At 40.6% G+C, this 72,089-nt stretch overlaps 3 protein-coding genes across 6 annotated transcripts; all 3 read left to right on the top strand.

Annotated features, from left to right (window-relative positions):
- The first annotated feature begins 16,112 nt into the window (after window positions 1-16,112).
- skor1b (SKI family transcriptional corepressor 1b) lies at window positions 16,113-22,757 on the top strand. The gene is given in 9 exon segments (XM_054620757.1): window positions 16,113-16,170; window positions 16,588-16,659; window positions 16,662-18,130; window positions 18,470-18,533; window positions 18,630-18,734; window positions 18,846-18,899; window positions 19,627-19,701; window positions 21,982-22,056; window positions 22,660-22,757. Coding segments are annotated over 8 exon segments (1,995 nt in total). The 5' UTR covers window positions 16,113-16,170; window positions 16,588-16,604.
- A 1,804-nt stretch (window positions 22,758-24,561) lies between these two features.
- pias1b (protein inhibitor of activated STAT, 1b) lies at window positions 24,562-33,646 on the top strand. 3 transcript variants are annotated; one of them, XM_054619297.1, is made up of 14 exons: window positions 24,562-24,607; window positions 27,014-27,446; window positions 27,647-27,731; window positions 27,914-27,961; window positions 28,150-28,240; window positions 28,333-28,467; window positions 28,578-28,683; window positions 29,127-29,200; window positions 29,387-29,547; window positions 30,311-30,444; window positions 30,538-30,715; window positions 30,843-30,982; window positions 31,569-31,606; window positions 31,700-33,646. In XM_054619297.1, exons 1-14 carry the CDS (start codon window positions 24,563-24,565, stop codon window positions 32,042-32,044), a joined length of 2,013 nt encoding a protein of 670 aa, XP_054475272.1. In that variant the 5' UTR covers window position 24,562; the 3' UTR covers window positions 32,045-33,646. The 3 variants fall into 3 exon arrangements, with proteins under 3 accessions (XP_054475272.1, XP_054475274.1, XP_054475273.1); XM_054619299.1 differs by having other exon boundaries at window positions 24,584-24,653; XM_054619298.1 differs by lacking the exon at window positions 24,562-24,607 and adding an exon at window positions 24,672-24,893.
- A 1,398-nt stretch (window positions 33,647-35,044) lies between these two features.
- On the top strand, window positions 35,045-40,763 carry morf4l1 (mortality factor 4 like 1). Of its 2 annotated transcripts, none has more exons than XM_054620103.1 (12): window positions 35,045-35,206; window positions 36,600-36,646; window positions 36,748-36,815; window positions 36,910-36,996; window positions 37,367-37,444; window positions 37,561-37,586; window positions 37,821-37,912; window positions 38,114-38,215; window positions 38,675-38,763; window positions 38,942-39,114; window positions 40,113-40,197; window positions 40,281-40,763. In XM_054620103.1, the coding sequence occupies exons 1-12, from the start codon at window positions 35,167-35,169 to the stop codon at window positions 40,363-40,365; spliced, it is 972 nt and encodes a 323-aa protein (XP_054476078.1). In that variant the 5' UTR covers window positions 35,045-35,166; the 3' UTR covers window positions 40,366-40,763. The 2 variants fall into 2 exon arrangements, with proteins under 2 accessions (XP_054476078.1, XP_054476077.1); XM_054620102.1 differs by having other exon boundaries at window positions 37,797-37,912.
- The last annotated feature ends 31,326 nt before the right edge of the window (window positions 40,764-72,089 follow it).

Below are 72,089 nucleotides of genomic sequence, written 5' to 3'. Positions count from 1 at the left end.
TCTTAAAGCCATTCTGATTTGGATTAATCCCAAGGAGTGGTCACACCCGCTTGGTCTGTAAACCTAAAGGTCCTTATGTTTCCACCTGCCCCCTCTCCTTTTGTGATCTGCCAGGGCTTTGGAGGATGAAAGGAAGTGGGACTCGTATTTTTGTTAAATGTGTCAACTGTGTTCAAAGGGGCTTTTGTGCGCTTGACCTTAGGTTGAATTCTTAGGTTTATCCCGGTCTTATTGTTACCCCTCTTTTGTCTCTGTAGGGAGCTAAATTTAGTCGGATTTACTAATGGCTATAATGTTATTAGAAATTAGGGTTTTTGGTTGACTGCTGTTTTTGTTGACTTTCCTCAAAGCTTTGCATCATGAAGGTTACTCTTCGTCTTGGTTTTCAGTCAGGAGATTAGACATGTGGTCAACATTATCTGATCCCTGAAATCTCACTGATGGATATACAGGAAGTGTTTTGATTATACATTTACTTTTATTACATCTTCTTCCTTCTTAAAAATCCTAACTCCATATTTAAAAGAAAATTCAAAGGAAATATCCATAGGAAATGTATTTGGTCTAGGACCAACTTTAATCCATTTCTTAGTAAAAAAATAAATAAAACACTGCAGGTAAATTTTGGCTAATCTAGGATGGCATTATTTCAGCGATCTTTTGAATCTGGCCCTTGTGGCTTGATAAGATGTCCTCTGGTCTCCAAAAGCATTAGATCTAATGGTGGACCATTTTGCTCACAATTAATAGAGCAGCCCATGAGACCAGGAGCCTATAGACTTGTGGAAATACTGTAGCAGCCTTCAGGCAGCTGGCTAGATGTGGCTTTCTTCCCCGTCACTCACATTTGTCGTAATGGCACGAGAGCCTCACTGGCTATTCCCCAACGCTGTGTGTATGCATGAGTGTGTGTGAGCCCACTGCCCCAAGCATGTCTCATTTCAAAGTGCTGTCACTCCCTGCTTCCTGGCATCTATTAACACCCACCATTATCATGCTAATCTACATTGTATGATTACATAAAGTAATTTATGCACAGTTCTATTCCATGGCTGCACAGGGATGCGCGCGTCTATTGTTGAATGTTTTAAAAAGAACATTTTATGATCATCAGATTGCTTTTATTGTCTCTTCCTCTTTGAATCTTGTCTGCTTTGCTTCTGCATACTTTTCACACTTGTCTTCTTACTTTATCAACAAAATCCGTAAAAGCTCTCGCAAGGATCTGAACGTATCTGCCTACTGAGAAAATAATAGCTAGAATCGACATCGGCAACTGAGCCATGCTGCTTTGTTCATGAAGAGACGATGAGTTGAGATCACTTTCCTCACAGTCCTCTTTAGCTCCGTATCGGAAAAATGGTAAGAATGTGTTTTGTGTTGAAAGCAGAGGGCAAGAGATGAGCTCTCTTCCTCATTTATTCACAGCTAGTGGAGTAATTAGGAATGCAGAGGGCTGTTAAATTAAAACTGAATTGCACTTATTAACATTTTAACTACCAACCCCACCCTCTTTAGACACTAAACAAGGACAGTTTCAGCTCTAATATGCCTGAAGAATCCCGCTGAGGGGACTCTTTATGTATCTCTAAAACAAAGACGTTCTTTAAAGTAAGATCTCCCTTTTGTTTAAACAACCAGGCATTTAACATTCAGTGTAATATGCCGGAGCTTCCTCCATGCTGTCAGGAGACGCACCGCCTGAGCTTCTCAAACTCTTTGCTTAATGGAACACTATTTGTGGTCAGATTGGAAAGCTAATGGTGGTCCCTTTGAGGGTAACTCTCCAAATTAAATAGCATGGATTCACATCTGTCAGACAAAACCAGGAGGCTCTTTGTAATCAATGACCCAAACCAAGAGAGGCTCCATGGGGGGCGCCTCCGCTATGATGGCAGCAAGCATAAGGAGCCACCAGGGATGCAGGCAGCTCACCTGCACTAACAGCCACTGTGCTGGGCTTGTGGAGCAGGCTAGAACCTGGGATGGAGCACCAGCAGGGTTAATGTACATTTATAGAACAGGTCAAACTACTTAAGCCAGGCACTGATTTATAATGCAGAAGTGCAATGTGACTAAACTGTAAAGGGAATTCTTGTTTTTCTGTGCAAACATTGCCGTCGGTGTTGTGTTAAAATGTTGAACCCCATTAATTTTATCACTCCCCCTCTCTTGTTTCTCTACGTCTTTAAATTTTGTTTGGAGGAGAGACTAGCAAGGCCTCCCGCTGTTCTGGAGAATTTCCTCTCGTTGTTAATTTTCCCTGCTCCATATGGCGCCACAGACACTTCACCTGCAGGCTGTAGCAGGCCGTGCGGCAGCCAGCAGACATCCTCGGGCTCAGGCTGTCATTTACACAGGCCTGTGCATCTGTCTGAGCAGAACAGAGCACAACAGAACAGAGACAGCTCTTCCCTTCACCTCACAGCCTGAGTCCGGCACCATCCACCTGACAAAAATCAGATGCTATTTCTGAAATATGGCAAAATATAAAGGCAGTGTCATGTTAAGACAAGACCTACATACAAAAGAATCACGTCCTCGCTACCAGTTTGGAAAAGGCAAACTGGAAGGTAGCCAGAGAGATCATGCCAAATGTGCATGTGTGTGTCTGTCAGTCTGTTGCTTGCATGTGTGCACACAAGTGCATGTGTGTGTATGTGTGGGGGGCTTGAAAGTTGCCTATGGCAGAGCCATGGAAGAGAGGGTTTCATCCTGGCTTGTCATTGATTAGAGAAGGGTCTTTAATTCCATCCCACCCCATGTTGTGATTCATTTGCATTCTTTGTCAGGAGGTAATGGAGTTTTGCTCGACGGTTTGCTCTGAAAATCTTGAAGATGTGGTCTAATGTGCATGCAGCCGCTAGCAAAGAGCTTTCTGATTTATTATGTCTCTTGTGTTAGCTAATTTTTCCCCTTCTTCCTTGTCTTCGGGTAGGACTTTGTGCTTTCAAATGGTTTGCAGAGTGGGGAGGTGCAAACACTGACTCCCAAGATATTTGTCATGATTTTTATTCTACAGACTATATTTCCATTTAAAACTGAGACATTTGTAATTTTCTGTTTATATTACCTTTTGGGTTCAGCCCAAACATATTATTCTGTGTATTAATTGGACAAATTATGTATATTTTGAGTTCTGAGCATTTTAAAACCATTTTTTCTATTGCTAAATTTAAGATAAAGGTATTTAGGTTACAGTGATTTCCCTCTTCCTCCCTCCTCCCTTTTGTAAATAGCCTTATAATTCTATTCATTTTTATCTTTCATGTTTTGGCTTAATTAAGGAAACTTAAATGGAAATCATGAGCTAGTTTAGCTTTTTTGCTAGAGCATCAATTAAAAGGGCGTCTTTTTTGTTTCACCATCATGCTTCTGTTTGTCTGCAGGAAAGCTTATTCTTCAATTTATTCCAAGTATAATTTAATCTATTAAGCTTTAGTTGTAGAATAAGTTGCCTAAAGGTTTTTGTGTAATTTTTTTTTTTATTTCTTTATTTGTCAAGAAAGGTGATTTCTAATTGTGAAAATTAGGAAACTTATCACTTTAAAATTTATTTTACAATTTTTCAAAACAAAATCTAATTGGCATCTAATTAGATTTTTACAGTATTTATTACTCTATTCAAATTATCTTAGGGAACGTTCTATTGTGTAACTCGACGTAATCATATCAATAATCATTACTACCTGATAGTCTTTATACAAATGTTTCTGCAGTAACGGCTGTGAGCACTCAGCGTCCCTTGTCCTTCCAGCACGTGCCATTATTTTCCATGAATCTTAAAAGATTCCTGCTCACAGAGGTCTGATTTTCCCATTATGTCTGAGATGAGATATGAGGTTAGGGGAAGCTACTGATGGGGCCGGATTGGCTGTGGGTTGGTGACTCGGATTGGTTTTCTGAGCAAAGTTGGGAAAACGTGGTGATAAAATTTGTCAACCTCTGGGGGAGGCCGTGTTCAGGGTCACGGCTAAATCTGTGCGCCGCGAGCAAAAGGCTAGCCCATAATTCCAGCACAGACGAGCAGAGAGCTGACCTCAGTACAGCTGAGGCCAAGCCGCACTGATTTCTGCCCACCTGCAGGATCGTCGGTGGGATAACAATGAAGTCGAGGGGACAGACGGGGTCTCTCTCTCTCTCTCTCTCTCCTTTTTCTTCTTGGCCTGTCTGTGGAGACACCTGAATGTCCTTGCACACTAACCGTCTCCCTGCTTTTCTTCATTCCACCTCAAAAGGATATAGTTGTTCACATAAAGCATTGAAGTGACAAATGGAATTTTCAAGGCATCCTTACAAGTACTTAGTCCGTCAAAGAAATAGATAGATATTTAAAATGACAAGAATTGCACTCTTACAGTTGCTTTCCATTTTAATAGACACACATTGATATTCTATTATATTAAAGTGTTGCATCAACATGCAATCGTGTTAATACATCTTACCTATTGTGAGTCATGGCTCATTCAACTGAGAAATATGTAAATTAAAATGTTTTATAGTTGATAGCCAACATTAATCTCATTTGGATGTCTTAAGCCAAATTAAATGAGAAAGTGTTGCACATAGCAGTTTGGAAAGTGTGCCGTGAATTCATCTCTGAATTAAAAAGGAAATGAGCAGGGAGCAGAACTTGCTCTTTTTTTATTACAAATGTTAATGAAAAATGTTATTGACTTGAACAAATGGAGAATACACCTGGAAATGTATATTAAAACCCCTTTCCAATTTCTCTCTCTGCGTAGTTTGCAATTATAGTTATTTCAGCAATAGTGGGGGAATTAATTTTGCGTGCAGACTGATAATGTTACCAGTGTAAGAAGAATGGATATTGTGTTGGATAGGGGGTCTCTAGGTATTTACAAGAAGTGGAGAGAGCAAAGCTTTATTTAATTGAAAGAATGAATCAATAACAACTGTAGCCCTTTGTCAGAGAAGGCCTTGCAAAATGAGCAAGTAATTTACTGTGGACAATCTGAGGCCCAGTGGATAGCTGATTGAAGGAGTGTAGACCACCAAGTGGAGCTAGATGCAGGTGGGTATTTTAAAAACTTAACAAACAACGAGGACAAATGCCTATTGCAGGGACAAAAGTAACTTGTCAATACTGTGTTTTCTCCTCACAAGACGATGACAGACACACTGGATGTTTCTTTCTCACTCATGCATAAATCTATAACTAAGAATAAGAACTTTCAACATGAACTTTCCATTTTCAAGCGTTCCATTTTGATGAAGCCATTAACGGTAAACCTACAATCCTTTAAATGTAGTTTGTGAATGTTTCAAAAGTTTGTAAAGTGATTATTTTATTTCTTTTCATATTTGTATGTATTCAGTAACTCTTTTTCTTTGTTAAGAGAAGCTCCTCTTCTGTGCATCGGTAGAGATGGAATTTGCTTTTCCTCACTAGTTACATCTTACAATCTAGTTTTTCATTGCTGCTGGATGTTGGTAAATGTTTTCTCAGATTTCACTTATGCATCATTGCTCTCACGCCATCACCAAGATCCTTTTTTTTTTTTTTTTTTAAATCAATCTTTAAGGTAAATTAGTCTCTGTGCACACTGGCAGCCATCCCAGTATGTAAATTCATGTGCTAATTCACAACATGATTTCATTTCAACTTCCAAGCAAATGAGATTATAATTGAAAATGAGATCTTCCATAGAGTCTCTCACTGGAGATGTGCAGCAGGGGAATGATACTTTTCACAGATTGTTTTAACAGACAAGGAGCCTTTTTTTCTCATTCCAAGCCATTTACAAAAAGATTGTATGTCTCTCAGCCTGCCGTTTCCCCACAACCTGCAGGTTAGTGAAAATGCTCTGTGAAATTAACATTGTGCCTCAGCTCCTTTTTGGTATGAAGAGGCGGGCTATTAACATTTGTGTATTTTCATTATGTTAATGGTGTTAGCACATGCCCACAGATTGCCACCAGTGGTGCAGTAATTTTGTCTTGCTGATCATAAAGTGTCCGAGTGGGTCATTTTGATTATGACATGCTAATTACATATTGCCTTTCCTATCTGTGTATTCATCCCCCCACCCAAATTCAGAGAGACCAACAGCCTTTAATAGTAAGCTTTTATGAGTTGGAGGAAAGAAAATAAAAGATCTCTGCCTATGTTCCTGACGGCTATGTAGCACGCATGCTTCATTGCTTCCCTTTAAACTTCCTAAATTGTGTTTCACAATAAATAGATGCCCAAGCCTTTAACTGCCAGTATTAGATTAGATACCATTAGATGTAATAGAAAATTCTCTCCTTGAAATATTTTCATAAGAGTTTGAGGCGTTTGATTAATCTGACCACATTTTATTGCATTAATGATTTTTTTCCTTCCCACTCTGCTGTAAAGACATTGTATACAGGCTAATGCTGTTTTCTCTCCCCTCACTCTCATTCATCCTCAGCCGTTATTGCAATGCATTGTTGATGAGGTGAGTCGGCGTCTTATGTGCTTTCACTCCTAAAGTCATTCCTAATGGAGTGGAAACCTTATATTTTGTTTCCTAATGAAGCACAGGAGTGGCAGACAGCTCCGCTTGGGCTGTCCTATGGCTGCCTGCAGGTTGAAGCCACCGGGCCGAGCCGAGCTGCTCTGAGGGAGACAGCAGGGGATGTTGGGCCGCGGCAGCAGACAGCTTACACATGAACTTATGCACAGGTTGAGCAAATCTGAGGACACAAATCGACAAATATGCAGTGATAGAGGAAGTATTCATGATATGTTACCTTAGTAAAGCTTACAACAATTTAAAAATACTTCATGAAGTCAAAGAAGTAATGCTAAAATATTATCCAAAATATGTACTTAAAGGTAGATTGAGTAATATTTAGGGGGATCTGTTGGCAGAAATATAATTTTATATCAATAACTATGTTTCTTCAGTGTATAATAATCATCTGAAAATAAGAATTGTGTGGTCGGTCCCTTAGAATGAGCTGTTTATATCTACATACTGAGCAGGTCCTCTTCATAGAGCTGGCTGCTGTGTATCTACAGTAGCCTTTAATGGACAAACTCAACACTGGCGTTAGATAGGGTCATTCAGGTCTTCGTGTTTTCGTTTTGGCAAGCGTATTCTCATACACGCTTGGCCAACACATTCTCCCTTGTAAATCTTCAAATACTGATGGTGGGTCAGTGTCCCCAAGCTTCAAACTATGAAGACCTACATAGTCATCAGTGTCAATATTTGCTCGTTACATGCATAGTATCTTTTCAAAATAGACTTTTGTCTTCACAGGAAGTTAGGTTTATAAAACAAAACTACGTAACCAAACAAGTAACGTCAACTACGCTCTTTTCCTAAACCTAACTAATGACTCACATGACTAATGAGTGTTTAACAGGTCAGGTGACTTGCATCACTACCAACTCACTTTAGTAACTACTGACTTGACAAAATGTCAACATTTACTTTTTGTTTTGTACAGAACACAAACAGCTGTCTCCTGGACAAAAGTCCTGTGTTTGTTTGACCCATCTAGTCTGTGTGGACTATGCTGTACTTTGTATCAGTGGCTCTGAGCGTCTAATAATGACGTGGGTGGGTTTTTGGGGGAATTAACTGAAAGCGCAGTGGGACGGTATCAGACGTGGAGGGGCTCTGACCAAGCATTTGTATTTGACGAGTTGTGAGTGAGACCAGGTTGGATTAGCACACAGGAGACATTTTAAATGGTTGCAATCTGCAACCTCATTGCTAAAGCTGCCACATCTACACACTAGAGTAGAAAGATATCACTTTCACGTCTGTACGATGAATAGGAAAACAAATCCACTGACCAGCAACTCTGACGCTCAAGCATTAGCATGTTACACCTTTGTTTAAATCTTACAAAAGACTAATGTAAAAATGACTAGTTGATTAAATGTACTTAGTTATATTCCATCACTGAAAAAGGGCCAGCAGTTGTAGTTTTTATTATGCCAGATCAAACATCCAGCAGTATTTGTTTTCCCAGCACATTAAACTGTTAAAAACTGTCTCTGTAGCTGTAACCAGTCTAACTATATCACAGTATTACAGTGATGTAGTCTGACTAAAACTATGAGCTTTTCATCAGCAGAAAAATGTGAGGATTTGATGGCCCTGTTCAGTGAAGTGATTGGAGTCCATGGGAAACTCTCTGAGCTATTCTGAGCTGAGGTTTCACAGCAAGGTCACTTTTAAAACAAAATGTCTCCTCCGCTATCTAGGTCACAGCACATTCTGTTACTTTCTCCGAAACTTCCTTCCTTCCTTCCTTCCTGCCACGGCTTATAATTAAACACGCACAATTATCCCAAATTTAATGGGATTTCAGAACCAGGCTTTTATTTAAGAGGTAATGAATAATATTTTAATTGCACATGTAACTGTGAGATCGAAATGTGCTTCTCTCATCACGTGTAATTACTACACTACATTTTTCTTCTGTGATTCTCTGAGAATGCGATCAATAGCTGATGAGTGTCTTTCTTTTCTGTATTTCTAAGGTCACTGTGTAACGGTTACTAATTGTGAAATCATCCAGTAGGGGAAGAGAGGAGGCATAAGCACACTCAAAACATATGGACAGTGTCCTATTGTTTATTGATGTCTGTAATTAATGATATAATGCATGCCACTGAAGTAGTTTGACCTCTGAACCGATCATTATTCAGAGTGTAGCAGCATCAATCAAGCTGTGCTTTTCTCAGATCTATTCCTGTACACCCCCTGAGGGACAGACGGGGCACCCACTGTATCCTCATTTGTATTCAGCTGACCGAGGCCGGAGTATGAATGATTTAGAAGTCTGTATCAGACATAGACTATGAGAAGCAGTAATATGATATTTTACAAGTTGCTGCTGAAGTTCATAAAAACTGCATCTTCTGCTTCTCCGCTTCAAACTCCAAAAAAAGTAATTTTCTTTATAGGACCTTGGTGTATTTACTGCTGCTTTGTCTCTCAATTCCACCACAGAGACAACATGTATTTACTCGTCTTTGTGAGATGTATCCAGTAATGACAGGCTCAGTGGTGTTATTCACCCTCTCCGCTCCATAATGACCATATGAATGTCTGCTTTTTGGATGGAGTGCTGGCCAGATTGTTTGGGCGATCTGGAAGGAGCGACATGCATCGCTGCCCAGCCTGAGGTTTGGCGGTCGTGTTGATGTCCCACTCCACCAAGCATCCCAGCCTCTCCTAAGAGCTGGTGTATTAGAATAAGTCATTTCATTGTTAATTTAAATGGCTTAATACATCACTCTAAGGTAACAGAGTGATGTGTGAGCAGCAGAGGGAGAGAGTATGAGAAAGTGAGGGAGAGAGATGCCATGGGGTGTTTCTTTAATATCAAATGAAATTGAATCCTGCGTTACCTCACTTGTGCCGTTTCTCAAGCAGCTCCCAGGCTATTAACGGAAAGCTGTAACAGGATTGGTTCAGTCTTTCGGTTCTTTAATTTTCACCACAGCTCCCAAATGTTAGGTCTTTGTCTCATTGCTGATCCCTGGCTGATCTATGGTGTTGTCTTTATCTCGCCTCCAGTCCACTGTGACTGTGTGTTGTGTTATCGGGTCAGGTGCATCTATCAAGGACGGAGAGTTGGGCAGTTCACACACCAGGGGGATAATTACAGGGTGATTGGTTTCCTCACGCTCTCTGCTTCCACTATCTTTGTCTTCTCTCTGTTAGCCTCGCCCTTACATAAACGCACACAGCACGTCTGGCACTGGAAGTCGACCAAAAAGCTGCTCAGTCCCAGGGACCCCGGCCTTCTTACCTGTTTGATCTCCAGGGCCCTGCTTTTAAACAGCTGTGTTTGTTTAATAGAAAACATGTGCACCATTGTTTACAGATGTTTGTGGATTTATTTACACCAGCGGATTGACTTCAGGAGACAGCTGACTTTAATTCTCCACCACCACATCTACTGCTATTATTAACCTAACATCTCCCATGGATAATTCATCACAGTTACCTTCTGATCTCACTCAGCCCTGAATCCTCTCATCTGTGTGTCCTTTCTGGGTCATAATGACACAGTCTCACAAGCTGCTGGTCAAGTTCATGTAGAGGGAACACCAGTTTAATTAATTACTGTGTAAAACCAGTTCAAGTTTTGGCCCTTTTAAAGGACTAGTTGGACATTTTGGGAAATACCCACATTCACTCTCTTGTTGAAAGTTAGTTAGGAAGAGCACTGCCACTCTCTCATCTGACCTTAAGATGTGAAGCTACAGCCAGGACGCTGTTAGCGTATCTTAGCTTAGCATGAAGACTGGAAACAGCTAGCCTGGCTCTGTCCAATAGAAATTAAATCCATCTACAGAATTCGGGGGATTTATGTTCTGTGCTGCTTGTTTTTGGTTGGCTTGCTAGTTTGTAGCTAAGTTAACAAGACTGTCCCTGAAAAACATTTTAACTGTACATCAAAGAAACAAATGTAAAAACAACTTGTTAATCAATCTGCCTCATTTCTTTACTCAGTCACCTCTGCCTATTTTTGACAAACCGGTCTTTTATCACCATGTTTTGAATGTAATTATTGGAAAAATCTTAACATGTTAAAATTACAAGTGAAAAAACACATACTTAAGTAAGCCAACCTCCCTCCAAAATATACTCTTCATGATTATCTGTAGGCCTACTATGCAAACATAATTTCTAGTTAGTCCGATTTTTAAATATAAATATTCTGTAATACAGTTCTATTTTTACCTAATGTTGCTAAAATTCTTTAATGAGTTGATCTTTCACCAGCAAAAGTCTCTAACTCTATTCAGAATGTCTGTCGGAAAGAAACCTCAAATATTTCTTCCTACTGACATATATCCTTCATGAAATAAAAGTAAAAACCCTCGGATAAAACAATATGGTCAACATAGCATGCCGATGATGTATTTTTAATATTTGAATTAAGTTGTTTTGTGTGCTGCTGTAAACATGCAAGCAGAGCCGCTACCCCTGTTGGTCACATGACCATCACCTTGCGGGTCGTAGTGGTTCGTCGAGAGTCTCCTGCTAACTTAACTTGCTGCTGGCTGTAGTTTCACATTTAACATGCACAATGTTGAGCTATTCTTTTAAACCTTTACTTGCATACATTTTGGGTACAGATTGTTTTTCTGGGATGTGTTTGCTTTTGAACATTTATAACCTTAGAAGGCACTATGTTAGGTTCTTTGGAGGGGGCTTTTACTTGTTGGTAAGGCAAGGCACCCTGCTAATCCCTGGTGCTGACAAGTATGTGACACAACTTCTCACCTGCATGTGATCTTGATGGAAATCTCTGGTCCTCTGTTCACACACAGAGAGCGAGACCCAGCTATTTGCACTTCCTGACTTTGAAAGCTGTCAGCAGAGCTACAGTACTACTTTCAGTACTCTGGACAGTTCCTCCACAGAGACCTGCAGCGTGTTCAAACCGGAGGCTCTCACCTCACCCCAAAGTCTGACAGGGGACACCAAGACTGAGTCCAACACTGAGATTTGCTTCTTGCAGACTATAGTTTGTATGTGTGCATGTGTGTGTGCATGTGTGTGCGTGTGTAATGAGTCCACTGAGTCACCCCGCCCTTCCCCCACGCGCGCGTATCATCCACCCAGAGCCATTCTATCTGTATGGAAATTTGGGCTCCACAGCTGGAATCCCACAAAGCACTGTCATCTACTAATAGTTATTATCTCTTTGGCCTGCTCCCTCACAAAAACCCAGAAATACAAGCACATCGCATCTTTATGGTAATGCCCTACAATGTAGCCCCCAGCCATGGTGCATAGACCTTTGTTATCATTACGATAATTCCCATTCTCACTTGACTCCTCATTACACCATTGAAACTGCTCGGGGTTGGATATAGACAAATTCCTGCATCTTTCTTTATTACACTGTAGCACACAGTGTTGATACACAAAACTTAAACTCCCTAAATAAACACAGTGAGGCAGTCGGTATAATGACAATTAAGCATAAGATTTGTCATTATGAATTAGCAGTAGAGAGGCCTGTGCGCTTATTGTGCATATTTGTTGTAGATATGGACAAATATCACTATATCAAGCTGTTTTCACAAAACTTTGTTGTCTTCATAATAATTCGTTGCAAACTGAAATGACAAACTAACAAAATGAGCTGACTATTGACCTTGTGGTGAGATTTTATGTGAACGACTGTTTCCAAGGTCTAGGATGAGCTTAAAATTTTGACAAAATTAGTTTTTTTTTTTTTACATGGATAATGAGTTTAGTCTGATTTAACGCAGTGTGACACATAAAGCATTTTTATGATAATAATTTTCAACACAGAGCAATTCAGAAAACACTCTTTACTTGAGTCGTCAGGATGGTGAAATCTGGCTTCTGTATAGCCTCCGCCTTATCTTCAATGCATACTTTGCATTCCCCTGCACATTGCATTTTTGCCTATGTCACATTTGTATTTTACTTTTGTATTTATATTTATATTTTTGAATTTTTATCCTATATTTCTTTTTTCTAATTCTTATTTTTCAGGATTATGCCACATTTTATTTCACTACACAAACGACTTGTATTTGAATCCTTCCAGTGTAAAATGTCCTCTTCTTCTCTGATGGATATGGACACTAAAGTGATAAGAGGCTGAGTTTGCCAGAGGTTTCCTTGTCTGGTTTTCCACAATCGAATAGACCGAAGAGCAGGTGATTTACTATACAGATATGCCATGATGAGCTTAGGGTCAGCTCTATGTTAGAAGCAAAGCGCAGAGAGACACAGACCTCGCTGTGGCTGCTCGTGTCCTTGCGTCTCTTCATGAATGCCCACACAAGGCCTCTGGATAGACACAAAAAAGTAATTGCGGAGTGATTGGCACAGCTTGTCCCGTGCAGCCTGCGTCCCGCACTTGAAGGCTCTCCTCGGAGCACCCTCATTGTCACACAGCCTTTTAGCACCTTTGTTCCCACCTTCCCATAGGACCTCACAGCTCACCATTGGCAGATGAGTCCCTGTCTGTGACAAAAGGGTCCTTGCGCTCAGCCTCATTTGATGCAGGGATGAACTCCCCCAACTCCCCGCCTCACACATACATACACATACACACACACACACATATTGCACACCACCTCCTGCTAGAAGAAATGTTCCGTTTAGTGGTGGAGGATGTGGGGGTCAGGACCCAGGGGTGGGCTTTTTAGAGACAAATAAACATCAGAGCAGGAGAGGAGTGATGTCTTGTTTACACATTAGCAACCATTTAGCAAGTCTCGCTGTTTTCACTGCGTCTCTCCGGTGGCCTCTCAAACAGCTGATCTTTGTCTTTTGTTTGTCAGAATCAACACTGCGGTCAACAGTGTCTGAGTTGATCTTGGTTTGGATCTGTGCTGCTAAAACTGACACTAAGTCGGTTAGAATGAGCCATGTATTATATCAGGTTTCTAATAAATAACTGTGACTCATCCAGCATATTAGAAAGATCCAGAATAATTAGCCAGCAGCCCTTTTCCCTGTGATTGTCATCAAACAGTATCTCCACATTTTGCTCTGCTCTTACCCTTCCGCTGTTCATTTTTGTGATAAGCAATCAGGCAACACACACACACAACACACACACACACACACACACACACACACACACACACACACACACACACACACACACACAAACTGCATCTCTCCAATACCACCTAATGAGGTGATGACCAACCACTTGTTATAATTGCTTCAGTCTCCTTTTAATTTTCAAGCTTATTAATCATATGTAGAGTTATTTAAGAATGCATAAATTAATCTTAGATTAAAAAGCCTATCAAAGCCTCAAAACAATTAAAGAGTAAGGTAAGATTTCCCCCGGGCTGGCACTTTTATTTTAATAGAGTGTTCAGGTGATTATCATACTTTGATGCAGCACTGTGATTAATGCAGACACACTTTTAAATGAGCTGTTCTCCCTTGCAAAAAAAGGTAGAATAAGCATGAGCCTTATAATGACCTTACTAACTTCTTGGGTTACTTTTCCCCACTTATGGGCACCCTCATATTACACCTCTTTCTACAGTGAATGAGTCTCTGAATGTTACTTATTTCATACAAATGTCTTGAATTTTAAGGGTCTATTAATATCTACATAATTTAGGTGAGCAGACATTTTTGATAATTCCAGTTTGGGAGTCTGTCACACTGTCAATAAAGCTTTGAATTGATCTGATAGCAACAATTACTTTTGCTTTAGATGTTTGTGTTAATGAAAATCGAGGCTTACAGGCCTTCCCTTCAATAATCAATGGATCAGCAGATGGAGTCGACATAGCTGCTTGATTTGAATTTGCTCTTTTGACTTCTGCTCTCAAGCAAAATGCGTTTTTATATAATATTTACGGTGAATCTTCTAAACATTGATCTCGGTTCTAATACGTGTCTGATCCCAAACGCAAATATATTTGAGAAAATATTTTTTTCATGTTAATCTTCCTTCATCATCAAAAATAACAAATCACATTTAAGGCATTAAGTCATGTTAAGGTTTCACATTTTCTTTTTTGGAATACGATTTGAAAACGTTTTTTTTTTATTGCTATGTGAATAACAGTAAAATTGTTCATTAGCATTTCGTTTTGCATTTAGTAGCGTAACAGCTTTACGATCAAATGATTGTTTTATTAGACCAGACGTATTGTTATTATTTGCAAATTAGCCTATTACCAGATATATGTATGGCTGCTTGTATTCAAATGAACAACATCCTCCTGAATAATGATGGACACATTGTCATTGCTTCTGTCCCAATGAAGTCCACCGACCAACAGGAACGTGTCCTGTTCCCTTCATTAATATTACATCAGTGTTTGCTGCCAAATGAAAATGATTCACATGAAGCTTTTTATTGACTTTAAAAAGACTTTTCTTCTTTCTCTCTCTGCTCGTAGAGAACGAAACAAAGCAGATCTCAGTGAGTGACCTTTGGAGCAGCTGGTTATTGTCGGAAGTGTTTCTGTAAACGATGAATCCGTGGGAACCCCGCACGTGCTGAAGGCCGCATTCATCATCGGGCCTCGATCCCTGCACACAGCACCGTGTCCCTGTGTCCCTGCTGTTTATCTGCATGTCGAGTCCCACTGCAGCCTGCTCCGTGCATAATACCAAGAACACTGCGTGTGTTTTTCCACCAGGAAAAGTGCAAAAAAATAATTCATCGAATGCAATGTGGTCCACAGACTAGTCTGCAGAGTAATGTTTATTTTTAGAGGGTGTATTTGAACATTTAGGCTGCATTAAGCAACATGTTTAGTTTACATACTGTTTGTTTATTTGATAATTATTCCACCATAGGCCTATGTGTAGACCTGCAGATATATATCATATATATATGTATAATATGTATATATATATCTATAAGACCAAACACTCAAACCAAACCATCTGCATTGGTCATGAATCCATGAATCCATAGTTAATGCAGACTGTGTGTGTGTGTGTGTGTGTGTGTGTGTGTGTGTGTGTGTGTGTGTGTGTGTGTGTGTGTGTGTGTGAGTGTGTGTGTGTGTGTGTGTGTGTGTGTGTGTGTGTGGGAGTGTGTGTGTGTGTGTGTGTGTGTGTGTGTGTGTGTGTGTGTGTGTGTGTGTGTGTGTGTGTGTGTGTGTGTGTGTGTGTGTGTGTGTGTGTGTGTGTGTGTGTGTGTGTGTGTGTGTGTGTGTGTGTGTGTGTGTGTGTGTGTGTGTGTGTGTGTGTGTGTGTGTGTGTGTGTGTGTGTGTGTGTGTGTGTGTGTGTGTGTGTGTGTGTGTGTGTGTGTGTGTGTGAGTGGGAGTGTGTGTGTGAGTGTGTGTGTGTGTGTGTGTGTGTGTGTGTGTGTGTGTGTGTGTGTGTGTGTGTGTGTGTGTCTGTCTGTCTGTCTGTGTGTGTGTGTGTGTGTGTGTGTGTGTGTGTGTGTGTGTGTGTGTGTGTGTGTGTGTGTGTGTGTGTGTGTGTGTAGAGGGGGCTGTACTACAGTCTTGTGGACACTGATGATGCTGCTGCAACACAAACAATCCGCACACACCGACAGTGGAGCAGGAGGGAGGCGGTGCTCTCCTACAGCAAACATCTTCTACATCTTCTACATCTTCTACATCCTCCAGCACACTGCCTGCAGACTGCTCATCGCTCAGACTTTCACCTGATCACAGCTTTCTCCTTCACGACGGAGGGGAGCTGCGCGGACATTAAAAGGTGAGTTTTGAAAACTGATTTGGACGGAAGTACAGTCATGACTTTAATGCATCTATTAGCTTACAACAACAACAACAACAAAAAGGTCACACTGTGTCTGTTGACATTTTTAACATGCGATTATTTGGAATTTAATCCTGCTGTTGACAGTGAAAAATGTGGAAGTTTCAGGCAAACATGTATGATATAAACGGGGTTTCATTGTCACAAACTGTTTTAAATCAAATATAATAACAATCAATTTTCTCAAAAATGAAGGCCTGTAATTGCTTATATTTGTTGCCATGTTTAACAGCTTATGCATTTTTTTTTAAATCTAAAAATCTTCATTAAAGGGTTATTGTAACGCTTTACTTCAGGCTATAATGTTACTATATGAGCCAAAGCTCACATCTGAATGACAAAACGTCTCTGCAGCTTCCAGGCCTCCAAGGATGGACTCCATACCTGCAGGACGAGACTCCAGCTCCTCGCCAAGCTCCAAACAAGACCTTCATACCCGACCAAGAACCTGAAGCCCAACCAGGTCGGGGAGACGGTGCTGTACGGAATACCGATAGTGTCTCTGGTGATAGATGGCCAGGAGAGACTTTGCCTTGCACAGATATCCAACACGCTGCTGAAGACTTACAGCTATAACGAGATCCACAACCGACGTGTGGCTCTGGGGATCACCTGCGTCCAGTGCACACCTGTGCAGCTGGAGATCCTGCGCAGGGCCGGAGCCATGCCCATCTCCTCCCGGCGCTGCGGGATGATCACCAAACGGGAGGCCGAGAGACTCTGCAAGTCGTTCCTGGGAGCTCATGCACCTCCTAAACTTCCAGAGAATTTTGCTTTTGATGTTTCCCATGAATGTGCGTGGGGAAGCAGAGGAAACTTCATCCCGGCCCGGTACAACAGCTCCAGAGCCAAATGCATCAAGTGCTCCTACTGCAACATGTATTTCTCTCCGAATAAATTCATATTCCATTCGCATCGCACTCCTGAATCCAAGTACACTCAGCCAGATGCGGCTAATTTCAACTCTTGGAGGAGGCATCTGAAGCTGTCCGATAAAGGCAGTCAGACAGACGTGCTGCACGCCTGGGAGGACGTGAAGGCCATGTTCAACGGGGGCAGCCGCAAGAGGACGCTGCCAGGCTGCGGGTCAGAGAAACACGCACACAGCCGACCGGCAGACTCACCTGTCGTACCTGCGAAGGTGAGGAGCTGCGAGGAGAGCAGCAGATACCCACTCATCCCGGTGCCCAGCAAAGGCTTCGGGATGCTGCAGAAGATCCCTCCTCCTCTGTTCCCTCACCCCTACGGGTTCCCTGCGTTTGGGTTGTGCCAGAAGAAAGACGAAGGTGTGCTGGGAGAGCAGAGCAAAGCCGGCCTGCCAGGTGTGCTGTGGCCAGGTAACAAGGACAGCACCGCTTATCACCCGTTCCCCGTGTTCTGGCCTCCGTACCCACAGAGTCACCACAAACCAGAGCTGCTGTGTCCTCCGAGGCAGGCTGACACATCCGAGCACACAGACACGTCAAAAGACGTCCAGGTGGAGAACGACGACGACAAGTCCGGGGACGAGAGGCCGGAGGGGATGAGCATCGGACCCCGCAAGGTCAGCTACCTGTCTGCGTTCAGACCCGTTATTAAAGACGCAGACTGCATCTCCAAGCTGTACGGGAACCGGGGCTCTTATGGAGGATATTTGTCCCCGGATTTCTTGAGTGAGAGCTCCAGTTACCGGTCCATGTCTCCTCACAGCGAGGACGAGCCCGACGTGGACGTGGAGACAGATAAGACACCTGAGGAGGAGGAGGACTCGGTGTCCTCGGTGTGTCCTCGGACTCCTCCGGGCTCGACTCACAGCGTTTCACCAAACGGGTCAGAGAGCAGCGAGGTTCAGGCCCAGAGAATAAGCCTCCACATGTCCTCTGATGAGCAGCTAGAGACCCACATAGCTGTGACTGAAGTGAGTTATGAATGAGAAGCCATAATAAGCTGTAATATCTCTCTAAAGTTTTTTGCAAATGGGTTTCTTTCCTTGGCTTGTGTGTGTTTTTTTCCAGGTACATCTCTGTGTGGACGAAATGTGTCTTTTATGTTAAAACAGTGTAACAGCAGCAACAACCAGCATGTCCACAGCATTTAGAAGAAAGAAAAAAAAACATAAATCAATCATTTAAATAAAAAATGTATACACTGCGACTTAGAGTATATATATTTTTTTATTTTATTCAAATTACTTTTTTTTTGTTGACAAACCTCTTGAAATTTGAAGAGTTCAAAGAAGTGATTGTGTCTTCTTTAGGTTTACACACCGGAGAGACAAAGGAGTCCGTATCAGTACAAGACTGCAGCTCTCACAGCACATGGTTAGACTCTTTTATTTATTTTATTAACAAAAAAAAGACAAAATAAAGAGAAGAAAATAGTGTTAAAAAAATCACATCGATTTATTTTCTCTTAAGATGAAAGTGCAAGTAAAGAAGAGCCGTCTTCCACAGTGGAGGAGGTCGAAACGAAATGTTTTAATGAGCAAAGCAGTGATGAGAACCAGCGAGAGCCGGATGAGGGTAAGTCACAGTCAGGTGCTTTGTCTCTGTTAGGAGATATAAGTTTAAGAAACAGGCTAAGGGTCTACTTTTTGCAGAAATAGGAATATTTTTAATTCTCTATATATTCAGGCGAAGACGCGGCAGGCAGAGAGACACAAAGAGCCGTAGAAAGTCTGGCAAAAGGTAGGACGACGTCTCACCTTTAGATGAGATGATAGAAGATACCAAGCTTCTTTAAAAAAATAGTATTATTATTGTATTATTATATTATATTATATTATATTATATTATATTATATTATATTATATATTATATTATATTATATTATATATTATATTATATTATATATATTATATATATTATAGTATATTATATTATATTATATTATAGTATATTATAGTATATTATATTATATTATATTATATTATAGTATATTATAGTATAGTATATTATATTATATTATATTATATTATATTATATTATATTATATTATATTATAGTATATTATATTGTATTATATTATATTATATTATAGTATATTATAGTATATTATAGTATATTATATTATATTATATTATATTATATTATATTATAGTATATTATATTATATAGTATATTATATTGTATTATAGTATATTATATTATATTATCATCTAATAAAACGTAAAATTATTATTCTTTCTGTTTTTGCCTTGAGGCAGATTTCTGGCATTTGTCCCAAAAAACATAAAAGGCGATTTTTTTTTTTGATTTTTTTTTTTACTGCAGGCCCAGGAAGACCTGCTCTGAATAGTCTGTGTAAATGATGATGGTGCCCTCATCACTGTCATTAAAAATAGAAAGCTGTCCTAGAAGGAAGCCTGCTGTACCTGTCCTCCTCCAACGTCCTCTATTTCTGTCTGCTTTTTAGAGGAACTGCAGAAGCAGCTGTTAGAACAAGTTGAGCTGAGGAAAAAGCTGGAACGTGAGTTTCAAAACTTGAAAGGTAAGCTAAAACCTGCAACCATGCTTTTCCACTATTTGGGCTTTTATCACCACAGCAGTGATTTGACAGACAGAGACTCAAAAGTCATTTTGCTGAATGTTAAGTGTTACTCATGTCATGTCATGTCATGTTTGTGAGTCAGGCCAAAACATGAACCCATGCCATGCCATGACCATGTATGTGTTCCTCTCTGCGGAGTAAAAAATCTGTTAAAGGGCAATATTCTTCCCAAAATGCTAAGTGGTTTAGGGACACACTACCCTGGCAAGAGGTGCTTTCAAACCCCTTTTAACAGTGATTTGAGAGGATTATTTCAGGCAGCAATTATTAATCTTCAGTCCAAAAACACCCCCATGCATCCTTAGAGAATAGCTGAAGAAAGGGCAGATATTTTGGGGCTCAATTTCACTTACAGACACACGGATATATACTTTGTTTTACATAGATATGGACATATAGAAAATTAAAAAAGGAAGGTTAATATGAAAAAAAAAATTATAGCTGAGAAAAAAAATGAATTTAAACACGAGTTGATATAAAGCTACTTTAAATGCAACACAATGACAAGTGTGACAAAACAATTCAGAATATCTGCTAAAAACTCAAGACTGGTGCTGTAGAGATCTTAATTCTTATTATAGAATTGTATTATAGAATAATAATAGAATAATTGTATTATAGAACACCTCCAGGAGAAGTAACACGAGTGCTTCATATGAATCTCAGGTGAAATGCAGGACAAAACAACACTCACATTCTGACTGCTCCAGTATTTTTAACTGACAGAAACGCCAAAACCCCTTTCTTTCAAAAATACTTGAAAGCGTCTCACCCACTCAACTCTTTTCACTCTCTTTTTTTGCTAGAAAGCTATTTGAGAACCTCATTAAAATAGAGAATGGATGCGATGCACACAACCTGTCTAATCAAACAGCGGGGAAAAATGTCTAGTTTTGTAAAATGTAATTTATTTATGCAAAATCTCAGATGTACAGAAGGAGAAAAACAAGCAGCTCTGTTATGTTGTACAAAGGTATTAAAAAGGGGTTATGTTACTAGACCAGCCCATGTAATGCAGAACAGTATTTATCATGTGTGGGTGTATATAAAGATTATACACCTAAACAGTATACAAGATACTGATTATTTTACCAGCAAAAATAACTCAAATATGACCTGTTGTGTATTGTTTGAAATTATATCTATTTTGTCTCACCTTTGTGCAACATCACATATGTCAAAGTAAGAAGACTGTCTTAGAAAGGAATTCAGAGGTATAAAATCAAAGTACATTTGGTTCTCTACAAATGTGATATCAGTTCCCAGTGACGCCTTATTTAAAGCTGTATGGTGGACTTAACATGAATACTCAAATAGTCCTACTTGTATTATATTTATTCATTCATTGTAGTATTTGGATCCAGATATTGGAGTTTTATGAACAAAAAGCATAATCTAATAACAAGACAACACAACTTGTTTATCCGTAGCATTAGAGACACCGTCCAAAAGACTCCGTTCTACTTTTATTCCACATTTTCATTCCCTTTGATACACTTTTAATTTCCAACAATGGGAGTTGTTATAGGATCAAGTCAAAGTCTGCAAACAAGATACAATTCAAATACTAATGAAAGCATGTCGATTACAAAAATCAGCACAAATGTTTTAACGGGTCCTCTACATTTATAGATATTTCTTAGGTAGTTTACTTTAAATAATAGAGTACTAGCTACGTTTTAAAAATATTTTTTTCCATTTACACTTTATAATTTTAATTCTCATTGTTGCATATGTTCCAATATTTTCTGACTCTGAGTAATGATGTTACATTTTTTCAAGTGAAATTATTCTAAACTGAATTAGGTTCAAAATGTAAAATGTCCACTTTAAAACATAAATGCAAGTATGTCCACACAAAGCATGACGTCAGCTTTGACCAGAAGCTTTATCTTGAAAACAGCGCCCTCTAGAGGCCGGAGAATCTTCAGAAAGGACCCCTTTAAGTGTTATCAATGCTATCCATCTCCTTTAAGCATTCATCTATTGGTAGGCCTTCATACAGCTAACCTCATATTATTTGTAATTATTTGTATTATTTGAATTTAAGGTGTGTTTTTATTTTCATTAGAATAATCAAATGTCAACAAAAACGTGAGAAATGTTGTGTGTGTGGTTGTGTGTGAGTTAAATGAGGTTTTTATTGATGGTGGTGGTATTGTTGTTTATTTAATATTTAATTCACCGCATTACTGACTCATATCTGACATTTTTTCTCAGATAATTTTCAGGATCAAATGAAGAGGGAACTTTCCTACAGAGAGGAGATGGTTCAGCAGCTTCACATCGTCAGAGGTGAGAGAAATAAAGCAGAGGGAGCCTGGATTCACAGATTCATTGTGGCATGTTTACCGACGTGATTGATGACAGACTTCATGTGTATATGTATGGATATCACAGGGTCTGTCTGCAGGCTTTCATTTACTGTTTTGAAACGCAAAATCCGTTAAATTCACGCACATTTTAGTAAATAAAAACACATTGAATGCAGACATGAACCTATACAAATTTGGAAAATTGCAAATAAAGATTCCGGGATTTGAATTGATCACCTGGGCTCAGTCTTTATGTGATGCTGATCCGGTCAATGGACGCTTTATGCAGCAAGTTGGACCAAGAAAGAGAATTCGTGTTGTTCAACAGAAGTTAAAAAGTAATTGTATAATAAGTGGAATAGCAGCCAGTGTGTCAGATTACATTCCTGCAGCCAGAGGCTCATAGACAGACAATTAACTGTCAGACTAGACTCGTCGATCCGAACCTTTTTGGAGCATGACCTTCAATCAGTTCATCCTATTATCGTATAACTGTGTTTAACTCAAATGCATGAGTTGTAGTTTTTAGATTTCCCAACACATTCCACGAACACTATTGATTGTTTGCTCTCCTTCTTCATAGAAGCTCACGACGCTTTACATCATTTTTCGTGTAAGATGTTGACTCCTCGCCACTGCAGTGGGTCCTGCTCCTTCAAAGCTCCTCTCCTACCACCCTGAACCAGAGTATTACACATTTATATTCGAAGGAAACAAAGGACACATATACAGCTCATGTCTAACCATGGGACACTTCCGAGGAATCAAGTTGAAAGAAGACTAACTTGTAATTACTTGTAATATTATAAAACGTGTATCTCCATGCTCACTATTTATGTAACCATCTTCTATAGAGTGTAATTTGTTTTACTGAAATTATACCATTGATGATATTTATTATTTGTGGCAAAGTGCAATGACAATGTATGTATCTTGTAATAGTTATAGGTTGTTATTTCGTTGTTTTGTTTGTCAATAATAGCAGCTTTGACGAGCCAGTTTATTGCTCCTTATCCTCTCAGTATTGTTACTTATCCTACTACTTTTGCTGTGTTCTTCTTTGCAGGCCAATAGCTTCCTTTGGATGTAATGCACTTTAAACAAATGATGGAAATGACCATAAAAACAGTGTGCATTGAAATAGGCCTATAATATAATTATTTGTAGCGGTCAAACAATGCCTAGTTGTTTCTGAACACTGATGTTAGGCTGAATTAGGTCAAGTAGCAACATGTACTTTAAAGAGTCAATATCTGTTCATGTAGCCTAATATTTGTTTTCATCGTTCATTGACTTAATTAATGTATTAAAAGAAATGTGGATTCTTGCCCTCAGTGCATAATTCCCTTTCTTGAGTTGAATTTATATAATTTTCCTAATTTATCTCATGAGAATCATAGAATTTGCTCTGCCTTTAAATGAATGTGAAACGTTCACTTTGAATTACTGAAACTATTTGAGGAGCTATCCATGAGAACACGCTTTAATATGAGTTCCTTCAAAAACTATTCGACTAATGATTATTTCACTGTCTAATAGGTATTTATTTGATCCCTTTTTTGATTATGCTATAGATTGTTCAGACTATAGAATGTCAGCAATAGTGGGGAAATAGTCAACACATGTTCCAAGATCCCGTTGTGACATCTTTAAATTGTAGTTTTTATCCAAAACACAAATAGCCTATTTAATATTCAGAGATGTAAAATAGAGAAAAGTAGCACATCCTCACATTTAGGGAACCAGCAAATGTTTGCACTAAACGATTATCAAAATAGGTTTGCCATTTATTTCCTGTCAATGACTAATGAAATAATCGATTAATCATTAGATAAGTACAAATAAAAAATAAAAAAGAAGAAACATAATTTACTATCTCGACCTGCAGTCAGTTGTATCTTTGTGTAAGAACAACATCCCTTAAACAAATGAAAAGGTATTTCACAGGTGGGCATCACAACTATTATAAAGGAATATAATATTACATTACATTACATTACAGTCATTTAGCAGACGCTTTTATCCAAAGAGACTTATAATAAGTGTATTCAACATAGGTATTCAAGAGAACTACTAGTCACCAGAAGTCATCAGTGCATCTCCTTTCTTAAACAAGCATCTTAAAGCATAAACCAGAGCAAAAGTATAGTGCAGAGGCAAGTTACTAATAATAATATTACCCTTAATACCCATAAAGTGTTTCATCTTAATGTCTCATAAAGGGTTTCATCTTAATGTCCCATAAAGGGTTTCATCTTAATGTCTCATAAAGGGTTTCATCTTAATGTCTCATAAAGGGTTTCATCTTAATGTCTCATAAAGGGTTTCATCTTAATGTCTCATAAAGTGTTTCATCTTAATGTCTCATAAAGGGTTTCTTAATGTCTCATAAAGTCTTTCACGCTGCAGCAGCGCCCCCTTGTGTCTGCGACCAGGAAGTGACACAAATTCGAATTCGCTGTGTCCCTTGAGGACGGCTGCTGCGCATGCGCACCAAATGTAACAAGATGGCGGAGAGTGCGGAACTGAAGGTAAAGCGAGCCCCTTCATTAGCTTGACAAATAGACGTTTCATATTGTGAGTTTTTCAATTTCAAATCATAGCACCTTTTTTAACTCAACAGTAAAAACCCAATAAATGTTGTTATCAAAGCATATAACACCAAAAACAACAGAGCGGCGGGGACCGGGCAGCCTGTTAGCTGGCTAGCTAGCTAGCTAGCTCGTTAGCATTAGCTTTGTTATTGTTGCCGACGCTCCGTTAGGCTGCCTCTGCTGAGCGGCTCACCTGCGGACAAAGGCCACATATCGCTTCAGGGTATGAAAACTACATTCATGTTAATGTTTTGAACGCATCAGCAATGTAGTGTCAGCCACTGTGCTTTACCAGGAGGTCCACTGTCTGTGTAGAACTGGGGTCTGTCTATTCCCTGGAAAACAAGCGCAATTTAGCTTCCCTTAGCTTTGGTTCTGGGGTGAAACGACGGTGGACCACGACATACACGGCTCCTGTCCACAGTGGGCATTGCTGTCCGGGTGGAGGAGATGAAGTACACACTGTACCATTACGTGTGGGTTCAGTCAGATTACGTTACACCGGCTTCACACCGGCTAAATGCTAAACCTCCTCACGTTACTCCAGATGTTGGTTCATTATTCATTGACAGAAAACCCCTCATCTGTTCTCTCCCTTAAACAAATCTCTGCACTGTTGACTCTCTGCATCATTTCTAAACAGTATAAAAGACATTTAACAAATACATCTTATTTATAGAGTAAATATAAATGTATCACTTACAGTACCAGTCAGAAGTTTGGACACCTTCTCATTCAGTGTTTTTTCTTTATTTTTCCACCTGCATCAATTGTGTTTGTGTGTCAAGAAGACATTATGTTTCTATACAATACAAAACCACCACTAAATTAAACATAGTTAAATAGAGGGGAAAACAGCTCATTTTGAACAGTAAAAGAGATAAAATAAGATAATCCTTTATTAGTTTACAGGATTTACAGGATTACAGCAGCAGAGAGGATAGTGCAAAACAAGAGACATAGTTTAAAAAAAAAACAAGATCAAAAATAAGTATTATAAATGAGCAATAAAAAAACAGTAAAGAATCCACAGTAACTGAAATATTATATATACAGACAGAAACTATTCTAACAACTAAACTATACTAATGCAGTGATCAAAACACTCTCTGATAAAAATGTTTTTCTACATTGTAGATTAATATTGAAGACATCCAAACTATGAAGGAACACATATGGAATTATGTGGTAAACAAACAAATGCTCAACAAACCAGAATATGTTTTATATTTTAGATTCTTCAAAGTAGTTGAATGAGAAGGGGTGTCCACACTTTTGACTGGTACTGTACGTTTGGTGGTATGCGACATGTCATTTTATTAACAGTTCATATATCAAGCATCATCAGAATGTATGCAGTTACTAAAATATTTCCCTTGTGCAGTAGCACACTGAGTACTACTTGGATTAAAGTTAATTAATTGCCAGTTACATTTTCATATGCACTTTGTAATTACAGACACTGTCTTTAATGCCAACATTGAGTGTTTCATGTGTGTATTGTGCCACATCGCATGTTTTAAACACAGTTATTCACAAGACATTTCTATGGTGTAACATGAGTACATTTACAACAAAAAGTAAGATAATTCAATGGAGACATGCCCTTTGTGGATATGAAAATGTTTTGGTTTCATAGCGTCTGTGTCACAAAGATGTTTATCCAATTGTGTGTATTAAGGTTTGTGGTGTGGCTTTGTCTGCTTGCATTACATTGTTATGTGGGATGTGTTTTGTTGAGATTAAAATTCCCGTGTTATTAGATTGTATTATATTGCAAGATGTTTTTGTTATTTTGACAATGCCCTACAACAAAATAACAGGACAAGTGTAGAGTATAATGAAGTCTAACACAGAATCACAAACTACTTATCAAAAGGGGTTAGGGATAACACCTCTCTGACACAAGTAAAGGTCTGTGGTCTCTATTGAATTCCATGATTTTGAGTACTATAGTCATGCTGTTGTGTCCACACACCCTGTAGTATCACCTGCAAAAAGAAAATTAAATATAAGTTATGTGAGGTTGCTTTAAACTGGAGGGCTATCTCTGCCAAAACAATCTGTGTCTGTTAAATATAATGTATGATGATGCTCTTAATGTGTGTCTTTTATTGAGATACTTGCTGGACAAAGGGCGAAGAACTGTATAAGTCTTCCTGCTCCAAGCATATCTCAAAAATTAAAATGTTACGCGTTTTAAATAAATGAATTACACATGTTTTGTTTTTTTAATAAGTCTAAAATGAGAAAAAAAAACTTTTTTCTTTACATAATAATAGGAAAATCTGTTTTCCAGGGTTTCATAATTGACAAATTTTCCCACTCTTCATTTTTCACCAGCAAATGGTAATGAGCCTTCGAGTTTCGGAGCTCCAGGTGTTGTTGGGATACGCAGGACGGAATAAGCACGGACGCAAACACGAACTTTTGACCAAAAGTCTCCACCTACTCAAGGCTGGTTGCAGTCCCGCAGTGCAGATGAAGATCAAAGAGCTCTACAGACGGCGCTTCCCAACCAAAATGGTTTCGCCGGTCGACCTGGCTCTGCCCGGTGTTCACTCTGCCTCCAGCTTGCCTGCTGGCCTTGCCCAGCTGGGATTTGACAGCCACGGTTCCGCATCGCCTCTGTTGCCTGTTTCTTTACTTGGGCCTAAGCATGAGCTGGGTCTGCCTCACCTCCCCTCCGCCCTTCACCCTGTACATCCTGATGTCAAGCTCCAGAGATTGCCATTCTACGACGTACTGGATGAGCTCATTAAGCCAACCAGCCTGGGTGAGTCCACCACTTCCATGTCAGTTGTATGTGTAATAACAACACCTTTCCCTCATCTACATATTGATGCCGCATTGTGAACACAGATATCTGAACCATGCTTGGTAAAAGCTCAATATGAGTTGACATTACTCAGGCCTGTGATTTCTGTAGGTTTTCCCTCTGACTCTCATGTTTTGTTCCTGGTTTCTCTTTCGTAGCCTCAGACAACAGTCAGCGGTTCCAGGAAGCATGTTACGCCTTTGCATTAACACCACAGCAAGTTCAACAGATCAGCAGCTCCATGTAAGTGAGAAAGTTCTCATGTAAGAGATGTGAGAAAAGAAGAAATAACACTGTGAAAACCATTTTATAATGTACTGTTCACATGGTTTAGAAAGCAGATGTTATCTGACACAGCAGGTTGTTATTAAATGATGTGTTAAACTTTTGAACAGGTCGGTCTGACTTCTCTTTTATTTCTTTAGGGACATATCTGGGACCAAATGTGACTTTGCTGTTCAAGTTCAGTTAAGGTACGTCTTACATACTTTCCCCTTTAAACCAAGAAGTATATATTTGTTTAGTGAGTAGTGGGCTTTATTGGACACAACTTAAATAGTAAAATAAGTGTGAAAGAGGCAACTAGAACCAAATATCGTTTGACATTTGTCCCTCAACATTTGAGCTTCCTGGTTCTTTAATTTATTTTCTACATTTTCAGATTTTGTTTATCAGAGACGAGCTGTCCCCAGGAGGATCATTTCCCCCCTAATCTGTGTGTGAAGGTGAACAGCAAACCCTGTAATCTCCCGGTGAGTCTAGACAGTTTGTTGTCATCCTAGCTGTTACACACGCCCACTTACTGAGAATCAAGGTCACTTATGTTTTAATGTTTTGTCTGCAGGGATATCTTCCTCCAACCAAAAATGGAGTTGAACCAAAAAGGCCCAGTCGCCCAATCAACATAACCTCTCTTGTCCGCCTGTCCACCACAGTCCCCAACACAATTGTTGTGTCATGGACTTCAGAAATTGGGAGGGTAAGAAGATCCAAGCAAAGCTTTAGGAGTCAAGTGTCATAGCCCATTAATAAGGACATTTGTCAGCTAAGTGTAACTTGTTTCTTAACTTATTTGTTTTGTTTTGTCAGAGTTTTTCCATGGCTGTTTATCTGGTAAGACAGCAGTCGTCTGCAGTGTTGTTGCAAAGACTACGGGCCAAAGGAATTAGGAATCCTGACCACTCAAGAGCTCTGAGTAAGTTGCCTCTTGATTTTGTTGTAAGAACATAGAATAGGTGTTGTCACTACATCTGTAAGTAAAAGACAATCATGTACTGTAGCTTCTTTCATATATAAACTCCTGTGCATTTCTTTTTTGCCTGTTTTACACGTAGTCACTGCAATTTGGAAGTCCCAGGGATTAAAATAAGAACTGCTAAATGTTTCAGTTCCTTAACGATTACTGAAAATGGCCCTTTGCTCCTTCAAACAGTTGTTCCACTGTGTTTTTTCGAAAATGTTCTTATCATATTTTTGTATTGGCTATACAGTGGTATGTGGAGTGAGCCCAAATTTGATGTATTGATCGAGGATTCTTTCTGGTTGAGTTTGAGATCCTGATAAACGAATGAACTTTAGCACACTTGGATTAAACAAAGACATAATTGTTGTATTGTGTTTTTCTTTTTCTTCTCACAGTCAAAGAGAAATTAACAGCTGATCCAGAGAGTGAGATCGCCACCACCAGCCTACGAGTCTCTCTCCTTTGTCCTGTAAATACTTCTCTTTACTGCTTATTTAAAGTTTTTCTTGTTATTCTAGTTATTGTGAGAGGTATACTAAGTAGCCTACAGAATACCAGGAGAACTAGTTAGTCAACTAGTTATTAAATACATCTACAATTATTATTTTTTGATAATTCTAATTACATTGTGTGTTTCTTTTGTTTTGTGTCAAAGCTGGGGAAGATGAGGCTGACCATCCCTTGCAGAGCGTTGACATGTTCTCACCTCCAGTGCTTCGATGCTACACTTTACATCCAAATGAATGAGAAGAAGCCGACCTGGGTGTGTCCAGTCTGTGACAAGAAGGCACCCTATGAGCACCTCATTATCGACGGGTGAGCACAACACGTCACACATTCCTGGTAGATTACTGTCTAATGGCTCATTTCCACTGCTTGGTTCTGTTCAACTCAACATGCTTTTGGCACCAGTTCCTTTTCTCTATTTGGTTTTCCACTGCGTGTAGTAGCCTCTCGGCGTTCTAGGGACTCCCAGCTGATCACCAAGGAGATGCCGCGTCTAACTGCTGTGACATCATCATCAATGCGGCACTTGCTGGATCTTTTCATTGAGTAAACAAATAAAATAGTGGTTGCTATTGACGGTACCGTAGCTTTTTAAAAGTAGTGGGTTTGTGCAGGATGTGCCGTGTCCACTAGTGAGGTCTGAAGTGTTTTAACTTAACATTCTAGTATCGGCTCAGCTAGCTCCCAACCCCGACAGAGGTGGTTCCAAAAAAATCTCTTTTTGCTTGGAACCATCCTTTTTTATTAAAACCAAAAAATAAGATAAATGAGTGCTACTGTGACATTTTTTTCAGAAAATCCTTCTTCATGGTAAGACAAAGCACTGGGTGGTGTTTTGGCTTCAGATAAGTTTTTTCCAAACTCTTGGATCTATTACTTTAATCAACTTTCCTATATCATATTTCATCATCTCATTTGTGTGCAAAGCCGACACCAAAGCATCTGAATTGTAGCTTTATAACGGGCCACTAATACTGTTTCTCCCAAACTTAAGATGATGAAGTACTAAAGCCTTTGTAATTCTGGTTGTAAAGTTGTCAAACTGTAAAGCAATGGTGTGCTGTGTTCACAGGTTGTTCATGGAAATCTTGAATAGCTGTTCTGACTGTGATGAAATCCAGTTCAAAGAAGATGGAAACTGGTCTCCGATGAGGTCGAAGAAAGAGGTGCAGGATGTGTCTGGCTCGTACAACGGTGTAGACAGCGGTATGTAGCTGCTGTATTTCTATTTCAGATTCTTCAAGTGCACTCAGTCAATGAGAGCTGTGAGCACAGTGTGAGTTAACTGTTCCTGCGTAGATTCGTCTCGGACAGACACGCACGAGCAGAAACGGGGATCGTCCCATGACAACGGCAAGAATGTTGATGTGATCGACCTGACACTGGACAGCTCCTCAGAGGAAGAGCTAGATGATGAGCCGCCTCTGAAAAGGGCCTGTCCTTCGCTGTCCCCTGTCTCTCCACCTCCAAGCAAGGGGTAAGTCCCTAAACCATAAACAGGAAGTTAGATCACCATAAGCAAATGTGTTTTTGGGTTCTTTGTGCTCAGCTCAGTTGTGTTATGTTATTTGTCTCTAACCTGGTGTGGCGGTGTTTCTTCTCAGAGTACTGAACCTACACAGCCAGGGCTCACCTGTGAGCAGAGCACCCAGCATGCCCGCCGTGGAGACCAGCTACATTCCTCCCCCTCCACCTCTTATCCAGGACTATCGCCACTATTATCACACAACTAGCGACCTGCCAGGTACGCCTGTCACTTGCCTTAAAAGATAGGTTTAGATTTTTGTTAAGTCTGTCTTAAAACAATAATCACATTCATTTGTTCTGTCCATACTGGTTGTGAAACATGTCTTTTATCAATCTGAGTCAGCTGAATCGATGGGGTATCTTTCAGTGTTAAAGTCTTTGTAGCACAAGAAACTCCATCTTTTTGTTTCCTCAAACAGTCCTGAGATGTGGTGATGGGATACGTCCTTATAGTCATGGGTAATCCCGTTGCTGGGACAAACCCTCTTCAATAAACGTGATCACATGACTACCAGGATGAAGGCCCCCACTTGATTTGACTAACTCCATCTGCTGAAGCCTCATATTAGCTTAAGCTAACTTTTGACATGGACTGCTGATAATGTCCCCAAGCTCTTTCAGCTGGAGTATTTAAAGTCACTGCCCCCCATAACACCCTTTAACACCTATTGTTAGTAGAAGAAGCAGTGGTAGGATGGGGTAGCTTAGGGTTGAATCAATTGAATCAATTTGTAACAATAAATATTTGGTAGAAAATATCCAGAATGAAATAAATGGACTGAACTTACTTCCTTTTCTTGCAGATCTAAATTTCTTCTCCTTCCTCCAAGGCGACAATCAGGTATATTTACTCAAACACACAAACTTTGGCAGCATCACACTGCAGTTTATGTTTGCTTGTTGGGTTAATTGTCACTCTTTTCTGTCTTCTCAGCATTACAACATGGTTATGGCTGCTGCAGCAGCTGCATCAGCATCAGCCTCAGAGGACCACGACTTGCTCCTTAACCGTTTCCTGCCCTACGGCTCCTCTCAGATGTTACGGGAGCAGCCGGGCACCCCGGGGAGCAGCACACTGGCAGCCACCAACGGAGGCAGCAACAGTGGCAGCACCAGTAGTTTGGTGTCCTCCAGCAGCCTACGGGACCGCGACAAAGACAGAGAGCGAGACAGAGACAGGGACAGCCACTCCATCTCAGGATTGTCGAGGTCCTCGGTGGAAGCTGCAGCGGCGGCAGCCATTTATGGCTCCATATCGGACGTTATCTCTCTCGACTAGATCCACACTAAACTGAAAGACATGGGAGACTTCGAGAAGAGGAGTTCTTTGTAGATAAGGAAGGGGAAAATGAGAGAATACAGTGCTATGTACAGAGAGGAAAATCTATTTTCAATTTTACTTATCATATGTATATAAACTTAGGACGCTTCTTGTCCGGTGAGTTACTTCAGTTGATATTTTTCTGTGAATACTGAAGACTTTTTCACATTTCTTCATGTGGTCCTTTGATTATATTGTACCTTTTGTACCTGGTTTTTACAGTTTTGTTTCGATATTCCATGAACAATCGCATTATTTCAGTATAATATGTGCACAGAACCCAATGAGGTGACACCTTATGTAACATGATATTTAAAATATAAAGAAGATGGGCATTGTTATAGATGTACAAAAGGCAAGTCACAGCAAAACAGATAAATGTGTAACACTTACTTTATTACCTAAATGGCATCATTTCTGTCCAAACTGTTTTGACAGCAGAAAGATCTGCCATTTTGCCATCACTGTAGATTTTTCTGTAAGACATTAATGCTGTGGTCATTTTATTTTCAAGGAATTATTTATGATGTAAGTTATGTTGAATGTATGCTTTTTTTTTCTTTTTTTTTTTAAAGAAGCATTCCTTATGCCTCTAGGAAATGTTGCCACTAGAATCGAAACGCTAGATCCTTCTGTTTGTCAGAGCTCTGCACTCTTTTCGCCTGTTTCAGTGAATCAAATATGAACCATAGTGTATAGTTTAGACTGTACCTAAAATACATATAAATTGGGAGTAAGTCAGTATTGTAAGGCCAGGCTTTTTTAATGTGTAAATGAATGGCACTAGTCCAGCAAGCAGCCTTCTTTTTTGTGTATGTTTCTTCTAAAGTTCACTTGTTTTATTTTGAATACTACCCTCAAAAATATACACGAAAGACTACAGCGAAGCGGCCGGTCGACGTCTTTCGAGACGGCTTGTTACTGGTCCACTTGAAGTAATTTGACATTTCGTGATGCATTAATGTTGTGTAAGCACTTGATCTTTACACAAAGGCTGTGTGGAGCAGTGAAGAGTCCACAGTTGCAGGGAACACTTCAAGAGTTGTTTTCAGCTTTTCATGTCCCTGCAAATTGCCTGAAAGCTAACCTGTTTGTGTGCTGTGCAGGTCCTTACTGAGGTCACAGGATGCAAAGCCTTTTGGCAACAGCCTGTAAGAGAAATGTGATAGCTTATTCTTTGAGTGGATCACAACATGCAGTTTGGCCCTGAAGTTAAAACCATTGAAGTTATTATGGATGCATCCCCTCCCTTTATTTTTCTTGACTTCTGCTTATAATTAGGATTATTTATTATCATATATATTTTCAGCATTTGTTTGATTTGTGGATATGCATTGCTGTCATTGTATGTGATACTTCTTTTGTAATTATATAATTAATGCTATTTAAAGATGTCATAGTTGCTTGACATGCATTGTAACATTTTCTGTTTGTTTTACTATCAAATGATGTCAATAACTCAATAGAGGCTTTGATCATTTTGAACCGCTACAAGGTCTACTGTGCTGTTTGATACTTGTAAGAATTAAACAGATATAAGAAAGTGAACATCTGTAGTTGATCTGAAGGCAGCCCTGTTTCTGCTGCATGTGTTCTGTTAAAGTATGCAGTGAGATGATTGAGATTGAGTTTGTAGCTTGGAAAAAACCTAAGATTAATCACACTTTAATACAGCACATGCTTGTAGTAGATGCAGATGTATTGCCCAATATTGACTTATTGCAGACATATTATGGGCTTATGTGAAGGGCATCGGGTGACCAGAATTTGCTGTAGAGCCACACCAATATATGTTAGAGGTAGTTTAGAAGTGTGCCATATTTCAGTTTATCCACCAGAGGGCACTGACAATGAATGTCTGAACTAAATTTCCTACCAATCCATCAATTTGTTGAAACATTTTACTTAAAAACAAAAACACAAACATCCACCTCATGGTAGTAGTACAGGGAAAAAGTCAGTAGGAAACGTCCTCTGTATCTATCCAGTAGAAAACTTTGGGTTGCTTTTAACAAATTATAAATTTGGGGTTTCCATATCAGAAATCACAAAATAAAAAATGGTGCATAGCAATCAATGATTCTTACCATTTTTTATTTGAACTTACCTACAATTATCACCATTCAGGGCTAAATCAAGAGGAAACTTTCCTCCAGCTCTCCTGTTACTGCTTTTTCTGAATGTCTGTACTTCATGGGAGTGGTGAGATTGTACAGTACCAGTCAAAAGTTTGGACACACCTTCTCATTCAATGGTTTTTCTTTTTTTACATTGTAGATTAATATAGAATACATCCAGGAACACATATGGAATTATGTGGTAAACAAACAAATGCTCAACAAACCAGAATATGTTTTATATTTTCGATTCTTCAAAGTAGTTGAATGAGAAGGTGTATCCACATATGCATAATATTTGTGCACACTTAACAGGGAGGCCGCCACCAGGGTATATAGTATATACCCTGGTGGCGGCCTCTCCCTGTCATGAAACCCCCTTCTGTCTGTGTGTGTGTATATATATATATATATATATATATATATATATATATAACAGACAGAAGGGGGTTTCATGACATATACACTATAAGACAGAAGGGGGTTTCAGGGGTTTCATGACACCAACAGAAGCCTTCAGCTTTTAATGTCTAAGCTTTATATGAAATACTATGCTGGGTTTGCAGTGCAGTTTATACTGGAAATACAGTTTATTCATTTAAAAACTGACCACATAGCCTAAATTACACTTAATAGCCATGACTCTGCTTTCAGGGAAATTAAATGACCAATAAATGACCAATGGAAAACAATTGAAAGAACAATTGTTTTCCATTTTACAAAATAAATTTAAAAGAGAGTAATTTTCACATTAAATACATTTAAACGTGGGGTTCCATCTCGTTCAGGCATGAGGATAATATAGCACATAAACGTGCTTTGCGCTCAGGCGGCGCGGCGCGTCTTCTGTCGCGGGGTTATGACGTCACTGCGTTGGTTATGACGTTTTTAAGAGAGCGGCGCCGTTTCAGACTGGAATGGGAGCTAGCAATTTTTCCCATATTTTGATAGTTTAATCCGTGAATGGCGCCGAAACAGGACCCGAAACCTAAATTTCAAGAAGGTAACATCTCGTCCGTGTTGGACTCCGGTAGATTTACACCGTCTGTCGGCGCCGGAGCCTCCCGGGAGGGTCCGAGGCGTTAGCTAGCTTTAGCATGCCGCCGCAGAGCGCTAGCGGTGCCTTCATTGTTGTTGCACATATAACAAGGCTGGGTGGTGTTTTAGTCCCCGCCGAAACCATCCACCTTACAACATGGTGTGATTTGAGCAGGACGGGTTTCATCACGTTAAAGTCGTGGTGTGAATCCCTGCTGTGTGGCTAGCAGCTAGCTGCTAACGCTAGCTTCATTCATGCAGCGTTAGCTCCCATTGATTTGGCCGCACAGCTTCTGCAGCTCTCTGTCATGTGGGTACACCTGTGTGTGGAGAGGACTTTAGTGTGACAAAACACCTGTAATAGAACCAATAGAGGGCTCATTGATTAAGGAATGAATTGTTAAATCACATATTTATTGGTTAGTAATTGTGTTCATTGTAGAAAAAGAAAATAATCTGAGTGAATTTCTTTACTGACACTACAAATCAGTACCAATGTGCTTATTTAAACTGGTATGCAGTAACTAAGATACTGTAGTTTAATGTTATTAAATGTATTATAATATTCATTAAAACTGCAAGCTCTCAAGATAAGATAAGATAATCCTTTATTATTATCCTTTATGTACAGGATTACAGCAGCATAGATGTAGTGCAAACAAGAGACAGTAGAAAAAACAAGTATTTTAAATAAGTAAGTAAGAAAAATAAAAATCCACAATAACTAAAAAATAGTTATAGTTATAGTTTTGCACAGTGTGTTTGTGGGAAGCAGACAGCTGGTTGTGCAGCAGGAATTATAAAAGTGAAGAAGCGCTTATATTAATGTGGGCATAATTGATAAGTCAATTAATTGATTATGGATTGATCATTTGACAGAAAATGAATCGACAACAATTTCATTATCAGCATCTAAGTTATTTACCAAACATTGATATTTTACGCTTCTCATTATGATGATTTTATGTTGTTTTTTTTGTTTTAAAGACTAAATTTGATTTTTGTTTAATATTCAACAGATAAATCAATAATGAAAATAATCAGTTATAATAAGTTGAATGAACTTTGATTAATAAGTTTTAATCAAAGTTTAAGGCTCAGTCATTACCTTCATACATCATGTCACATCTGCTGTCCCGTTGTGTGGTTAAAACTGATTTCTAAACTTTAATGTCATTATTATTCTCTGCTATTAGAAAGAGGCCGCTGTTGTTTTCTGATGTGCAAGCATTTAAGATTAAGGTGTAATTATTTTTCTTGTGTTTGTGTGTAGGAGTAGTTTAGTCAGCTTTACAATTTCATGGTGTTGTAATTGGACTGCTCTCATGCTGATTTTTATTGACCAACACTCTGTTCAGGTGAAAGAGTGCTGTGTTTTCATGGGCCATTGCTCTACGAAGCTAAGGTAGGCTGCCGTAGTTAGCCTGTCACTCTGATCATGTGATCCTCTTCTGTTTATCAGATATGACATATTTTTTTGACAATGAATTGTGTCTTTCTTTGCAGTGTGTCAAGACAAACATCAAGGAAAAACAAATCAAATACTTTATTCATTACAGTGGTTGGAATAAGAAGTAAGTTTTGTTTCAGATAAATCTAATCTTTCAAGAATAGTACAATAAAGATTTCCCATGTGCTTGATTTCTTTCTTGTTGTTTTATATTCTAGCTGGGACGAATGGGTTCCTGAAAGCAGAGTGCTTAAGTATGTGGACAGTAATCTGCAGAAACAGAAAGAGCTTCAGAGGGCCAATCAGTAAGTTTATTTTCCCTTTTTAACTAACTTTAATGTTTACAGATACCACTATCAAGAGATATTCTATGATCAAGGTCCACGGAGAGAGCAAACGAGGCAAAATACAGTTATTGCCAAATGTTTTGTAGATAATTATATTCTACATGATTAACATTGTATACGAGACCTAATGTGTTACAACACTCTGGGGCACACAGAACAGTCTGTTATGTTTGTCTAAATGCACTAGAAGCACTGCCAAAACAAAACCAAAAGATACAAATGAAGTTTGTTTAATAAACCAACTGTGATCTGTGTCCTAAAATCTCCTGAAAACAGTCTGACTTTAATATAAACGATGTATTCTTAAATAATTGTTTTCTTTATGTAGAGACCATTATGTAGAAGGAAGAATGAGGGGAGCTGCGCCAAATAAGAAGATACCTGCTCCGCCGCAGAAAAATGATCTGTGAGTTTAAGTCATTTATTATTCTACATGTCGGCTGTTAAACCGTTTTAGCGGCCTGATACCTGTAAATTATATTTTTGTTTTTGTTATTTTAACACCTGTCCTTTCTTTTGTAGGAAAACCAAAAAGAACAAACAAAAGAGTAAGCATGAATATATTGTTGTGTATTTATATAGTAGACACCTTTTGAATGCATGCCCTCCAAAATCAATCAGCAGTTTTTTGCAAAAGTGTGTTTCTGTTAACTTTACAACAGAAGCTGTTCACTATCAAGAAAATACAAACATAAATGGATTCATAACAATGTGTCACAATAACTCTGGCGTTTACTTTTTTATGAATTAAATAACAGTTCCGTATGCTTCTGATGGTGCAGCTCCTGGTGCAGGAGAAGGTACAAGTTCAGGAGGAGACCCAACCCATCCTCCACGAAAGAAGAGGGCACGCGTTGACCCAACTGTTGAAAGTGTAAGTTTATAAATGTGATGATTTTTGTAAATGGTGGTTTCTATATTTATTTGTACAGTTTCCAAATAATTCTGCGCTGCACTGAAAGTAACTGAGTAAGAAGTCTAATTCTCTGTAGGTACGTTCTGCTGGTTCAAATGACTGTAACTGCGTAAAACATTGTGCTAAAAAGCTTCTTAAATGTTATTCCTGTCTGCTCAGGAGGAGACCTTCATAAATCGAGTGGAGGTTAAAGTAAAAATCCCAGAGGAGCTGAAACCATGGCTTGTGGATGACTGGGACCTGATTACACGGCAAAAACAGGTTAGTAACCGTAACATTTTCACTGCATTTTTCTTTATTATTTTTTTATCACGTAGAAATGATGTATGTACCATGTATTTACAATATAACTAGGGTTCCATATATATATATACATACATACATACATACATACATACATACATACATACATACATACATACATACATACATACATACATACATACATGTATTGACTGGTGTGAAAGTCCAAAGCATTTAAATCTCCCCGTCTGTAAATGTCTTTGCCTTTTGAAAGTTTTGAGTTGCTTTAAATAAATAGTTTCAGGAGGTTTCATCCTGAGAACACACACCCAGTCTCTTGGAATGCCCTCGATCATGTGTGAATGCGTGTACTGTATGTGTTACTGAGTGTGCTGGTGCTTATGAGGCGTTTCTCTGAGGTTGGACTTCAGTCTGGTTATTTATCTGTGTGTTTCTCTTTTTGTTTTGTGCCTTCAGCTTTTCCATCTACCTGCCAAAAAGAACGTTGATGCAGTTCTTGAAGATTATGCAAATTACAAGAAATCAAGAGGAAACTCTGACAGCAAGTAAAAAAACCCCCAAAAAAACAACATTACCTGTTATTTTTTCCTGTGATTGTTTTTGTTTGCACACTTACTAAGCTGTTGTAGATCATGGAGGCACTGGGAAAAACATGAATAACTGCCTGTTTGCTCTCTGTGTCATAGAGATATAACTGTTTTTTTCTTTTCCTCCACTACTCAGGGAGTTTGCTGTGAACGAGGTGGTTGCTGGTATCAAGGAATATTTCAGTGTCATGCTGGGGACACAACTTCTCTACAAATTTGAGAGGCCGCAGTACGCAGACATCCTGGCCAACCACCCGGATACATCCATGTCTCAAATCTACGGCGCCCCTCACCTACTCAGACTCTTTGGTAAAAACACCTGCACAACATTACTCTGCTGTACTATTTATTTTATATTTGAGAAGAGCCGCTTTAATGCAATGCTCCTTAAAACATCTGTATAAATCTGACTATAGAAGTAATCCCAGTAACAGTAGAATTAGTAAAATAGGATTTCTCATCACCAATGGACTCGTGTATTGTGTTGCGACACAATGTTTAGCCCTTCTTTAAAGGCAGCTAATTAGCTTTTTAGAAAAAACTACTGTCCTTTTCTAAACACAGGAAACCAGACACTTATTATTGAGACAGGCTCTGCTGAGAGGCTGGCGGTTTTATTATTAGCGATGGTGCGAGCCAGCTAATTTGAAGGTTAACCCTGGTTTTCAGTCCTATCACTTCTTATCGGGGTAGATCGCCATGGTAACTTAGCTGACACCTTGCTGAACACATTAAGCTTTCCGTCATTATCAGAGTATTCATTTGTATCGGCATAAAAGGTACAGTAGGTTGATCTAAAGTAAGAAGAGAGAACGCAAGCGCTGCTCCTCACATGTACAAAAAAACCTAAGCTTTTGAAAATGTTTACTGAACTGTAGCTGCTATATTGTTACCATCAAACATCATGTTTTCCAACAGACTTCTGCCTTCTGGGACTTCATGTTTTTTCTTTAAAATCCCTTCAAAAAAAATTACATTTAAAACAGAAATTTGGGGCATTTCAAGCTATCATTACGGTGTCCTGACCTTCTATTATATTATAATATATTAAGAAAACAGAATACTCTTGTAACCCTCGTTGTTCATAGACGTTAGAAATAAGTGTGCAGCCTGTTTGTTTTAACTACCTTTTTGTACACATCAGTATTCATCGGATTCCACCACTGACCTGTGTTCTGTGTTTTAACCACTTTAATTACCTCCTTGAGGATAAGTGGAATTATTGAAGTGTTTCTAGTAATTATTAATGAAGATGAGGTCAGAGGACACGTGGTGTTTAAACTTCTGCCGTTGTTTGGTTTTCAAAGTGAGAATTGGAGCTATGCTGGCGTACACTCCTCTTGATGAGAAGAGCCTTGCACTGCTGCTCAGTTATCTACAAGACTTCCTTAAGTGAGTATTCACAAAACTCTCATTGATATGGCTCGTATTGATTCATCTGCAGCAGAAATGAATAAAATGTAACTCTATTCCAGGTATCTTGTAAAGAACTCTGCATCGCTCTTCAACGCAAGTGACTATGAAGTTGCCCCTCCAGAATACCACCGCAAGGCAGTTTAAGGTTTTTCATTTCAGGATCTGAAGCCTTTTGTGTGTTGAAGCTCGGAAACAACATTCTTACCTGTCGAAAGGATTTGATTTCACAAAAAGCCTTTTGGAGAACGGATTGTGCGAGATCTGTTGATTTATTACGGAAGAAAAATCAGAGCGAGATGTCACACTAATCCCTGGACAAATTCATTTTCTTTCATGTGGAAAGCTGCTGAGTACGCTCTTCCTGTATTGGTATGTTTTTAAGTACCACTTTTTAGTTTCTATGATACTTGTTTTTGTCCGGTGGTTTACCGAGATCTTTTGAAAAGGAATTTCATCATGATTATTTTTTTGTTTCCTGTCTTGGTTCAGATGCTGGCTAAATTTGTCTTGTAGGCTGTCATCATTTTCTAATAAAAACCTCATTCTCAAACTGTTGGTTAATCTCTGATTTGAATGTGAGATCAAGGTGGAATTTATTGTCCATCAATTCATCTACAGGGGAATTAAATTATTATCTGCACTGTTGTTTCTGACGGCAGTTCATCGTCCTAACTTTAGCATATTGGAGTTGTCTTGTTTTAAATGCTCTCATCTCTTGTCTATTAAAATACTTAATGAAAAAATGCAGCAGAGTGGGTTTAGATAAGTGTATATTTTGCCTAAAAAGACAGGAACTGTATTTGGTTATAACTTTGAGTATCTGTAAACTAAAACACATTGATTAGGTCTGCATATGTTCAGTGGTAATTTAATATCGCTTAAAGAGGAAGTGATATGTATGTGAAACATTCACTAAATGCTTTCTGCTTATGCATGCTAACTTTTGTGTTAATTTTAATTGAATTTTAAAAACAAGTAAAACTGAAAAAAAGCCAAAAGATTTAAAATTGTCAGTCAAATGTTGAAGTCATATTTCAATAAATGCTGATTAACTATTTAAAACCCAATGAAATACAATTTGATGAGGATAAACATGAATAATTAATTGCAAAATTGGAATTTTCTTTTCTTAACACTTGAAGTTGCCTTAGCCAAGTTTGTTTGCTGAATACAAACCTGTCTATGGAGTTTAAAGGCAGAATGAGTATGACAAAATTAATTGCGATTTGAAAACACAATTATTATTTGATTATCCTGTTTTCAGTACACGCATCTACAAAGACCCAGAGCCAAAGACCCAGAGCCACACAGGTATTTAAAAATGTGGAATTGAAATTAAGCATCGTCATGCTGTGAGCTACATGAGGCTTAAACAGACAGTGAGGAGGTCTAATCAGGCAAAGTGAAAACGCTGTGAGTAGATGAACACACGTCTGTCAAAATGCTCTTCCTTCTTGTCGGAGGGGGGGATTTGTGCAACAGATGAATTTAGGCATCAAAGCCATAGTTAAAGTCTATCTTTGTGAAACTAGTCATGTTATTGGAGGTGCTCTTTATGGAACCGCCTGTGAGACTTTGAGCATTGACATATCATTTGAAACCACTGTTTTAAAAGTTGTTTGACTTGAAGATCTTTCTTGCTATCCTGCTGTCGGCCTGTTCATCCAATCTATCGTGGCTCTGCTGGGATTAACAGGTACTTTATTAAAACTAATGATTTAATATGAATTTGACAGGTGTTCTTAATCTAATCACTTAAAAGTAACAGGCCTGTGCTGTAGTTCTGCCTTAAAGCTTCTATTTTTCCACTTAAAACATCATTTCAAGCGAATGGGTGAATGTGCTCAAACTCCGAGGTTACAAAGACACCTGTGAGCTTTTTCCTCTTACATTGTCTCAGATGAATTTTCCTACTCTGATGGTTTGGAGTCATCAAACCAGGTTCTCCTGCTGCCAGTGATGGAATAACATCCCAATGATGGAAAGCATGTGGTGCAGTCAGAGTATTATGGGGAGGAAAGAAATGTAATAGGCTATTGAAACCAGACCACAGCCCTTCCCCCCTCGTCCTCACCTCTCGGGACTTAAATGAGTTGAGCAGAAACCCCCTCTTCCACTTTTCCACTGTTGTGACTTGCTTGACATGAAAAAGAGAAGCATAATATTAGTTTCAGGCTGATATGTGGTTTTGTCTATGTCAGCTGCTCGCAGTTGTTATGGCAAGAACAATTCAGACCGTTTCAAGTAGAATTTCTTTAATCCAATTTCCCCCAGCCTTAACCGGGACCATATGTTTTCACTGGAGTGTGTTCTCAGATCACAGCCCTCCGATGGCTTTTAACAGCCCAACAGAAAGACGGACACGCACACAGGACTCCTCTGCAGTTCCGTTCAGGGAGACACCTGAGGGCCGGCTCCTTTCTTGGCTCCACTTCTGCTGCGATTAACACTTTTACACACGGCGTTGCATGCAGGGTCACCAAGAGGCCTTCCTCTGGTGTGAGGGGCCTTCATGTGACCCTGGTGACACGCAGACTTAGTGCTGTCATTACCCCCGCAGATGAGAGAGACATATGCATGATACAGCCACGGCTAATGAGGCTGGTTCACGTCTTGAGTGATGGTTTCAGCAGGTTTCCCTCCACATTTGGTCTGCCAACCAAACGACACACACTTCGGTCAGGACTGCTGGAACCGCTTGGATCGGGATCAGAAATGTCCTGAGTTCATTGCTCATCAGGGACGATTGTAGGATTTAACAGCATATTTTAGCATTTATGTATGGCTCTGTTTTATATATTAGAGCCAATATGCTTTTCATTTATGTATAAAAATCAGTGGTGGAAAGTACCTTCATTCAAATACTCTATGACTTAAGGTATTTTACATGGGTTTCTCTATTTTAGACTAGGCCTACTTCATACTTCTACTCAACTAGCATTACATTTCAGAGTGAAATGTGAAATCACTCCTAGCATTTTAAAAGCATTAAAGCTGGAAATGGCAAAAAAGCGAGTCGAAGTCTGTCCACAGGAAGCAAAAAATCCACCTACAATCACCTCCAAAGTGTTCCAGTTAACAGGTCATATCTTGTTAGGTTAATCAGTACAAAAGTGTATAAATGACAAATGGTGTTCTACTGGCAGGAAGCTATTTGCCCGATTAGCGACCTAAGAGTGCCAGTATATTCCTGGAGGTTCCGCTGGTTGCCAGGCAACTGGTCCCACCAAGAAATTGTCTGGTACATAACCCTTAAATAAATAAAATTAACATATTTCTGTTAATGTCAAACCTTTCCTTTAAACCTGCAATACCTGATTTTTTCTTTTAAGTTGTTGTTTTGGCCACTTGGGGCAGCAGAAACAATGTGTGAACACAATGCTGACATCACCTTTTCAGTTACATTACATTACATTACAGTCATTTAGCAGACGCTTTTATCCAAAGCGACTTACAATCAGTTCATATGAAGAGCTTGATAGCAAACAGGTGCCTAAACATATTTACATCCAGCAGTTAAGGAGGAACAGTGTCATTCTTTTGGAGACGAGACTCTGGTCAAACGTTGAATGTAAGTCCAACATTCACTCTCTTTTAGCTCTGTTTTTGTTCTCCACCAACTCCTAAGTGAAGTCTCTTGTGATGCTAACGTGAAACGCTCAAATATATTCACTAGCATGTCGCTAACGTAACTGTGTCTGTCTGCTGTTTGCTGTTGAGCAGGTAATGTTGCTGTAGTGATGTTTTAGAGGTTGTTCTTATAGCTTTAACTACTGTGGCCCAAAACACCAAACAGTTAATCCTCCTTTAAACCAAGGGGAGGGTCAGATTCATGATCATTCTCCTCTTTCACATTGTTACATGTTCACAATATAATTTTATGCATTGAAATGATGGAAATATAAATTATAGCGGTTTTAAGTGAAAGATCTCAACACTTTTTCCACCACTAAAAACAATGTTAGATTTGTTGTAATATTGTGTGGTTGCCATTAGATGGCAGGAGTTCACAGAACAACTAAAGCGACACAGTCAACCATCTCTAGGTTACCCATGTTAGTACCATGGTGGTATTTCTTTGCAGTACTGGGACCTGACAGTATTGGCTCCTTGTTTATTACTCTCCGTTTTGCTTCAGTTATTTGTTTCTTCTAACAGGAACACATAAGAGACAGTCACTCCAATAAAACGATTGTCATCCAATCCCTCTTGGTCTTCTGATGAGATCCCCCCCCCTCCCATCAGACAACAAAAGTTATAAGTTTAACTGACTGATGAAAGCCATTTTTCTCTATGTGATTCCTTTAGAGCGTATCCATCTGCTTCAGACTCTCTGAGGTGAAAAACCGTCAGTGTTTAATGTGGTTGTGAATGTTTCCCCAGACTAGGAGTTAGTGGTAGACTAATTACACAGTGGGCACGCAGCCTCTGCAGCACACTGCTGCCAGAGCCTTGTGTGACTGTATGTCATTAGTATTGGAAAAGTACATTTGCCACAAAGGGCTGCGGTCACTCTGAGCCATTAAAACATGAAAGAACATACCCCGCTCTTCTGGAAAAGGAATTTGCGAGACATAAACAGCCTGTAAAATGGAAAACTACATCTGTGTCCATTTGTTTTCCTGAAAGGCGGCCAGATTTGGTAATTCTTACTGAAATTCTTTCCAATAACAGAGATCAGTCCAAATAAAGGAGAAGGAGCGTTTGATCCATCTGTTTTCAATGCACCGTAGTAGTGGTTTTGTGCACAGGACCTTGACTCAGTGGGAAAAAGAAGAAATCGTGGAGGCTTCAGAGCATGTTTGGGCCTTTGCTCAATTTACACTCTGGGTTTATCGTGTGTGTGGTGAGCCCAGCTCTCAGCTGAAACAGGAACCACCACAGAGCAGTGGTGGAAAGAAACCAAGTACATTTATATTTACATTGTATGCTTCTTTATACTTCTACTCCACCATATTTTAGCGTTAAATATTGTACTTTTAAAAGTTTTTTTTGGTATTTTTTATAAATTTGCTTGCTTCTAAGTTTTTCTAATCTGACAAAGAAATGAACGAGTGATACTATTATTTGTGAGAATCTGTAACCTGATTAATATGAAATTGGTTCATTTATAAAATGTATTTATTATATATAAAAATTGAAAGTTCAGCCTCTTTTAATTATCAATCACTGGGAATAAATTTCAAGAAATTGAGCTAAAGATTGTGCAGGAGAAATATTATTTTTTTCCTGCTTTCCTCCTCTGTTTATCGTTTCTAGTCCTCTCAAGTTTGTCTTATGACCTTTTGTTAGGCCTCTGACCCCGGGGTTGGTAACTAGTGTCCTTGATTGACAATACGCACCACTCAGTGCGAGTGCTGAGACCTCCCCTCAGCTAGTTATTGCCTTAGTATAAGTGAGCTCATCAATGAAATAATGAAATGTTAATTTAATCTACAGGGATCTCACTATTATTAGACTTCACCTTGCCAGAACATTTTGCTTTCTTTTTGATGTTGAGAGGGGATGTAAAAGGCTGCGAACTGGCAGCTCTGAATATCTAATAAGATAACCCTCGGTGTCTCTCCCTCATTAGGCTGAATACTGAGCTAAAACACCTTTTCATGTCACCTTAGTAAACAGCTTAATGCGTTCCTCTTTCATCTGCTATTCCCCCGTGCCTCCCACAGCTTTGATCCACGTCTGAGTGTCTGGGTATGATTGGGTCTCTGCGCTGTAGATTTGTCTCTATGTTAATTCAGGTTCTCTGATGAGACATTTCTGAAAGCCTCCTTCACAAAATGAATGCAGGGCAGAGGTGTCATTTAACCTTTGACACCTCTTGAAAGGGTTGGATCCTCTTCCCTGGATTTTGCAGCCTCATGCTTGGAAATAAAATGCATCTCAGGAAGCAACATGCACACATCCACATTCATCAGGAGGCTCTCTTCATTTTAGCTTTTCTGTGTCCTTTTTTTTTATTCATAGTTTTACAACACATGGCATAGAAATATAATATTACATAACTTGTGATACAGGTGGAGTTATTTAATGCAATGTAAAGATTTTTTTTTTTAATAAAAAAACATAATGAGACAAAACAAACACTAGGCTTTGCATTGTAACAACTAGCAGGACATCTGCTCAATAAGTTTAACTGTGTGGAAGTGGTGCTATATTTTATCAATGGTGATGGAGAAAAGGGCAAAGGAGTAAAGAAAGAATCACATCTTGAGGTGTAAGGAGGGTGGTATTATTTTCTGATGCTGTTGGTTTCTCCAAATTTGAATAATCCATCTTTAGGATTTACTAGTAATTCATAACTAATCTTTAGTTTTGTTATATTGTTTTATTAATTTGTTTAGTGAAAGTTTGAGGTGGGATTTTTAATATAAAGATGTCTCCAGGCAGTGCAACAATGGGACACAGGGAATTAATCAAGTGAATATTTTCTGATTATTTGATGACGACCCTCGACTAGAGGTTTGTGGAGGTAATCGTCTCTGGAGGGGACGATGTGATCAGGTGTTGCTGTTGGTGAAACGTGTGTTTTATAGTTTTTAAGTTCAATAACATAAAATCCAATCTTGATCCAAAGCTTGATTTGAAAATGGAATAAGTAACATTTTAATGTTGTTAAACAGCTTTCTTTTAGTTTCTGCTTGACTAAGGCTTTTTTCTTCTGTCTTTAAAAGACAAATAGTCCGATAGATTTAACCAAGTTGTCATGTTTTCACCTGCAGAGGGCAGACTTGGCTGACAAATCAGCAGTCGAGCTGTGAGCCAATAGGGGTAAAAGCTACACTCAGTAGTGAAGGTGCACATGGTTTAAACTATTTCAGTCTAATACAACAGCCCTGACGTTTTAACTACCTTCATGGAAATTGTTACATTTAGTTAAATGATCATCCCATTTATATTAAAAGGTAGACTAAATAATAAAACACTTCTCAATACAACATAACACAAAAAACATTTTTTTACACATTATACCTTTTATGAAAGTAGGATTTATTGCAGGACCAGCAAATTGTACTTAATAATAAATAATAAATAAAGTGTATGATGCACTTGTAGTTACATTGGCAACAAGGTAACAAAATACTTTCTGATACACTATGAATTCAACTTAACTAGAATTAAAAGTTATTGAAATAGACTAAAGTACTCACCAAAATAGCTGTTTTATAACAACCTTCTTTTCTAAATGAAATTCTCAACAGGACAGGGAGCAGCATTCTTTAAATGTGTAGGGGTGTAATGGTGATACCTCATTAGGAAGCCTGAACCATGACAGTTACATCTCATCCGGTCAGTTCTTGGTTGAGTGATTCCTCCTGACCTCAGTGAGCCGCGGCGTTGCCCTCGGTGTTCAAACTATCCATGTTGCTTGTTGACAGCAGCTCCCTTCTGGGGCTGCCGGGGATTGGCCTGTTGCTGACCTCCTGCCAGTCCACTGGAGGAGCCGAGGAGAGCGGTTTGGACTGGGAGGAGAGGGTGAAGACGAGAGGAGTAATGAGGAGGGGAGGGAAGTTTCTTGACAGCTTTTTTACCTCGCCTGATACATACACACACATACACATACACACACACACACACTTGGCACAATTATTCTGAGTTTTTTCTAGGCTTTCCTCCCATGCATTTCAACTATGTGAGTCAAAGGGCGAAGTGCTAATTTATTGAATTACTACTTTCTTTTTTATTTGCAGCTGTTTTTTATAAGGTATGATTAGTTGTCAGGTGTATAATGACAAAAATATTTTGACGGTTGTTATTTAATTTGCAAGCTGATATAATGGAGTATGAGTTGGCTTGTGTCCGACGGGGTGTGTTGACTACAGGAACAGAGAGCGGTGTATTATTATAATTTTAGTGGAAAATGATAGGTTCCCTCGGTGCTCATAAATAGTCTAGCTATCATCACGAGCAGCACGTAACCCAGTGGAGCTGAATTCGCCCAGATTTTGTGTTGCAGATCAAACAGAAATGGCAGACAATCAATTAATGATTAATAGACCATCTGTTGGCGGTGGCGTTTTGAATATCAATACGCCTCCCCTCGGATGTTTAATCACCTGATACCATTGTGTTGGAACACAACAACAGAGCTTTTGGAAGTGCTTTAGTGTCAGCAAGCTCAAATGTTTTGATCCACCTCCTCACGATGCTCATAAGATATTCACCGCTCCAGTGGAGAAACATGTCTACAGGGCCCCCGACAGTGAGGCGTGCATGCCGATATCTGCTCTGTCTGGGGCTGTTGTTGGAGATCCCACCCAAGGCAAGGCTCCATTCATGCTGCAGCATGGAGGATGTTATGGATATGGCCTTGACAGCGCGCTCTAACCCCAAGGCCTGAAGAGGGACAGGAAACAGTTGGCTCCTCGTCGACTGAAGTGGTGCCTGGGACTTTCCCACACGCCTCAGGATCCTCCTCATTCAGCCTGGTCTGTGGTTGGAGCGTGTGTCTGCACCACTTCACACCAGGGGGAGGGAGGGGGGAGGCTTGTAGAAGTTGAAGAAAACTTTTCAGAGGGGATTCATTGCCCCTTAACTCAGAGAACAGCATAAATTATTTGCGCTGGCAGATGTTCACAGACCCAAATATGCATGAATTTGTAGAGCTGGCAGGCTTCCCTCAGCCAAACGTACTGGTTTTCACGATGCGTGCAGGAGCAGTTGTTATTCTGGCTGTTTTACAGAGAGCATTAATCTGAGCTGTCAGCACCACCAACCACTTTGGTGGAAATTATTTGACTCCTTAATAAGAGAACTCTGGTGCTGTATTACATACGGCGGTCAGGGCAACATTCTTGGTGGGTCTGTCGTCATGTAGCTGTTTTCCAACAGTGGGCCTTCTGTGTTTGGCCTCTAGCACACTCTGTAACCCAGAGATGAAAAGAATACGCCAACTACACATTAAATGAAACCACTACCTCTCACATCCTCTCTGCTGCTCGAGATGAAGGGTACCTCCTGTCAGGAAGTGGGAGAAATCCAATATTATATTGACTTGTCTCTGAATTTCTGTTAGTTGTTAAACTAAAGCTGGAAATGTTATTTTGACAACAGACTGTTTGCCTTTGCTTGTATGTAGACACAAGCCAACATGATGGGCTACTGTGCGGAACATTGAAAACAGGTCAGGTTGCAGTTAAACATCAAACGTTTAAATAAAGAAGCGTTGTGGACAAAATAACATGAACACCTGATAATATAATGTTGTCTATTCTAGTAAAGGTTTGATTCTTGCACATACAGTTGCGTCAACACTTAATTTGTGCAGGGATTTGTTAGTATATTGCATTAACCTGCACATGTTTTTATGACTTAAAGTCTTTATATATGAGCGTATTGGAAAATGGATTGTCAAAATACCTGTGTTAGTGTCCTCTGTGGTCAGCCATGCTGGCTGTACTAAGCAGTGGTCATTAAATGGGCTCTGGCGTGCGATTAGTAGCAATTTGTGTTACATTTATAGCCAATGTTTGTGAAACATCATCTCACTATTTTTCAGTGCCTTTTAATAGGTATGTCTTCATAATTGTGTCACACCTGCATGTGAAGCACATAACATTAGGTGTTGTATTATCAAACCGTCATCAGTGCTCCAAGTAGCAAACAATAATAAAGGTAAAGTGAGACAACCTGTAACTGTCAGGCTGTATCTAACTGCTGAGGGAGAAGCGACTTAGCCTTTTCTACAGGAGGGCTTTGGCAGACTGCCACTTACCGTGGTCCCCCTGAGGGCTCTTACTGAATCAAAGAAAATGGGAATTACACATATTAAAGAGGGTAAACGTCAGTAATCACAGCACTGGGAGGATGCTCGAGGACTCATCAGGCCCGCTGCTGCATTTTTAGAGACACTTGTTTCAAGGGGCCACGTTGTTTAGCAGCTGACAGCACCACCGCGATGGGCAAAATGACACGCTTCAGGAAGGCAGCCGCCTATGAGATTCACCGCCGGCACACCTGTATTTACTCTCTAACCGTCTGTTATCCACGCATTGATGGTGTGTATTGCAAGGATAACACCGCTTGACCTCCCGATCCATGAGTCACCCAGCAGCCAGGTCGCGTTACAGCCTGCCGTGTCCGTTATTGTCTTCTGTCCATCGATATTTCCAGCGTGTTTGTCCAACACTGACTGCCTTGTGGTCCCTGACCGAGACGCGCTTGGTAGTTTTGACACGGGAAAGTTTGTTTGTTTGTCTGTCTGGTCAGCAGAGGTCATGCAGCAGTGTGTTTGTTTGCCGGGTCAATTGAGTCCACTAACAGAGGAGGCCTGTGAGGAGAAGTGATGGAGGGAGAAGCACTCATTAGTGGCCCTTCCTCCCTGTGTGTTCCTCTTCTGGGGGAAATGGCCAGACCACCAGGCCCTTTACCCTGACTCCCAGATAAGATGTCTGGAGTCGCTCCACATGACTTAGTGCTGTTGGTGCTTTGACAGAAAACAACCCTCAAGGGAAACTCATGGAACCATAAATATTTAGGCACCAAAGAGCTTTATGGAGTTTGTTGTAAAAGGATTTATAGCAGCCTCGGAGGCGATGCATCAGTGTCAGAGGGCTTGAAGCAGTGTTTACAGTGTCGCATGTGAATCCTCCCACAACTCTTGGCCAAGCCTGGAGAACTGAACCAAATAAGCACTTCAGCGCTAGGAATGCAAACATCACAACTTTTCCAAACAGGTTCCAGAAAACAGGTGTGAGCTTGGCGTCCTCTTGGATCGGAAATTGTCATCGCCCGCAGAGATGATTCACAAACAAGACAAGTCAGAGGCCATATATGGGCCGATTTGGAAATGATGGTTCTGGGCCTTGTGAGGATTTGATACAGTGTTACGCTCTATTAAACTAGAGAGACAACAACAAGGAAGTCAACAAGCTTGTAATAGATACAATAAGGCTAACAAAAACATTTGACTTGAATAGTTCAGCAGTTTCTTGTTGTTACTCTTACTATCTGTGAATTAGGAATCTACCGGCAGCAGTCTGTTAGTTTTGCTTTGCATAAAGACTAAAAGCATGGGGAAACAGCTGGACAGGCTTTGTGCAAGGGCTAATAAGCTTTATGAAGTTGATCCGTTAAACTTCTAGAGAAGCAAACAGCTCCTTGTTCATACATCCAGCAGACACGGGGCAACATTCATCATTAGTTTGACGTCATGTTCCTGGACAAATGGCAAGTCCAATATTCCCCTCTCCTTTTAGCTCTGCTTTTGGTCTCCACCAACTCCTGAGGGAAATAACTGTCTTTTTAGCTGCTGAATGCTCCAATATATGTTCACAAGCTAGTTTATAACTTTGTTTGTCTGCAGTTTGGTGCTGAACAGGAAGTGCTTCAGGGTTTTTAGAGCAGAGAAGAGCAGTGAGACTGAGGCAGAGCAGTAAAGTTGTTTCTGTAAAACCAAAACAAAAAGCTGAAAGACGTAATGCAGCCTCATAGAACTGAAGAGAACTGCAGAGTTGGATGTTCATTTTCTGTGGGTTCATGTGAGGAACCCCTTTCACATACAAGTAGAAATGTGATCCATCGTTAACATGGAATAATACTCATTTAAATACTTTTTAGTATTTAAATGTTGCCTCAACCTGTGCCGTATAAATCGTTTCCTAAATGTATAGACATGCTCCTATAATACTCTCTTACATAAACAGGTACGAACAAACAATCCTCTTGTGTATAGCTGATTAGTTATTCCTTCTTCAGTGGAAATCTAATGTTGCACTGCAAAATCTGCACTCTTGAATCCCTGCTAAAAAACTCACTTGTAGCACCAGGCTGTCTACACAGCCTCCACCACTACTCTGCCTTTACCTTCGGCCTTCTCATCAATGTTGCATGAGGTGTTATCTGCATCCCTCTCATCTCTGCCTCCCGCCCCAGGTTCTATCCGGCCCCTCTCTTTCATCTCCACCCTCCAGGGCAGCCGGACATCTCGGTCCACCATCCACACCACCACTGCCTCTGTTGTCCTCTCCGCTCATCTTCCCCCGGCTGCCCTACTTCTTTCCAGCAGGGTCACAGGCCTGCTTTGTCCCAGATTGCTGGAGGATCAAGATTCCTCATCATCGTGTTAACTGTACATTTATCTGACAAGACAGAGGAGCGAGAGCAACCCCCGGCATCATTAAGCTTTAATGGACAGCCTAGAAATGAGGGAGAAGCCATAAAAGCAGGAGCCTAACCAGAGTCTCTCTTTAATGTCTCTGATCGCCCTGACAGGATTATTAATCAGGAACTAAAGGAATTTAAAACCTTTGCTCTTGGCTTCCTCACTTAGAGTCTTTAGCTTGCACCATTACATAGCAACCCAGGGTCAGGAGGTCTGCAGCTAATTGGTTCTACAGGGTTTTGAATAACAATGAGCTGAGCCCAATTACTGAACTACAGAGAGGCGGAGATGAGAGGAAAAGGAGGGGGACCCAGTGGAACAGCCACATGGAGGATGGAGGGGGGAGGAGATGGGGGAGGCTGTTTCACGGCTGCTGTCTCTCTCCTCCTCAGAGTAAGGATATTAATGAGATCAGTAAATGAGTGCTGGCAGAGACGGGGATGTGCTTCTGTAAAAAAATGAAAAAAAGCCGCCCTGCCCCTGCAGGACACTAGCAGCAGCTCACTATTCCATTTGACTCCCAGATTCACAGGAAATATGTGCGCCTCGTTCTTTTTGTCCCAGATTTTCCTTTTTTTCCGTTGTATCTCATGTTCATTTATTAGTGATGTATTTTTCTTTCCTTTCCTCCTACACGGGGGATCTGTTTCCGTGGCCCTTTGATAGCTACACTGTATTGCAGTCCGTCTTAAAGGAGACTTTAATACTGTCTTCAGGGGTTTGTATTCAGCATTGGCTAATATAGTTGGTCCCAGCAGGTTAGAGGCAGTTTGGCTGTAAATATGTTCTCCGTGGCCATAATGGCTACTGATTGTGCCTTATTTTTGTGACCCCTGCTGCTTTGGTGGACATCAAAGCTTGTTTTTCATCTCCTCTTACTCATACATCATGCTGCCTTCGCATATACAGCATGTAGATTAGGCTGTGCAGTATCTACACAGTGTCTCTTCACTCTAGTGTGTCATGTAGTGTCCCCCTTTCCCTGATATTGCTGATGAAACTGGTTTGGATGAAGGCATTATCAGATTTAGAGAGCTAATTTGTTCCAGCGGCAAAGGGGCTCAGTGCTCGTGCTCAGTATTTCTTTTTCTTTTTTTTTTTTTGCTCTTGAAACATTGCATCAATGTTGAGCTGTAGGACTTTCAAATTGATCTCTGCTTAAATAATCTCTTTCAAATTCATGAATTCACGCTGAGCAATCCCCTCTTCTGAGCATTCATGACTTTCAATAAACCCTGGAGAAGCTGTCATTATGCCTCAACCTCCTCATCCTGCTCTAAACTGCTGTTCAAGGGCTGCAAATTGGAAATGTGATTTAAATATTGCTTGAAATGGATAGCTCATATTCACCTAAGCCCCTCATGCGAGGCTCTGTCATGCGATGAAAGCCGAGGATGTCGGCTGATGATCACTGTACTTCCTGCACCGTGAGTCAAAGACATTAATTGCTGCTAGCAGAAGGTTTAGCCCTGACCTTTCCAGATCACAAGGCAAACAAAATTCTCTGTAGGCCCGCTACTCTGCACGCTTGTGTCACTTGTTCTTCATGGTTGGATTTCTCAGAGCTGAGAAGGATTCTCTTTGCTTACACTTTTAATCGGCTATAGAGCAGAGAAATACTCCAGCTGGAATGAGGAGGAGATAAATGCCTTAACTCTAGACTGCAAATGAACTACAAATCCTTGAGCTGGATTGCTGTTCATTCTTCAATTATGTAAGCTGCCATCTGTTTTCTTTTTCCTACTCAACGGTGTCAGTGTGTATACACAAATATACTCTCGCCCGACAAGATTTATAATCTATCTTTCAGCTTTCATAGCATTAGTAAGAGTATGAGTCCATTTAGCACCGTTTTTTTTTTTTTAAAGGTGTTAAATTTGGAATTCAGAGCATTTACATGGCAGCAAACAACTATTTGCTGTGGAAAGATTTAGTGGAGTTATGTCTACTTGAGCATAGAATGAATTCACAATCCCTCTGTCTGAGCTTCTCTGTGATTTATTTATGTGAAGTCAGTCCAACTTTACCCGCATGTTAGTGCATGTGTGTGTGCGCCCCAAAGGCTAGCTAATAGCTTTCACTCTGCACTGCACTCATATGTCAGTGCTGATATCGGCGTCCAGACCCATGGCGTTGCGTGGAAGTGTAACACCCAACCCTCCAGTTCACCAGCAGGTCAACACCGTTAACTCTGTCAGAACTGTTGTCGTTGTTTGCACTGTTAGCCATCGCCATGTTAAGGCAATCCCTCATAGATATGCACTGAATTTGTAATATAGCACCTTTTTTAGGCCTTTATTTGTAAGAAGAAATCGTATTCACCGTGACGTAAACAGTTGGTTTGTGGACTGCCGTTGTGAAGCCTCAATTTTGGCATTTTTAATCGAACCGAACGCTGATTATGACTTTTTTAGGTGACCAAAATTGTCATGTTTATAATGTCTACTGAGGTAACAAATCAAGTGAGAAATGGGGCTATTTTCTCATCGACTTCTTTACAATTGGAGTTTGTTTTGCCACCAGAGGAGTCGACCCCTGCTGGCCATTAGAAAGAATGCAAGTTTGAGGCACTTCAGGATTGATTTAATTTTTCAGACGCGAAGGTTGCTGTCAGACTCTAACCACTCGGCTACCAAAGCGCTCCTAAAACAGGGTTTTAAAGCAAATATTAAGTAAGCAAAGCATTCTCTGCTGATGACTTTGAATATTCATCACTATTGATTTGATTGGCTTCATATAAATTTGTGCACGGCTGTCTTGCAAATACACTTTTGAAATCCCTCCTCAGCCATGTGCTTGGATGTGGATTATGTTTTGAATCTCATCATTTTAAAAAAATGGTTGTCAGTGCCATTCATTCCAAACAATCCTCTGAGCCTGTAATGTATTCTGAACTCTTGAATCTGCATATTTGCATACTGTAACAGAGTTGCAGCTGTGGTCTCAGAAGAGTTTATCATTATTTCACATTTATTTTGTCTCCCTAATTACCTAATTAATTCTGTTGTTTTGATTGTGGTGTTTACCGTTTGCTTTGTGGAGGCGTAATCCTGTTCTATTTGTCTGTTTGAAGAAGGAGCAGTCTCACTGAATTATTCATGCTGCGCTCCAGCGACAGCACAGCCGTTTAAATGATGAAGGCATTCGTGAAATCCTCTCTTTCACACACACACCCACATACACACACACACACACACACACACACACACTCTCTCTTTCTCTTTCTCACTCTCGCCTCTCTTTCTCTGTGAGTGCCTGAGGCGGTGGAAGTGGGATGTAAGGAGGGGAGAGGATTTCACGAGGCTCACAAGCGCACCTCAAATGAGGCGATGGGAAAACATGTCCCTTCTAATGTGTCTGACCGAGACTTCGAAAGGGACGGACTCAAAGCCGTGTCTAATCTGACACCATAATGCGACCTTTCATCTCCACTTCTCACAGGAAACATTGCTCCACCCTGTGCATTGTACATGCCTGTGTCAGTTTATATGTGTGTGTGTGTGTGTGTGTGTGTGTGTGTGTGTGTGTGTGTGTGTGTGTGTGTGTGTGTGTGTGTGTGTGTGTGTGTGTGTGTGTGTGTGTGTTCCTGGCCGGGCCGAGCGCCCACTGAGCAGGAATGTGGACACTTGAGTCGACACAGGCCCTCTGGAGTGCTGCTGATGTGTCAAAACGGTGTTCACTGATTGGATATCGCTGTGTCATGTGGTGGCTGGGTGTCCACTTCACACCTTCAGCTGTGACTTTTTCAAGCGTTGAGGATACTTGATAGAGCACAAGTCAGCAGAATGGGTGGATCTATTCGAGGGTTACTGGCATCTGGTCTGATTTTTTTTTAAGAAATGCTGCATCTTCAGCCTTTAGTGTGGTCTTAATGGTGTTCTCTCTCAAAGAGCTATTCCTTTGGGAGGCGGAGGAGGAGGAGGAGGAGGAGGGAGGTGATAGGCCTCTCTGGGGATTGTCTGTTTGTAGTGTTTACTGCAAAACCTTCAGGCACTTTCATCAACACTAAGTAGTACATAGCACACACTTCCCCACCTGTGTTCTTCAGCTTTTAATGTTTTACTTTCCTCTCTCACTTCTGCAAATTAAAAAATATATATATAACACACCTTGTGTCCCATGGGTCGCTTTTCTGCGTCTTTAAGGAGTGATTGCAGTCTCCAAGTGGCCATGCATTCCCATTTCACAGACATTTACATGAAGACTATCCTACAGCAAAGAACATTGTCTGTTCTCAGTTTCTATCGTTGTTTCCCCTCAGGACGGCATTGTCCTTAAAACGCACAATTCACAACCAGTAGCTCTAATTTTCCTTTTTTTCTTTTGATGATTGCGAGCTTGATGGACGTCATCAGCCGCCATGACTCCAGGCTCAGACAAAGCCTCCAGCATACAGTATGTATGGTTTTATTTAAAATCTTTTTTAATGTGTTGTTTTCTCTCTGTGGGCCTGTGTATTCTGTATTCTATTTGATCTGCCCTAAACATACATCTTTAATCTTTTGCTGCAGGCTGTGTGAGAGGGAGTCACTGCCGCTCAACTGAGGCTTCATGCCTGCCTTTCACAGCTCTGCAGACCCTGTGGGGGGCCTGCAGAGGGCAGCATACTAAACACAGCGTCACCTCCTACAGCAGCTCCTTTACACCTGCACCACCTCAACCAGCACAGTTATCTTTATTAACATACGTCTTCATTAACTCACTAGAGGAAGTCAGGGGAGGAAAGCAATGAGGAAAAAAAAAAAGCACAACAGGCTGAGAATGAAACCATCATGGGCCCGCAGGGTGTTCTACTGTTTGTACTGACACAGAGGACGAGTTATGCTAATTGAGAGTTCTTTGCATAATTAGGGAGAAAAAACTTTATCATTATTATTAGTGGAGAATAGCCAGACAGAGGGTAATTTCAAGTTTCCCAGCAGGGTGCTGCCAGAGAACAGAAGAGAAAAAGGACACACTCTCAATGTTATTCCTGCTGCCTTTTGATGCAGGGAGCATAATTCATCTAAGATACTTAGCCTGAGTACGCTTTAATGATGATGACTTTTCCCAATGTGATTTTTCAAAGTGTTTTAATGTATTGTCTTCATAGCGGATGTGTTTGCTGTAGTATAACCGAGGACTGCATATTAAGTTATCCACCTAAATGGGTTTTTTCTTCATGCTTAATGAGCCTTCACTTTTTGCCACTTTGTGCAGACGTCTTCATGCTGCTCCATGTGCATTGTGTTCTCGGCTCTTGTTCGGCTATGTGTAGAGAGTGAGGGGTGTTGGGCGTGTAGTGAAATCATGTGTGATACCACTGAGAGAGGGCTGAGAGGTGATCTGGCTGGCTGGCTGGCTGGCTGGCTGGCTGGCTGGCTGGCTGGCTGGCTGGCCGGCTCAGCCTCACAGAGCTGTGAGTAAGTGGGCTGTGGTTACAACAGGCACACAGGGCAGTGGCAACAGAGTGCTGAATCCATTAGTGTCTCGGCAGGGTATCAGCAGGTCATTAGGGTTCAATAGGATCCTGTGATATCCTGTTATACACTTTTCCTCTTCACCTAAATCTGATGATGATACAGTCAGTGGATTCTGCATGCAGGAAGTTGTCTTTCCCTCAGAGCACAGAGCCTCATGTGCTTGCTTTAAGACTGTGAACGATAGTTTATGCCGCAGTAAGTATTCCTTTCAAAGGCTTTACAAGGCACCGGGGATTAAGGGACTGTGCCACACTCATCTCATTTGTGTCAGGGCTGGTAAAAAGGAGCACTCTAAATACACGCTGCACCAATAAGCCGTATGGAGTAGAGCGGAGACGAGGGCTCTCAGATGTGAGGGAGAAACATTGCACCTGCCCCAGTTGTTCTCCACCAACATGGCCGTCTGTGCAGCATCTGCTTCACCAATGCAGGGAACATTCCCTCGCTTCAAAGGTTCCCCTGCTTATTTCATCTCCGTGCTCCAGCCCACGGCCAGAACCACGGATTAATATTTCAAAACATGTTTCTTGCTTGCATCCCCCTCCCCCCCCTCTCTCTCTCCCCTCCTCTCTCTATACCTCCCTTCCCTACTTTGCCCCCCATGATTCCCCCCCCACCCCCCCTCAACATCATCTCTCTCACACACAGCCCATTCCCTGTTCACCACTTATTCTCCTACTCCCCCATTCACCCAGCGAACCTGCCCGCCTGCCTGCCTGCTCGCCGAAATGTGTGATATTTTTTCCATATCTCATGTTTTGCTGCTCCACTGCTTCCTTCAATCCAATCACCAGCGCGGTATGTTTTATGGATTAATAAGAAATGATCCTGGAAGGTCCAGTCAGGCAGTTGAGGAGCCAAAAGCAGAAGGATGAAGCAATGAAACGAAGGGGGAGAAGGGGGAGAGGGGGGGGAGAGGGGCAGGGTGCCGTCTGCAGTCGAATTTTAATGAGTACCAAGGGGAATATCCTTCTTTTTTTTTTTCTTGGGGTATCCTTCTGGTGCATCGCTCTAAATCACTGTCACACAAACAAGGTATTTCCCATCATGCCTCTGGTTTGGCTTGGTAACTGTGTCATCCTGTGGCACAGCCGCCTTACCGGCGCACCTGCTCTGCTATCCTAATTGAACAGATGATCTGCCAATTTGTCATGTTTATCTTCAGAGGCGTTCTGGCGTCAATGCCCTGCTCTGCTCAGCCCCCTCAGAACACAGTGCAGATGTTAGCAGAGCTTTTTTTTTATGACAGATCTTGTAGTCATTACTGAATAATTCATCGCCGCGTTCATGTCTTTAGATAGCATCTCCGGCATCTTGCTCCGCTTTTTTTTGGCCCCCTCTCTTTTCTTCCTTCTCCGGCTCCTCACAAGGGAGAACTTTATTATTCTCTCCACTGACAGCAAAGTATATGGATAAAAGATAATTGCCTGGCTTGACTTAGCCATTGATATGAAAATAGGATTGAAATTATTCACTGTGGTTTAAAGGTTAGTTGAAGGTTATTATTCAGGGCTGGGCGTTGAGGAGAGGAGTCTCTACGTACAGCCTGGCGGCAGGCCTGACAAGACATCTCTGAAAGGCTAATATGCTGTGCGTGCTGCAAAGGCCATTCAATGAATAAACTGAAAGGGTCTCCTGAGATCTTAACACAGGAGAAGTCAATTATTTAGCAGCAAATTACGGCTCACTCCGTGCATAAACATGATATGCTCCGAATAATATTGTGAGCTTGATTTTCAACACACTCCAGTATCTTTTATTCAGATTATTGTTTGTCCTTTCATTCAGCCTTTCATGCATGGGGAAATGCAATATGAATACCATAATGAAGAGGGAGAGGACGTTCTGAACCAGTTTAATGTATTCGATCCGTGGCATGCTTATAGGCTTGTTACGGTTCAGATGGACTTTGAACACGGGCTTAATAAATCACCTCCGCCGGCAGTCGTCTGATGTTTCTGCCTAAGAGCCGCTCTGATGTCTGTGGTTGGCCCGTCACTACTTACGCCGGTCTCTATTACCATGGCAACTGGGGGGGATGTATGCAGGTAGCGTGCTGTAAGCTGGGAGAAGTCATGGTGTGCTGTTTAATAGCAGCTATACAGCAGCAGACGGCTCTCTCTGTCTGTCTGTCTGCTGGCGGATGGTCCTCCACAAATCTGTGTCTACAACAATATGTTGGGGCAGAGGAGTAAATATTCTCTCAGATTCATGATTTAAGTGTTTCTTTACAAAGATTTACAGGCTTATTTTGTTTTCCTCTGCTGCCATATATACTCATGGCAAACCCAGTGTGGTAGAAATCATGTTGTTTTTTTGATACAGCCGATAAAACTTTCCTATTCTTCTATATTTTGTGTAAATCGTTGTGACCTGATTTATTATTGTAAGTGTTGTAATTTATTTATTGACGGCATATTTGGATGTAAAACAATACAAAATATCACAAGCAGTTTTCAGACATTTAAAACCGTTATGAGATTGAGTTGAGTCTGCATTGGCGATATTTTCATGTGAATACATCAAAGAGGAGTGAGATGAGAGGAAGAAATGATCACACTCCTCCTGGGAGCATGTTAGAGTTCACACCTCCTCCTCACCTGTTTCCTCGCTCTCTCACTCACTCGATTCCATCGGTCGAGGTTCGGTTTCTTCATCCAAAGATGCAGGTGTGATCATTCACCCGTTCATTGTAAATCAAAAGCACCTCATCTGCTCCAAAAATAGACAATTATTCAAATTTTCATCTACAGAAAGCCCGTCGTTTTATCTCCACTTTTCACAGAAGTTTGTCAAAGCCATTCAGCTACACTGATCATTCGTAAATAGAAATGCATGAGTGCACATTCAGAAAGCATTCGGCCTCTTTAAAAAACAGGAGACTGAGAATTTCAAGAATGTGGCATCCCATTCCTCAGTTGGCTTTCATTTTATCAGTGATCTGCCGCCTCTCTGATGCTCCTTTTAAAAAATACTGATCGAACCAAGCTGAACTGGTGGCAGGATACTGGCAGGATTTGTTATTGGGATGTGTGCTAAAGGATTCAGTGGTGATGAAGTCTCAATGGGTCACACAGGGGCAGAGTTAGACCTCCAGCGCTGATGATAGACAGCATGCTGTCGATATCGGTCTGCTCTTCTGTTTCAGCCTGTAGTAAAGATCACTGACACCTTAGCTCTCTCCCTCCCTCTTTCAGTCCACTCTTGCTCAGTGCAAAGAAATAGGATCATGTCCTTAAAGCTAAACACTTGAGGATGAAGTTTTTCTGATTCCCCAACCTGCTGGTGTGATTACAGACAGATCGATACCTTGTGGTGTCTCCGGCCAGCTCACCCTGCTGGCACAGGAAACGGTGCGATCCATCCGACTCTGACATTGACAGGCCCCAGAGAGGCGACAGCCTCACTTACTAGAAAAATGCTCTCCATTAGCTCGGCTGGGTGGCTCTGGCCTGTCATTGTTATGCTAGCGAGGCTGTGACATTTGTGTTACGCGGATGGCAAATGCCTTTCTAATCATCCGCTCGCAGTGCAATTTGAATTTTCATCAAATTTGATGGACAGCTCCTGAAGAATTATCATCAAGAAAATGAAATCTTCCCTGACCCTAAATGCCACGGCGGCTGCCACTCCCTGACGGTGTCCCACAGTGCTGCTGACAAAAGCTGTAGACGGCCGCACAGCGTCTCCCTCCGGGCTGCTGCCCTTTAGCTGTTGTGCTGCAGCTCAGAGGTTAAACCTCATGACTTTTCTCATAGTTGTGGAGAGGCCCTGGTGATAGGCCGCGTCAATTCTCAGGCCTCTACAACCCGACCCTCTGCCCAGGATGTGGTGCTTATATCCATGTCAGAGAACAGCAGCACTTTAGGGCACGTGTTTTTTTTTTTATGGCTGAGCCAGCGTCTCTTAAACCCAAGCACTTGTATTGACCCACCTCTCATCTCTCTCCTCTCTCTCTCTCTCATCCCCCACTGTTTCCTTGTTTGAAACAATATAGCCTGCCTGTTGTTATTGATTTCAGAAGATTGGGCCCTGGTAAGTGCTCCTTTGAGTCTGGTGTTATATTAAGCAATTGTTCCAACAGCAGATGACAGGGCTGGGAAGGTTTAGGCCGGCTCTAATAGGCCTGGTATTACCCATGTGTTAATTGATTGGGCAGCGGAAGGAGGGAGGAACTGGCTGCACTGAGAATTCATTGCTAAGTAGCTGAACACCAACTCTGAACCTTCACTTATGGAATATGACTAAATAGTTGTGGCCTAAACAGCTAAATGTAGTCCTTTAATACTGTTAATATGCCTCATCACTTAATAATCATGAGAGCACAAGAAAACAACAAGCATGACTGTGAAAAGTCATGTAAGTGATGCAAATCTGAATGTTTACTAGTCCTGTTCTGGGTAGATACAGTTCATAGGTAGTTGGCATTAGTGAAGCCTTACTTAATCAGCTTGGCCCTGCAGACTGTATTTGCTAAAGTGTCTGAGCTGCACAAGTCAGTATCCAGACATTGTCAGCAGTACAAGGGCAGTATTGCATGGAGGGCTGTTTTTATTGAAGCCACCCGAAGTAAATGCTCCATTCATCCCGTCTGTCTGCCCTGGCCTCCATCTCCTCCTCTGTCGCACGCATGATTAAGACCAGCTGTAAGCATTTATCACAAGGCTTCATGGGGGTGAAATACAGGCAATAAGAAGCAGAGCCCCCCTCACCCTATGCTTACCTTTATTCTACTTTTTTGTCCTTCATTTTTGTTTATTTGTCTATTTCTGTGTATGTACTTTGAGAGCAATGGAAAAAAAACGAGTCATATTCCTTGTATGTGTACACACACGTGGCCAATAAAGCTGTTTCTGATTTTTGTTTATTCGACAACCAAACATGTCTCACTTCTCTGACTTGTCAGTAAAATATCAGCAGAGAAATCCCCCCCCCCTCAGTTCTCCTGTCAGAGCAGCTCAGTGCTTCAGCTCGATGTCTGTGGAAGTGATGACATTATCTTGACAGCCATAATGCATTATGCATCTAATTCCATTAGCAGTGAGTGGTCATCAGTTGTTTTCAATGAATCCATTGTGTATGTGTGTGCGTTTTTATTTTGGTCAAGTGAATCCCATTAGATTCCATTTCCAATAACAGCATGTTCTGCTGCGGTTGCATTTCAGTAGAGGGGTAATTTGCTAATGGCATGGCCCTTATTAGAAAGCAATTATTATTAATTACCAGTGGGTGATACAAGAGCTGATTTAGTCCTTAAAGCCCACAGTTTTTCTGCCAGTGTGGCCAGTGTGTGTGTGCATATGTGTGTGTGCATGTTTGTGTCTATTCTGTCTTTCTCAGAGATGATTGCCAGCCCCACACCATCGCCCTCACCTCCCACTGGCCTGCTGCCAAGCAGCGACATTGTCATTATCAGTGTGCCAGAGGGCTGGGTAAATGTCATTATTGTAGCTTCTGGAATCCTCCAGGGATTCAGCAGCTACCCGATTAATTTCTTTAACAGCCTGGGAAATATTTGTTGCATCACCATCCCGGTTCACGGCAAACATCTATCGCTGCTATGCAATTAACGACATAGATCATTTACATAGTCACAGAGCTAATTTTCATAATGTTCCCTTTATTATCAGAGGAAGAAATTAACCCAGGAATTTATTTACACACCCACTGCAAATGGTAACAGTGTGCTAATTGGCTGTTAGATGATTAATAAGCTTATAGCACATGCTAATGAATGGTGCACTCACTGTTTCAGAGGTGCTCCAGCACTGTGCTTGTGTTTTGGCAGCTTAATTAGACGGATAATTATGTACTTGTTGCTTTCGCTTTCAAGCAAATACCATCAAACATTAAAAAAGATTAAACTGGCTCGCATTGCTATGAGCTTGTGTTGGTTCTCTAAGTTCTGTTTTGTTTAAAATGGCAATGTTACGTAAAGGCTCTAATTTGCAAGCACAAAATGTGTCTCTAAAGCAACAGTGTTATAGTATAGGCCACCATTCAGATTACTGATGCAGTTTAATGCATTAATCAAAAGTGAATAATGAATAAATTAGTGACTATAACCACGGAAATGCATAAGTTGTTCTTCTCATTATTGCCTTATTTTATATGTAAAAAAGCCTAAAGTGCTGATAGGACTTGAAGGACCAGCAAGAGACGTCTACCGCTCTAATATAAAACTTGTTTGTAGTTTCACTTTGTTCATACATTGATAATGTATTATTCATTATGCTGTTGCACTTAAGCGACTGTGTCCACTCTTAAATCATGCCTCAGTTATTTAGAGGGAAACATGAAGCGGAGACCAAACAATATCTGATGACAAGGCGGGTTTGTCTCAGGAGACTGCTTTCACTGACTGTATAATACATTGTGTAACCGTGTGTAACATGTTGTTGGCTCGCTGGTTGCAGGAGGGAGGATGGCAAGGAAACACATTCTTTTCCTGTTAAAAGTTCTGTTTTCTCAAAACATACAGCAGCACTTTGTAGATCATTATTGCAACTTTCCTTCCTTACATAAGACACAATTTAGAGCAGCTCGGTCTTTACGGAGAATTCACTTGGTGGTTTTGTTTTCCGTCTGCTCTGTGTAGAATAAAAGTCAGTGGTTGTCTGCGGTGGTGAATCCTCTGGGAAAGCTGGCTATGAATATTTGATGCAAATCCTCCTTTTTATCACTGACACAGCTCAGAGCAGCAATCCTCATTGATCTGGTGTTATAATCACAGATTAAAAGAACTCTCCCCAAACAATTCCCTGATTAAAGCCCTGTTTATACGCTCTGCTCATGTCCAAGTGAGATTCACACACAGGCATTGAAGAAAGCCCCTGTAGGAAGAGCAGGGTTGCAAACACACAGTCTTTAATGTGGCTCCCACCGGCTACTGTGAACATCAAGCCTCTGGATCCGTTTCAACTCATTAGCTCCAAAACTTGGCCTGTATCTAACGTGTCCGCTTGTGAATTGAATCCGCAGAGAGATGAGGAGATACAACAGAAATGAAAAATAAAAGAAACATTTCCTGGTATATTCAACAGATTTGTTTCCCGTGGATCTTTATGCTGTCTTTCCCACACAACATGCAAACTGTTGATTAGCTGATGTATGATGGGATCTGCAGATTAGCCTCTCTTTCCCATGTACAGTGCAGGAAGACAAGCTCAAATCTTAATTGAATTTACAACTGCACAGAAAGGTTAATTTGTTATATATTTTCTTACATCTAATTTCAATTCAATTACAGCGTACATGTTTTCTGCTTTCTCCGATATATTACCTTTACGCAAAGGTTCACTGGATCCCAATCCTGAATGCTGATGGGAGAAACTTAAATGCTGGCTCCTTCGCTCTGCAGAGACAGATAAATAGCTAAACTGCTAGCCAATGGTATTTCAATGGGCTCTTGGCCTCCTGTCAAACCTCCATTTGTGAGCTTAAATGATTGCTGAATTTCATCTTAATTACAACAAAGACGAGCCAAGCCCAGAGTTCATTCTCATCTTGTTCAGTTTGCCAATTATGGATGTGGCTGGCAGCACGGTGGCTTCCACCTCTCATTTCTCAAACCCATATTGTCCCCGGAGCAGAGCAGACTGGTGCGTGCCTGACGTCCCACTGCTGCGCTCAAAATGAAGCAGATGAGATTGCTCTGTGTGCATGAAGACGGTTTCACCTAATATCAACTCTGAGCCTGCACCATGCATACTAATCATATGGATATGTTCTTTCATACGAACTAGCTCTCACCTTCATTAGTGTTTAAAGGGAAACACACGATTGATATTCCAGAGACGCTCACCCAGAGACGTGTGACACGGATAACTGTGACAAAGCTAGTCTCACTAGCTTCTCCTTCACAGGTCCATCTGGGCTGAAGAATAAGCTCTCTATAGCGCACATCAATACATGAGAAATCAAGACAAAAAGGGGTATTTTTTAAATTGTATTCATTTGCAGTGAGAGGGACTGTTAACTCATGTTTTCCCATATCAGATTAAATTTGCTTTCTTCATGCATGTGCTAAAGATAATCTGTTCCAGTGCTCAGAGTTTTGATTATCCTGGTGGCAAGGACAGAAAGATAGAGAGGCTATAGCAGCCCCAAGTAATTAAATTAGCCCTGAATGGCTAATTGGATCAATTTGGAAGGCAGACACTGTCAAGGATAAGAGTAATCATCTATGCAGTAGCAATCTTTTATTGCCTAGACACGTCTTGTAAAAAGACAAGGTGTGATCCCGAAGGTTAATGTAATTACTGTCCAATTCTCTCAATCACTGTGCACAATAATGCTAATTAATCTAAGATCTCTGGACTATAATGAAGCGCGACAAGCCAGGTAATGCTGATTATAGTATTTAGGACACGACTGACCATTCTCAGCTATTTCCTCATCCCAAGCTCGGTGATGATGCCACTAATTTCTCACACTTTTACAAGGCTATTGCCTTCAAAGCATTCGATCTAGTGCAAAAGTTAGTGTATTTTGTTCTCATCTGCATGGCCTTTTAGTATTATAGTCATGCATTTTTCCCCCAATAAAGCAGTGATTTACATTTCATCTAAGGCGAGCTCTCCGGGCTCAGTGAGGTGTAAAGTAATGTAATGAGAGAGAGACTTGGCGTATGAACAGAGCATTCATATTCATTAGCAGCAGGCATTAACATATGATGCCCGTGACAGATACGTGATGCATGTTTTATGAATACAGTTAATGGCACGCTGACAGCGCGGCAGGCTGTAAAGGACCAGAGCAATCCACCAAATGAAAGCCACAGAGTAGTGGGACGATTATTGATTCTCCCCTGTGTCCTATTGATCTCTGACGTTTTCATCTGGCACAGAGCTGCTAATCTGCTGTGTATCAGAGAGACACCCACAGTGCAGCCCATTGACTCTACTATCAATAGCCACAAAGCTGGATATCATTAAATCCTCATCACTTTGTTTCCCCCGGCCAGCCGCCACAGACGACTGAGCACTCTGCGTGACCTCTGAATAACCACTGTCCACTGGCTTGTTTATGGCCCCGGCTTCTGCTGTGTGACATTTACTGCCACTTTTTTAATAGGCTGGTGTAACAGCTCTGCTGTACATAGAACTGATATTGACCACAGCCTCAAAGTGTGTGAATAGACACGGTTTTATCCCATCCACTGAGCACATATAGTATGTCACCCACACCCAATGGAAAAAGCACTCAAGCTTTGTCAGCAAACATGGGCTACATCTTTCTATTTGTCTTCAGGGCAAATGTTAGAAATACATCACGAGCTTATTGAAAACGAGTCTGCACGTTCTACAGAATCTGGGTAAATGTAGAGGAGCACTGCACTTATTTTACACGTCAAGATGAGTTTGAGGGTCATTGGTGGTTAAAACAGTTCTATAATAAACAGAATAATATCTTAACATCATAGCTCCAGTATGAGAAAATAACCCTGAAGATGTCATAGTGATGTCATCAGGGTTATCTGTCTATGGAAAATGTATAACAGAAAGCCTGTGTCTCAAACCAAAGGTGTGGACTTCAAAAGATATGGTTGTCTACCAGGCAGGGAGGGTCAATGAAAGATGCATCAAGTTGCATTCTGGGAAATGTAGGATGTTGTATTTTTATACCCATTCGAGGGACACAAAGAAAGGTTATCTCTTACCCTGCAGTTTTTTAACATGATGAGCAACCTTTTTAATAAAAAGAGGAAGATAATTTTCTGCTGGCTTACTTAAGAATGATGAGCAATAATGTGTCAGAAGTCAGAGCATTACTATATGGTCGTCATTGTTTAAAAACTGAAGTTACAGGGGTGACTGTGATTTCTAAAAGGAGAGAGGAGAGACTAATCCGCAGGGCGACACCAATGAGAAACATATTTCAGTACTGGCCGTACGGGAGCAGACACCCCCCCAGAGACTGGAGCACCAGGGGGCAAGGACGGGTGATGTGGGGATCGATGGTGCTTAAGGTGTGGGGGTGACAAGGACAGGTGCAGGGGAGTGCTGCACCACGGTCCATTAGAGACGGAGACTCCCTGCTGAGAGCAGACAGCATGATAAACCGCTTCAGCTCTGATAATAGTGCGGCTGATCAATAGCCTGTCCGCCCGCTGTCCCTAAGGGGCGCGCCGGAGCAGCAGCCACGACAGCTGACCCCCAGGTCATGTGTGTGTGTGTGTGTGTGTGTGTGTGTGTGTGTGTGTGTGTGTGTGTGTGTGTGTGTGTGTGTGGTGGGGGGTGGGTGGGTGGTGTGGTGGAACACTATCACTGAATCAGATGGAGCATCTCTTTGACCTTTTGACCTTTCTGCCTAACCTTATCTTCATAGTGTAATAGAATCAACCAAGCATATCCAATTAGTATCTGCATGTCCTTCACTTAAGCTCCTAATGGTTTATTCATAGTAGAACATAGGAGACATTTTCACATCCTCCCATGTCATTCTCACTGAGAGTATTTTCTTCCAGCTGCCTCTGTCCTGCACTCCTCTTCCCTGTGGAGAATTCATCCCAGTGAGGTTACGGTTGGGGGATTGTTACTCTTACCTTTATCAAGTAGAGCTGAAACGATGAATCCATCTATTAATCTGCAATTATTCTAATGATTCATTAATTTTGTCACGTTTTAGGCATAAATGCTGCTTGTTATTGTCTTTTGTGATAGTGAATTAAATATTTTAGTTTTTTTGGACTGTTGGTTGGATCAAAAACAGATCTGAGGATGCCCTTTGATTTTTTGATTTTCTGACATTTTATAGACAAAAGAAAATATTCATCAGATTAATTGATAATGAAAATAATTGTATCAAGTAGAGACTCTGATTTCCAAATGTGTATTTCTACAGTAATGGAAAGCATGCAGTACTGAAGTACACTTTTGAGCCATTGTACTTTACTTCATTTTCATTTTGTATAACTTTACACAATTGTAAATTGTGCTTTTTACTCCACAGCATTTATTTGACAGCCACACATTTTACTTTGCATATTCCACATAATAATCACGTGATTGAGCTGTTGCAACACCCGCATTTCCCCCATGGGGATCAATAAAGAAATATCTATCTATCTATCTATCTATCTATCTATCTATCTATCTATCTATCTATCTATCTATCTATCTATCTATCTATCTATCTATCTATCTATCTATCTATAAAATATGTTGCATTGATAGAGTTTAAACAACCCAGCAAGGTATGGAGTAACTAAGATAAGGTCCGACTAATATGCTGAAAATGGGATTACATTACATTACATTACATTACAGTCATTTAGCAGACGCTTTTCTCCAAAGCGACTTACAGTCAGTAGTATGTTACATATCATTCACCCATTCACACACTGATGACAGGCTACCATCAAGGTGCCACCATCAGACTCTAACTAACATTCATCATCAGTCCACACCGATGGCCTTCAGGAGCAACTTGAGGTTAAGTGTCTTGCCCAAGGACACATCAACTGCCAAGGCCGGGTATCGAACCACCGACCCTCTGATTGGAGAACTACCTTGCTCTCCACTAGGCCACAGCCGCCCCCGATTACAAAAAATAATATATAAGACACTGGAGCAGTGGGAACACAGACAACCTTTGACCTATCGTGGTTGAAATACAACCACTTTAATCACTGAAACACTGATCTCAAGATTTTTGAGACATGATTGAATTTCAGAAATCAAAGGAGCTATTAGTGCCCTTGAAGTAGAAAATTAAAATGTATCCATCTGTTACAAAGACACACAATTGAATATCCATTATTATTTTATATTCATTTTGTTTGTCTGAGTACAGACACGTTAAATTTTCTCGTTTGTCAGGACTGCCTAACTCATTTATTGTCACAATGAAAAGAACCTAAACTCATTAAAATACAGCATATTTTTGGATTGAAGCAAGTGTTTGAAAGTAGAAAGAAGAGGAAGCAATCGTGTTTCAGCAAGTGGTTGCAGCACTGTGCACATCAGTGGGTGGATGTGGAAAAACATGAGCTGAGGCACACACACACTCACACACACACACACTCACACTCACACACACACACACACACACTCACACACACACACACACACACACTCACACACACACACTCACACGCACACAGTGTTGTCACTCACTGAGTCAAGACCACATGTGTGCTCTGAAGTCCTTTCCTCTTAACGTGCCTGCGTTATCTCACAGTTACAGTTGTGGCTTCAATGGCGGTGAGACATCCTGACTTGGAAAGTGAGACTCCATATCTTGAGCAACCCCACAAGCCATAAACCACAGGCAGCAGCTTCTGCAGCCCAGCTTGCTGTGACTTCAAACACTAACAAGCTGGAATAACATTTTGCTAGGGGTGGCTTCCCTTGACGGCTCCCAGCTGCTGGCAAGCTGATGGAAGGAAGACAAGATTTATTACAGGCCTTGTCGCATTTGGATAAAAACCTAACCACATCGTATAGAAACTGTGGGATCACAGAATGTGTCATTACTGCTTTTTTTCCCTGTAGATCAGCGCAAGATCCGGGTGGAATCAATCCCTCGGAAAATCAATTTCCATGTGTGAGCGTGTGTCCTGCTGCCAGTGGTTTTTGAAAGCTGTGTGTGGAATTAAATTGACATTTGAGGTTGATAGTGAATTGCTTTAAAACTTGCTTAAATTTAAATCATACTGTAAAGCCAGAGTGAAATGCTTTAACCATCAGCATGAAAAATTGAAAGAGTGAAACGCAATAGAGCTCAATCTTCACAATGTGAGACTAACTTCCATCCTACGTAGTTTCCGCTCTCATGGTTTGTTAAGATCTGTGTTACACTGTTGGATGTCGTGCTATTTCATAACAGGAAATGTGAGGTGCTGACGAACCGACGATCTGACCTAAAAACACCCTCTCTGTGGGAGTACAGATCGGATGACAAAGTGCAGATACGTGGGTGTTTGGATTTTAAACGTACACATATCGGCCCGAGGACACCGGTGAATTGTCTCCACTGAATCACCCTCTCAGGAATGAATGTTAAATAAACAAAAAGGACACTTACCTCAACAGGTCTGAATAAATTTGAGCTGCTCATGGTGTTACTTCACACTTGTAAGATGAGGAAGTGAAGACACAAGTGAGCAACGCAGTTTCACCACAGAAAAACAAGAAGTGGGTTAAAAGTACACGAGTAGCCTGTTACAAGAGGAGCTCGTGAGCTGTCATCACGGCTGTTGAAAGGTCAAGTAGTGTGTGTGTGTGTGTGTGTGTGTGTGTGTGTGTGTGTGTGTGTGTGTGTGTGTGTGTGTGTGTGTGTGTGTGTGTGTGTGTGTGTGTGTGTGTGTTGTCTGCATACGGAAGGACATCAGTTCTGCCCGGCTGCAAACACTCCAGCAGAGCAAATCTATCACAGATGCACCAACAGACAGGCGTCTCCAGGCTGGGAGATGATATGACACTCTAACCCTGCCTCCTAGTGCCATATTGTTTTCTACACTTAATCCGTTTTCACCCCGACTTCAATGCATTATTCAATACAGCAGTGGATCAAATTACATCAGAGGCCATAGCTGAACATGTCTAGATCAAAACACACGCTAGCTTGTTTTAGATTTTTTTAATGAAATTATAATTAGGCGGTTTGTTTTAAACATTCCAACAGGAGTTGATTGTTGCAGGATGCGTGCTGTTTATCCTCCTGAGAAATGGAGACGAGAAGATGCTAGGACCACCCACCTCGACTTGAATATGAGGCAGGCAGACTGCGGCCGCAAAGCAATGAGCCCACTCTAACCAGATAAATCTCTGCTTTCATGAACCACATGAGAAGGTTTTACATCTGCAGAACATTTCAGACGACGTTTGGACTTAGTGTAACTTGCAATTTAAACATCAGAGAGCTGTGAAGAGGTGGAAATTAGGGATTTCGGTTTGTATGATGGAAAGTTGTGTGGTTACACAAAACAGGATGAGTGAAGGATGGTTATTCATCTGAGCTGGGAGGATTAAACAGGACACCTGTCTGCCTCAGCAGCTGTCTGTCTCACTGTTAAACTGTCTTAACACCTCTGGAAGTCAAATTGTGAATGATCTCAGATAGAGCTTGTCTTTGTGATCAATAACACATACACACACATGTGTGTGTGCTGGGCTGACTCATCGCCCGTATGTCTCTCAGACAGGCTTAATGAAGTTAAGGAATAGAAGTTGTTGTTGTTGGTGGGTTTTTTTCTTTCCACATTATTTAGATTCATAACTGCAAGTCAGGCTGCGTTGCACTAAAAATAACAAAGGGGCAGAAGCAGCGCCCACGGTTCTGTGATTGTATTGATTTTG

This window comes from Anoplopoma fimbria, chromosome 19 (assembly GCF_027596085.1).
Source record: "Anoplopoma fimbria isolate UVic2021 breed Golden Eagle Sablefish chromosome 19, Afim_UVic_2022, whole genome shotgun sequence".
Taxonomy (NCBI): domain Eukaryota; kingdom Metazoa; phylum Chordata; class Actinopteri; order Perciformes; family Anoplopomatidae; genus Anoplopoma; species Anoplopoma fimbria.
This window is presented reverse-complemented; position numbering and strand designations above follow the sequence as displayed.

Bases quoted from the DNA above. Each gene is read 5' to 3' on its own strand.
- pias1b (XM_054619297.1), top strand. From the start codon at position 24,563: ATGCGCACCAAATGTAACAAGATGGCGGAGAGTGCGGAACTGAAG. The intron at 27,962-28,149 runs GTACGTCTTACA...CTACATTTTCAG, and splicing joins GCTGTTCAAGTTCAGTTAAG to ATTTTGTTTATCAGAGACGA. The intron at 30,983-31,568 runs GTACGCCTGTCA...CTTTTCTTGCAG, and splicing joins CACAACTAGCGACCTGCCAG to ATCTAAATTTCTTCTCCTTC.
- morf4l1 (XM_054620102.1), top strand. From the start codon at position 35,167: ATGGCGCCGAAACAGGACCCGAAACCTAAATTTCAAGAAG. The intron at 36,647-36,747 runs GTAGGCTGCCGT...CTTTCTTTGCAG, and splicing joins CATTGCTCTACGAAGCTAAG to TGTGTCAAGACAAACATCAA. The intron at 38,764-38,941 runs GTAAAAAAACCC...TCCACTACTCAG, and splicing joins AGAGGAAACTCTGACAGCAA to GGAGTTTGCTGTGAACGAGG.